The 72,089-nt window shown below is 39.0% G+C and overlaps 1 protein-coding gene across 1 annotated transcript; it reads right to left on the reverse strand.

Annotated features, from left to right (window-relative positions):
• Positions 1-2,698: 2,698 nt before the first annotated feature.
• LOC307154183 (uncharacterized protein) lies at positions 2,699-44,662 on the reverse strand. Its single transcript, XM_079898949.1, has 4 exons — positions 44,595-44,662; positions 43,932-44,066; positions 7,396-9,430; positions 2,699-2,877 (listed from the first exon to the last, which is right to left on the reverse strand). The coding sequence occupies exons 2-3, from the start codon at positions 44,014-44,016 to the stop codon at positions 7,839-7,841; spliced, it is 1,677 nt and encodes a 558-aa protein (XP_079755075.1). The 5' UTR covers positions 44,017-44,066; positions 44,595-44,662; the 3' UTR covers positions 2,699-2,877; positions 7,396-7,838.
• Between the last annotated feature and the right edge of the window lie 27,427 nt (positions 44,663-72,089).

The following is a 72,089-nucleotide window of genomic DNA, read 5'->3' on the forward strand; positions in this document are numbered from 1 at the left end:
TTTTTGTTTTGTCTTTGTTGGAAGAGTGGGTTCTTGAGATTGTGCTCCCATTTTGTTTCCAAACAAAATGGGAGCACAATCTCCAGACTCCAGAAACCCAATTTCCAACAGTTTATTAATTTGTTGTTCTATTATTATTTTATATTATTATCTTACAAGTTCATTTAAAGGAGCTGTATGTAGGATTGTGGCCAAAACTGGTACTGCAATCACTTTAAAAATACTGTAGAGAGGTGTATCCCCTCCCCCTCCCCCCTGACTCGAGGTTGCCAGATAAGCTGCAGGATTCAGCAGAAACGTAGGCTGCTTCAATGGTCATACAGGTCAACTTGCAGCATGTGTAACTTATAGGGTTGCCAACTTCAGAAAAGGAAAATACAGGACAATCGTGGTTATTTATAGGAAAATGAGGGACACTCAAAACTGTACATCATTTCAGTGTCTGCAGTTAAATATGTGTTTAAAAGGTTATCAGACATGAACACATTTGTATTGCTTTACCTATTTATGTATTTAATTCATACATAAAATACAAAAAGTCATACATAAAAAAAAAAATCACATTACAAACAAACCATCATTCAAAATAGCAGCATTTATCTAAAATAGAAAGCTTTTTAACATTATATAGGCTTACAGTTCAAAAGTTTGGGAGATGATTTTTTTTGGAAAAAAAAATTAAAGAAAGTATTTGCCTACTTTTATTCAGCAAGGATGCATTACATTAATCAAAAGTGACAGTAAAGACATTTATAATGTTACAAAAGCTTTCTATTTACTTTCTAAGGCTTTTTTTTTACATTAATAATAATCAGAAATGTTTTTTGAGCATATTATTCCTTCAGGTAGATTACATGTTTTCTTGCGTGGCTGGATGTTAGACTCATGGCATGAACAATAATCACGTTGTTTGCATTCGCCAAAATTGTTTTGCCGAAATCAAAACGTGGACAGTAAAAGGTTATTACCGTTAGCGCGAGACGAGTCCGGCTTGAAGCGGAAGCGACCAGACAGCAGAGGATTATGTTCGCAAATCAAACAATGATTTGTCTAAAAACAGTGATTAAAAAAAAACTGTGATTGGATGATGACAGGTGTCGGTGATCATTCTCAAGTGTCGTGGTCAGCACTGCTGCTGTTGTATCAGTCAGTGGTTAGATCAGCTTGTCAAAAAACGGGACATGGGAGGTCACGCACGGGACAAATATATTAGGCCCAAAATACGGGACGTCCCACCTAATTCGGGACAGTTGGCAACCCTAGTAACTTAGTCCACGATATACTGTACGTGAAGAACGAATGACGAATCATTTTTTTTCTGAGGTAAAGTTAGGCTTCTGTCTCTGTTGTTTTCCTCAGCGTCTCCGCATAATGACAGAGAAACGGGCTCCATAATGCATTGCTGACGGGGCAGTCATGGCCTAGTGGTTAGGGAGTTGGACTGGTAACCCAAAGGTTGCTGGTTCGATTCCAGAACTGGTGGGAAATGACTGAGGTGCCCTTGAGCAAGGCACCTAACCCCTAATCGCTCCCCGGGCGCCACACAAAGGCTGCCCGCTGCTCTGGGTGTGTATCCACGTTTGCAGTGTGTGTGTGTATTAACTACTCACTACTCTGCTCCTAATGTGTGTCCATTAACTTGGATGGGTTAAATGCAGAGGTCAAATTCCAAGTATGGGTTACCATACTTGGCCGTCACGTGTCACTTTCACTTTCACTTTCACTAATAAGTTACGTCCATGTGAGCTAATGTTACGTTACTTTGCACGAACATGCATAACTTTGTTCGACTGTCATGAATATATGAAATGTCCATTGACATCAAGTACAAGTTAGCCAAGCATAGATGAATCTTACCTGTCCAGGAGAAAATTAGCAACGTCGCGTCTGTGTTCAAATTCTTCTCCATTTTCAGCCGTCTCCATCTTTCAAAAGCATCTCCAATACAAATTCTGGTTTTATTTCGGACTTTGTCACGACGAATTTCTGAATTATAACGAGGTCTTTTTGATTTAGTAACGTTAGACATTTTTATCCGACTAGAGTTAGGGTAGGTTAGAGCAGAGCTGGCAACCCGGATCCCGAAACACTACTGACTTCGTGATTGGTAGATAGGTGGAGGGAGGCGCATCAGGCCAAAACACAAAAAGACAACATCAACATCAGTTGAGGGCTGCAAGTCCACTTTTTAAATGACAATATCCTAGCCATACTACTGTTGTCAGTGATATAAGTATTTGAAATGAACATGATTTCTTAATGTCTGATGACACATCAGGGCCATTTTATGATTAATTGAAATAGATTTCTTACATACAGCTCCTTTAAAGTTAAAAATAATGTCTAGGGTCAAAACATTTTCTTTTTTGAAACCCATCTTGTGAAGTGTCCTCTTTATATTGTGACTTTGAGCCGGGTCGTAACAATAGGAAACACAGGAGCCTGGAAACATCAGGCCCTTTTTCACATTTTTATTATGTGCCATATAAATCTGGGGAACATAGGACTCGGGGAAGAGAGGACCATGACCCAGTTTGGGATGTCATTTGACCATGACATCTGACATAATTGCATGTTTAATTTCCTGTGGAAAAGAAATGGAAAGACGTTTTAAGATGATAAATGTTAGACCCAGTCTCAAACCGCAGGAACCCAGTCGTGTAGACAGACCAAGGCAAGAGTAAAGCAGGAGACAAAATAATGGTAATAATGAGCAAATTTTATTGAATAAACTTAGTTGTTTCATTCTCAATGCTCAGTCAGACTTAGTCCGTCTGTGGTATTATACCAAACTGCTTCACAACATCATCCTGTGACAGCAAAAATCCTGAAATGACCTCACTCCCTCTTATCTCTAAATTATGAAGACCAAACAAACTTAAAGCTATGGTCTACGATTTCAAAGATTGTTCATTATTAATAACCTCGTTCAGATGCTGGTTATGGTTCTACAGTACAATCCTAACAATATGAAGAGAAAAAAGAATGAAAAAAATCCATTCACTCTATTGGGTGCACTGTTAAAAATTGCTGTAAAAATACAGTGAATTTCCAACAGTAAAATACTGTTATTTCAATAAACAGTTTAATCCTGTAAATGTACAGTCTATGTTCCATAAATTAATTACTTGTCGTAAATTTACAGCATTTATGTGTAAACCCATTTGTTTCTGGAAAAAACAGTCTTGGACTGTAAAAAATAGCACGTGGGGGCGGGGCATCTTCAACGCAGTCTATTTTCGAACAGAAAGCAGTCAAATAACAGAATTGTTTCGCAACACTCATCTAGACGGTCTTAAAGAAGGACATTGTTCAAGGTAAGTTTATTTCTTTACTGTTATTCTGTTATGTTGCTCCCAACCTGTACAATCGCCATTTTCACGAGGTATTTTTGATTGTGCTGTTACTGAGCGCGAATCGCGTTTTGTAGACAGAGCTCTCAACGGTTGAGGCATTTCGCCTGCTAATGAATGTTCTCTGAGCTCCGATTATCACGGCGAACTATTTGCTTGATTAAAGTTAAGTTACCATTTAGAAATTAGTTTGGCTTTCATTTGTAGTAGCCTAACCCTTAACTCGATTTACATGAATTTCTGATTCAGTAATGTTACACGATGCGAATTTGACCAGATGCATGATATTCGCATAATATCATGCACATAAGATGGAGAATAATTACAAAACTACACGAAATATCCAGATCCATTATAATAATTAAAAGTTAGTGGTCAATGTGTTTAGTTTCCATGCAAATAATGTAAAGCTGTTCAAATTCCCAAAGCAAAAAAAAAAAAAAAAAATATATATATATATATATATATATATATATATATTTCGATTTAGTGGTGCGAGTAACTGTTACCAGTGTTTTTGTGAGATTCACATGTAACTTACATACTATTAAAAAGTCAAAGAGGTTATTTTTGAAAGACGAGGCGGATATTCTCGACTTTTCGGCGCGAAACACGTTTTGAAGACAGCTAAAAGAGGCATTTCACTATTCAATGTTCTCCGTGCTCGACGTCGAATTTCTTTGCTTGGTTTAAGATGACGAAATAATAATAATTTCTTCTTTTTTTCTAGGAATCATTTCTTTGCTTGGTTTAAGATGACGAAATAATAATTATTTCTTCTTTTTTTCTAGGAATCATTCACTTTATGTAAATGTTTTACTGAGACAGTACACAACCCTAATCCTTGGTGAGTTTCACGCCATGTATACTTGCAAACTTTGTGCACAAGCATGCAGCACCATGTGCATTTATAAGGCACATGCGAATTCAGACATGTTTCCAATATAACTTTTAGTTGTGCTCTGCCTGGTTGCAATTTTTTTTTTGTCTCTTTTCAAGTTAAGAGACAAATTAGTTGCATTACAGCTTATTTATATTTAATCCAATATTTAAATTAGTAAGTTTTCTTTTTTAATGTGTGTGTGGGGGTGTGTTTTTTTTATTACCCTTAGACGATTCATTGGGATAAACCCTGAAAGAGGTTCGAAGACCTGCAGAGGCAAGGTGGTTTCAAAGAAGACTGGAAAACTTGTCAGCAAGAAGTCTGCCACTGTCAATCCCAAAGTTGCTTCTCTCCCGAAGAACCTCTTCGATTTCAAATGGAACTTCGTCTAGGTAACTAAACTTAAATGCCCACTGACACTCACATTTGTGCAGCTTCCTAAAAGAATCAACACCTCTTAACTGCATTCATATTCAGTGGTAAGAAAATATCTGAATCCTTTGGAATTGGATGATTTTCTGCATTAATTTGTCATAAAATTTGTTCATCAGTCACATGTATAGACAAACAAAGTGTTTAAGTTAGCTACACAAACAATTATAATCTTTCATGACTTTACTAAACATCCCATTAGCCACTCTCAGTGCAGTGTAATAAAAATGTACATTTTGTAAGTAACTACATTGTTACCTCTATGAACCACAAATGTTGTTTTTGTTTCGTGATGGTTGTTCATGAGTACCTTGTTTGATCTGAGCAGTTAAACTGCCCAATGTTCTTCAGAAAAATCCACCATGTCTTGCACAGTCTTTGGTTTTCCAGCACATTCTGAACAATTAAACCCTTTACAATAGTGACTGCATGGTTTTAACACCTATCTTTTCACAATGAGAACTACTCATTAGTTAGAGGACTCCACTATTATATAGGGTGCCAGGGGGATGATTTTATTCCGAACATCAGTGGACAGTTTAACTTGTCAGAACAAACAAGCGAATCATGAACAACTATTACAAAAAAAAAAAAAAAAAAAAAAAAACCATTTGTGGGTCATTAAGTAACAAGAAGTTCACTTACTGCAGCACTGTGAATGTTTAATGAGATGTGTTTAGTAAAGTATAGATAATCTCTAAGATTAGTTATGTACAATAACATGATCATTTTATGTCTCTTTTAAAAGTGTTCGTAGAATATGTCATCACTAGTTTTTGTCATGTGATTTATTTTACCACTAAGATTTTCTTGATTTTCTTTCCTCTCAGATCTGGATTTCCTCTCAGACCAGATGTGTCAAAAGCTGATGTGGGACGTTTTGGCAGTTTTTTTTTTGCCTCTTCTTACGTTTTTTCACCAATTGGTTCTCTTGTCCTCTCAGATCGGGATTTCCTCTCAGACCAGATGTGTCAAAAGCTGATGTGGGACGTGTTGGCTGTTTTTTGCCTCTTCCTACGTTTTTTCACCCATTGGATCTCTTGTCCTCTCAGATCCGGACTTCCTCTCAGACCAGATCTTTCAAAAGCAGGTTTGAGATGTTTTGGCAGTTTTTTGCCTCTATCAAGGATTTTTCATCCATTGGTTCTCAATATTTTCCTCTCAGACTCAGAATTCCTCTCTTGCCTGGATGCTGATGTGACATGTTGAATGTAAGGTTTCTTTGTTTGCCTACTGGTTCCTCACATTGAATTTTACAATGTATTTTCTGTGACTTTTTAATGTATTGTTAAAACTTGTTAGCTGTTTTAAATAAATGGCAAACAATACTGTACCATAATCTATATTTTCTTCATTTTTTCCATTGAGTAAATATAGGGATGTTAATAGATATCGGACAATAGAGTAAATAGAAAACAGTAATTATATTCTAACTTTTTATACTATAGAATTATAGCTGGAACCATTACTGCCAGTACTTTGTGAAGCACAGCCATAAAATTAAAAACTGTAGAATTACGGTAAATGGCTGGAACCACAGCTGCCAGTACTTTACTGTGAAATTACAGCATTGTTGAAACCGTAAAATTACGGTAAAGGGCTGGAACCACAGCTGCCAGTATTTTACTGTAAAATTACAGCATTGTTGAAACCGTAAAATTACGGTAAAGAGCTGGAACCAGCTGCCAGTATTTTACTGTAAAATAACAGCATTGTTGAAACCGTAAAATTACGGTAAAGGGCTGGAACCACAGCTGCCAGTATTTTACTGTAAATTTACGGGTGAATTTTTTACAGTGTGTACAGCTGCAGAGAAGTTGACCAATGTAAGCTGTCCGGCCGGACAGCTTACATTGGTCAACTGCTCTCATCCAATCCCCTGCTCCACTTGAAACTCCACGTGGCGCTCGCGTCTCCACCCCGCCCCGCCCCGCCCCCCTCCGCCCCCCTCCTGCGATATGAAATTTCGCGCTGACAGTCTATGGTAGCTAGCAAAGTAGCATCAGCTCAGCAATGGAGAAAAAACAAACCGACAGCAGCAAGCGGCCCTGCTTGCCCCTACACTCATGGCTGACTTTTTGTTGAGCAGGTAAGCATTTATTTATACTTTTATGGTGTGAGGTGTTACATAAATAGTTTTTTATCAGTCTGACAACATGCTCATGCTGCCGGTCGGCATTGGACTGTTAGCCGTTCAGCATCGCCTATCACGGGTCAAAGTAATTATATTTCTTGAAGTGCTTGAATATATTTCAGTAGGCCTAGCGGGTTTCTGTTAGAACATTGCATGTGTTGCTAATCTTGCGTGGGCGTGAACTCAAACGTGTGCCTCTGAGCTATTTTGTTAGGACAATGGTGACATTGAATTGTTGATGAAGCAACTAAGTTCAAGTGTCGAAAGTCAACTTTACATATGATGTGTCATTAGCGAGGTCATTAGATTGAAGCGACTAAGCAATGTTGTGAAAGTAAATGACGTCAATCAGTCAAAATTGTAAGTGTTCATTCCTTCAAGGCTTTATGTGTTCACTGCTTTCAGCTGTGAGAGAGGATGTTTACTACCGGTGATCACAGCTTGACTGAGTGACGTTGTTCAGGTCGTTTCCCGGTGGGAGGGATCAGGTAGCACAGAGGGGAGGGGTGTGTGTGTGGAGGGGCGGGATGAGTTTTTTAAAACTTCCCAACCGTCTCAGGCATTCTCGACCGATTTTCAACATCGTAGACTACAGCTTTAAGACTAAATAACAACAGCAAAACATTGCAAGAGTAAGGAATATGAGTAATATAATAAAATTGAACAGAAGGGAATAAATTAATATAATTTTAAAAAAAGAGACCATGCAAATGTATGTTTGGTCTCTTCAACCTACACACAAAGAGGACAACAAAAAGGGCCAGTGGTGTGATTCTGAGGTAATGAATATATAGAGAAAGATTGGAAAACTGTCAGTTGTAGTCACAAGCATTCATATGTACATGCCAAAGGAAAAGCCTCAAGGCAAATTATAGGTGAAAGAAGCAAAAAAAAAAAAAAAAAAAAAAATTGGCCATCTCCAAATCACTGACCATGCCAAGGTCGACGTTGTAGGAGCATCAGTTGATCATTTTAAAAAATATCCAAAAATAAAATAAAATAAAACTTTTAGCAGAAAATTAGATTTGGGTCACATTCAGCTGAGGTGTGAACGTAGCCTTGATTTCACACAGACACGTATATTATGGTGACATTTTAAATTGCTGAGCCATTTAAAACTCTTTCCACACATAGAACACAAATAGGGTCTCATATCTGCATGACTTTTCAGATGTATCTGTAAGTGAGACAACAAAATAAATCTTTTATTACACTGATCACAATTAAATCGCCTTCCTCTAGAGTGAATGGGCAGGTGACTTTTGAAATGATCCCTTTTTGTTAACCTCCTATCACACTGCAATTTATTTCCAGAATGAGTTTGCAAATGACGTTTCAGGTCTCGTTGATACGTGAAACTCTTTTCACATTCAAGACAAACGAAAGGCTTCTCTCCAGTGTGAAGTCTCGCATGAGTTTGCAGGCTTACATTATGCCTGAATCTCTTTTTACATTGATGGCATGTGAAAGGCTTCTCTCCTGTGTGAAGTCTCATGTGAGTCTTGAGGTTTCCTTTAAATGTGAAACTCTTTCCACAGTAATGACACATGAAAGGCTTTTCTCCAATATGAGTTATTACATGATCCATAAGTTGTTTACGGTCTGTGAACGTCGTTCCACACTGCTGACATATACAACGGTTCTCTCTTGAATGAATCTTCATGTGGTAATTAAGGGTTACTTTGCATCTGAAACCATTTCCACACTGACCACATATGAACGGCTTCTCTCCAGTGTGAATTCTCATGTGAGTCTTAAGATTGCCTTTCTGTGAGAAGCTCTTCCCACACAGTTTGCATGTGTGAGGGGTCTCTCCAGTGTGACTTCTCATGTGGGCATTAAGGGTTGATTTATATGTGAAACTCTTTTTGCATTGAGGGCATGTGTAAGGCTTCTCTCCAGTGTGAAGTCTTGTGTGAGTCTTAAGGCTTACTTTATGACTGAATCTCTTTCCACAGTGATGGCATATGAAAGGCTTCTCTCCAGTGTGAATTATCATGTGTGTCTTAAGGTTTTTCTTATATTTGAACCCCCTTCCGCACTGCTGGCATTTGAAAGGCTTCTCTCCAGAGTGAATTATCACATGCCTGTTAAATCGATTCATGTCTGGGAAACTCATTCCACACTGATGACATTTAAAACAATTTTTTGAGTGAACTCTCATATGGTTACTAAGGCCTACTTTACGTGTGAAACACTTTTCACATTGATCACATGAGAATGGCTTCACTCCATTGTGAATGTTCATGTGATATCTAAGGTTTAGTTCTCGCATGAAGCTCTTTCCACAAAGTTCGCAGGTGAAAGGCATCTCTCCGGTGTGAATTCTCATGTGGCTTTTAAGAGTTCCTTTTTGAGTAAAACATTTTCCACACTGTTGGCAGGTATAAGGGCTCTCTCCAGTATGAATTCTCATATGGACTTTAAGGTTTCCTTTTTCAGTGAAACTCTTTCCACATTGAAAGCAGGTGAAATAACTACTAGTTCCTGTCTCATCTTTTTTCCGTAAGAAAGTATTTTCAGTCTGTGTGTATTTTTCTCCATTGGCAGAATCACAATTTTTCTCATAGTGATATTTCTCATCCATTTCATTCAGTTCTTGAGACTCCTCTTTCAGCGGCATCAGATCTAGGTCAAAAACGGCAAATACAAGTTAACTTAAGTTTAATGGCACAAAGCAATAGACATCAAAACATTCAAATAATTCAAACCAATAACATGTATGCCAGATCCGAAACTGACTAAGCTCTTGAAAGATGGGTTTCCTTTAATCTCATCTCGGAAACCTCCTCTTAATATTAAATCTTCACTTTCTTTAGGACACATCCCAAAATCTTACAAAAAAGAAAATAAAACAGCTTGACCCTAGCCTGGCAAGCCAGACCTACATCAAGATGTTAGGTCTGGCAACTCTCCATAGACACGGCTCAATCCGAGGGGCGGGATAAACGGATGTCTTTCAAATTCACTCTGCACGCAATAGGACAGCGCTTCAACCAACCAGAGCGTTTGCCCAACAGCGGAGCTAACGTTAGTTGATAGATTCAGCTTTTGAATCTGGCCGGCAAAACTACGAACACATCTTCCTTTTTTAAGAATGACTTAAGTGCCGTTCTTTGCTCTTTTCTCAAAGAAAAACTTAACTCCAAGTCCTCCAGAGTCGCGGCCAAAGCCAATTCAGACTGTTCTCCAGCAGCAGCCGCCATTCTTTGTTTTCAAGTTGCAGGGAACCGTCGCAAATCTGTCGTCATTATGTTAAGCCCGCCCCGCCTACTCTATACACGATGTGATTAGCCTGACCCAATTTAGGTTTTTACAGCTCCGAAAGTCAATGGAGAGTTGCTAGACTACCCTAGCTGCAAAATACATTTTGCTGCCGCTAGGGTGCATCTAGATTTCTAGGCTAGCTTGACCCAGAAGAAACTGGTAAATTATAGACCGATTTCAAATCTGCCATTTATATCCAAAATAAAGGAAAAACGGTTTCCTCTCAACTATGTTCAGTTTTGCAGAGAAACAGTATTTGTAGAATTTGATATTTCAGTCAGGATTTATGCCCCATCTTAGCACATACACTTTATTTATTAAAGTTACAACCTACCTGGCTTTTGGCCTCTAATTTTGGCATCTTCTAGTGCTTTTAGATCTTTCAGCAACAAGGGCCACAATGTTCAAAGCATTGTGTAGGTCTTGTATCTGACAAATTTGTGTAATTGAAGAGACTTTTCATTAAACAGGTATAGAGTGCCACAGGGCCCACTATTAGGTCCTCTGCTTTTCTCACTGTATTTCAGTTTCATTATTAGAGGTGAGCAATATACCAGTAGACACAATGAACCGGTAGAAATGTGAAAACCAGCATACATTTTTGATTATTGTTCCAACCCAGTTCCTCTCATGTTCAGTTGCACTGTCATGAAAGCTGATCCTTTTCATGATTTTTTAAATCCTTGCCAGTCTAAATGTAAGCATTTTTGAACTAATCAAGTAAAATCGTTTAATTGTGATTAATTGCATCTTACATACTGTGTATACACACACACACATAAGTGTGACATTGTATTTATACATCAGTTCGATGGGACAAGTGAGTAAATAAATAAGAAACAACAAGGGAGTGTCTTTAAAAACCCTCTTTTTTGCAGAACTACTTCCTTCTGCTACGGATTCAAATCTCAAGTTGACAGTTTGAAAGTTGAGCCTCCGTTACTAATTCTAAAACATCACTTTAAAACTAGTAACTAGTAATCTGATCCTGTTCCTTGATCTGACCAGAGACTCACTCAAAATCTTTGCCGCCATTTGGCGTAATAATGTAACTTTCACTAAATATCACGATCACTAACCGCTTCTCAATACCAAATACGGCATATTATTTATATAAAATATTTATTGAACAACAACATTTAAATTAACAGCAATAGCCATTATAAAAGACAATAGGAAATAAACACAAGCAAAGAATTCAGTCAAACGTACAAAAGCATATAGTACAGGATTCAAGTTAAATATAGCCTAAATATAAAGTTTTGAAACCATTAGCCAAATCGTTTTTTTCTCTGGAACAAGTAATAGATTAATAAGACCAAAGATTGCTATTGTGATATAGACAGTATAAGAAGTGGACAGAGCCATCTCATTGGATCTCATTTGAGACAAGTGAAGCCCATTTTTAGCGATTTCTTAGCACTTCCTTTCCTGACGCGCAGACTCAAACCGAGCAAAGCGTTACACGGACCACGTGAGCAACCCGTCTGTCTTCTAGTAGCTGTGCCAATAGAAATCTGAATCATTCCCTTCCGAATCTTGCAGAGACGGAGAGTGTGAGTAGGAGCTGTTCATGAGCTTGGAGCAGGAGCAACTTTTGCTAGGTATTCTGATTAATTATTTTGTCATTTTGCCTCCACGTCCCCCCGATTGCCCACGAGCTTCTCCTCCCGTCCATACGGTAATCTCTCTACTGTGCGACAGAGTCGCGTGGTTATGACGCAATTGTTAGCCTACTTTTACAAAAACTGCTTCTACGGGGCCATAACATAAGCTACAAGGTAATGGAGCATTTTATACATTGTCATGTTTCTTTAGAAATAAATAATGGACAAATGGAGTCTTCAAACGCCTCAGATGTAAAGTTATTCGCTGTCAAAGTGGCGCCAAAATGAATGGGAGTCAATGGGATGCTAACAGCAGGTGAAGTTCTGCTACAAGATGGTGGCACGCGGCCGGCTTCAACTTCCGGTCGACTTCCTTCCCGCTTGGATATACCCCAAATGAATTATATGCTTAAGAGGTGGTTACAACTACACAGCCCAGAAACGTAAAACTTTTTAAGCATTTTGACCGTACATTTACATGACAACGGCGTTTTGGGTGCCTGAAAACACAAACTTTTGAAAACGGGTTTCAAAGTTCAAGTTTTTGAAAACGGTCTCTGTGTAAACAACAAAAAATGTGAATCTCTTAGGATGATGACGTCATGCACATGCGTACTACTTGTTCAGTCTATAGTGTTTCATCGCCATCTAGTGGCCTGGCAGCAGAATACAGTGTTTTTAGTTGTTTTTGCAGATCCATGTGAATGGGGATCGTTTTGACAATAGTGTAATGTGTACGTGGAAAACTGAAAGAAAAAACTTCTCAGTTTTAAGCATATCGTTGTTGTGTAAACGTACCCTAAGATAGGTTTGATATTGGGAGACAGGCTATTGTATGTAGTCTAATTTGCGCGCATCAGGGAGCTTGCGTTTCGCTTTAAATTCGCAATCACACATTCTCTGTGTATAGGGAGCAGCAGTGCTGAGCGTGCATTCTACAAGATAAGACATTTATCAGATACTTAGGCTCTGTTGCGCAACGAATCCTCCGCATGGTCTTGTCAGTCATCTCACTTTACTCTCTTCACGTGATCAGTGAACTGTGATTCCTGCTGCACTGTGTGCGATTCTCCAGGTCGTGCTGAATGAGAGCAGACATTTACAATAGTTTACAATTGAAGCAACCGTTATCCAACTGAATTAAATGTTTTTCATTTCTATAAAAAATAGAGGCGGTAATGTAATCAAGTCTATGCTAATCTCACCCTCACGCTCTGTAATGGCGATATCACAGGACAGCTTTTCACCTCAATGAGAAATCTCGTCACATTTTAAAGGGCACCTATTATGCAAAATTCACTTTTACATGGTGTTTGAACATAAATGTGTGTTGGCAGTGTGTGAGCAAAACCACCCTAGAATGATAAAAATCCACCCAGTGTTTTTTTTACAATCTCAATAAATCATAAGCACTGTCTCAGAATGAGCTGTTCTCAGATTCAGTGCAATGTGACGTAGAATTGCACAGGCCCCTCCCACGATGGTTGATTGACACTTCAGTTTGAGCATTGTTCTGCCCTTTATCTCAAACGCCTTGCTTGAGTATGCAGTCAGATAACGCCTCCCAAAGACAACAGACTCAGGGATTGTTTCCAAGATTTACTGCTGCCACTACTCTGCTACTTATGTACAGAGTCAATTACATGTTCGCATAAGCACAACAAAGGCTTTTACATTGCATATAGTTAGCATCAACTATAACAGAAACAGACTGTGCATTCGCGAAACAAAGAAAACTAAATTTACATCTGGGATATAAGATATAACAATTAAATATGCATAGGAATTATAATGTAGCAACATCTACATACCGAAAGTGCCTTCAAAACAACTTAAATAAAGGAGCAATAGTAGCCATGACCGCATGCTCTTCTTTGCTGCTGGACTCACATTTGTGATGTCATCATACAAGGACATTAACAATATTATATGCAATACCCAACTTTGAACAGAAGGTGTCACAAATAAATGCAGAATGTTCATATAGAACAGCACAGATCCGCCCTGAGTGAGCTGGACACAGAGTCCGCCATTGTTCGACGCTTGAGCAGCTGTAGACAAGAATGTCTCCTAAGCGATTGAGGTGTGTTGTTGTTGGATGTAAGAATGAACATAGCAGTCTTCATTTACTCCCGTTGTTACTCGAGGATGGATCAGTACTGTTCGTGATCCAGCTTAGGGTCTCCGGAGCAACAGGACTAACGTTACTGATCACGGCAGAAATGAAAGTGAGAGCGTGCACTTTATGCAAGCTCATCGAGTCGTTTTACGGATATAAGGTTTACCAGTTTATTTAGCACCCACTGAAAAGGTGTGTATATATTTGTTTACTGTTAGTTGTAATGAGTGTTTTGTGTACTTCGCTGTGTATGTTGATGATAATGAAAGGGAGAGAGAGAGTTTATGGATAAGACTTTAATGCTCACTTCTTATACTGTGTTTATTCAGCTCTTACTGTGATTTTCTGGAGTAAAACTAACGCTCATCTTTTGTGTGATGTACAATAAACTTCAGTGAACTCATCAGTATATTTTGGTCATCATTCGGACGGGGTTTGCTACAGCAGGCTTGTATTAATAGTGGATAAAAGCAGATGACAAATAAATTATAACCATAATTAAACTAAACTATACCTGTTCTATCTTTATACAGCATATATTATCTGGCTCTGTGGGCATTATTGTCCGACTCCGAGTCGAAATGAACACAGCAACTGAGAGTTTCTGTTGAGATTGTCCTTCTGGTTCTTCTGAGCGCGAGCTCGTGAGGCTCCGCCCCCTGGCCCGGCAGCAGCAGTTAATTTGCATTTAAAGGGATACACACTAAAACCGCTTTTTTCTGAGCCCCAAAAAATGACAATTTAAACATGCTGTAAAAAATGATCTGTTGGGTTTTTTGAGCTAAAACTTCACATACATACTCTGGGGACATCAGAGACTTATTTTACATCTTGTGAAAAGAGTCATAATAGGCGCTCTTTAATATCATGGAATCTTGTGGCACGAGATCTTGTCACACCCCTACAAGGGATGCGCCGAAATTTCGTCCGCCTAAAATGATCAGCTGAAAATGGCATTTTCGATTTTTGTCCGAAAGAGAAAAAAGGCTTAAAAAAATTGCCACAAATATATGCCACCCCGCCCCTCTGTGTTCAGCACTCAGGTTTCACTCTTGCGCAGCATTTTACTGTAACTTTGCAAGTGGCTCCGCATCCGAAGATGCAAAACTTTGAAGCGACTCTGGCCGAGCAGGTAAGTCTGTATCGCAGTGGGGATTTCTTTAAGACTGCAAGGGAAGCTCGGCTTCCCCTATAATGTCAACAAAATTAATGGTCAAATATGTACTATTGTGTTAACATTTTATTGACTAAAAATGCGTTAGAAAACGTTAATCTCAAAGAAGAGTTAGTTCAGAATCAGCTACATACAGCAGGTCAGCTGACTCGATCTCCTTTTCATACATTCCCGTAGCGACACAGACAGTGCATTTCCCTGTTGAAGCCCAGCGTCCATTGACTTCTATGGGGCTGCTCTGAAAAGTTTTTTTCAGCGCTTCGAAACTAGACGGTCATTGGATAAATGCTGCGATTATGTCCCGCCCACGGACGCTCAGCGTCTCTGGGGGTGAATGAGGAGTGGGCTGGCCCGGACTCCGGGCTTCCGCGTGATGATTGGAGGGGCTGCATCTCCTTTTGATTGACAGCGATTTCATACAATAAAAAGTCGCTGCCGCTGAAGCTATTGGAGCTCAGTCCCATCGCGGATTTTTCAAGTGATAGTCAAAAGACAAACTGCTGCTACCTCTTTCTTGGTATTTGCTTGTCGAAATTGCTAGCCATTTTTCATAATACATTTCACACAATTATACATTTATACCTTTATTATATTATTACTTATCCTATTAAATTTTTTATAATATTAATAGTAATAATTAAAACAATAATTATTAAAATAATTAAAAATAGCCTATATATTATTAGTATTATTATTATTATTATACTTTATTATATTATTATTTATACCTTTATTATATTATTACATTTATACAATTATACCTAACTCTGCTGGCCATTGAGAGGACACACTGGTCAAGTCACTGGAAAAGACGCCTAGTTGGAACGATATAGGGTCACAGAGCATTTTCTTGAAAAGGAACGTTGGGCAGAATTTACGTATAAATAAATGGACAATTTTTATGATGTAGGCCGAAAATGAGCTTCCTCTCTTTGAAAGACCAGCAACCGCCACTGCTGTATCGGCACCCATCTGCTCAATGTTCTGCTCCGTACAGTCGCTTACGGCCCAACCGTACCACTCATGTACCGCTTACGCTCATAGTAGAGGTCGTGGGTAAGATTTGTATGCACTTCATTGTAACGACTATGGCTCGATGGGTAAAAATGGACTTTTAATTTATATACTAATTAAAAGTGAAAACACTTTAAGTCCCACAGACTTAGCAAGAGGTAACTGAATCCCTTTTACGACCCACTTCCCCCTTTCCACAGTGTGAGCTTCAAAGACATTACTAACATTCCGATCTCAAGAGAAAACCCACTCTGAATCACACACACACCAAACCACTCTGAAACTCCTAAAATACAAGTTACACACACGCATGAATCATTATCAAAATGTTTTTATGTAGTTTTCTTGTCTATGGGTTGTGATGGGATAAATTGAGATATTTATGCACCTCTGCAGATGTAATGGACACGTGTGTTGATACATTTGAGATGTATCTGTTTCATTAACTGATATTAATGTCGGGTGTGATATCTTACGGATCGTACTGAGCTTCTTTATACAGAGATAGAAACTATATTCCGCACAAAATGTTTATTCCTAGACATAAGGTGGTATTAAAGTTTTAATGCATTTTTCTGTGTACGATCAGAAGAGGCGTTCCTTCACAAACAATGAAACGCTCCCGCCTCAGAACCAAAAGATTTCATTGGGTCCCGTCATCAAACGGGGCGTTACCCCGCGCTGCTTTAAAAACCACAACACAAGCAGACGCTCTCTCTCTGCTCTCACACGCTCTCACCCTCGTGACTCCGAACTCTGAACTCTGCACTCTCACCCCTCCCTGCTCCATGAGCAGCGGAGCGAGAGAGGGGACAGGGCCTTCATCCAAACGAACCGCGGATGTAAAAATCCTTTCTTGTCTTGTAACCAAGTGTTCTCGCCCTTCCCGCACCGGGAAGAGACTTCCGTACCTCGGTAATGTTACATTCAGTGAGTTTTTAAGAACTTCACGCGAAACGCAAGCCTACAAATCGATGAGACACGGTCCAGCCAAGATACGCACGTGGTCCCGAAGCCCAGCTTCACACAGACAAAGGAACAGAATCGCAAGTAACGTATAAAATGATCTCTCTCGAAGCTGCTTTCACAGTTGTCTCTTAAAAGGTTCTGTTTGTGAATTACCATACTTTCTCCCTCACTTTCTTCCTATTTTCATTCTGATCAAGTCATGTTTATGTTTGTTTGTTTAAACGTTCGTGTGTCTTGTGTAAGTTTACGTACGTAGATTAGCCTATATTACTTCCTATATGCATATAATCCTTTGTGTGTCATTTTTGATTAAATAAATCTTTTATACTTTGACTGACTCTGTGTTACAATCCCACCAATGTAATTGTCAATGAAATTGCGATAAGATCTGGCTGCTAGCTCTTTATTTTAATTCATAAACCCAGCAATTTGCATCCACGGCCAGGAGAGAATTTGTCTGAGGTTTGATAATATAAATATTCCTTCTTAACTGGTATAATCAAAGTATTCGCTGGTCGAATGACTGATGAGAGACCAGTTATAGAACGAAATATTTTTGATAATTAGCAGGTAATGTAATAGCATATGTGAAATTTATGAATTATGACTATGAGTTATGATTTTAATATTTCCCCAAATTTGAATATTGCTCGAGCTAATACTTCATATATGACCTAATTACGATTGTTACCAATAAACGCTACATTATGGTGGAGAACGCAACGCATTTCAAACTTTACTTGGTGGAAAAATTCAGTTTCAGTCATAAGTTTATTGATTTGTTGATTAAAAATTGTGCATGCATGTTGTTGAACTGTGAGAAAAGTCGTAAAGCGAACTCACCCAGCTGACCGAGGCACAAAGCCAGCTCAGCTTACAAATTAACAGTGTCCACAAATGGCAAACATTTAGTCACTGTTAAATTGTATAAACTGCAGTATTAAAATTAAACGACTGTTAAGACAAAGAAAACTCTTAATTAGTACGTATAAATCTGATCAGTATTTAAGTACCGCCGAATTAGGACGATGCTCCCCTCTTTCCGTGCGAGGCATAAATCTGATCTGGGCGAGTTTCCCCATTTCAGTCGCTAGGGGCCCCCTTCTTAAATCGTTAGCAACGATTCTCTCCTGGTGAAACACTGAATTAGCTACTCAGTGTGAAGCCACGCATGTAAATTCATATTAGTGAAATTTTGTGTGACGTGAGACTGTAATTACTAGCAGATGAAAAATATCTGCATAAAAAGTAGACGATAATTCCTACTTGTAAACACTTCAGATGATAATTCCTGTGTGTATTTTAACCGTTTCCTGTAAAATGTGTAATCGAAGACCGACGTTAAATTCCTGTAATTCACATTTGTGAAACGCGCGCAAAACGAGCCAGAATTTATTTGTGATTCTTAAAAGACATAGGAAGTCTGCAAGCCTCAGTTGCTGAATCACTACACTGACCAACACTAGAGGGCAGCCTTTAGGTGGGGCAGTTCTCAAAGTACACGCCCCCACGCTGACGTCATCTGAACAAGCACTTCCTCTTACTGTCAGCCTGCACGAGCGCAACAACGCCACCTTGTGGTCCTCCTGGGTCGGATTATCATTTCTCCCCTCAAGTCTGCATTGAAGTGTCTCAACATTGTGGTTAACCATAACCACTTCTAATAACTTAAAGGTTATTGTAAGGATTGGAAAAAAAAAATCATTCCGATTTTCAATTCAATTATTTTGATAATTAGTATGGATACTTCACTGCTATCATTCTAATTTTCTTCCCTCTGTTATCTTTGGATCTCTTGCATGTTTATTTGAATTTTAATTTAAACTAGTTTGAATTTTAATTTAAATTGTGTCTGCTCAACCAGGTGGAAAGGAGTTACGCCCCCCTGTGGTCCAAACCCACATCAGAGGCCTAGTCCTTTCCTGCATCACAAGCCTGTGTTGTTATTCAAAATTTTATCTCACAGATAATCTTTTCTTCTTTCTCCAATCTCCAAAAGGGGGAGGGTTTATTCTGATAATTACCACCAGTTATCATAATTCCCTCTCGTTTTTATCATAAGTTTAGTAAAACCTTTCGCCTTTGACTCCTGCATGCATATTTACTCAATGTGTTGAACCCAAAAAGCCTTAATTCACATTAAGCCTAACGTTCATCCCTGATTGTGTATATATTGGCAGCACCCTCTCAGTGCACTGCGGTGATTCGACAGTCATTTCAGGTAAACTAAAGTTGATAAAACCCATCCACTTATTATAAACCACAGAATACTAGATATTCCCCTGGTCATATTTTAGGTGTTTGGCCTACTCTTCTCTCTTAGACACCCCCTCTTCCGAGATCCTGTCCCGATAACTCACGCCTGCTGGACTTATCAGGAACTCTAGCAGTGTTTAAGAGGCTTAGGCCTCTATTTTAAATAACGCTCCCCGTGTTATTGTTTACAACATTTCATTTGCAGATCAATTCACTTCCTTGTGTTGTGTTTACCTTTTTCCCTGCTCTCACCTTTATCTCTCTCTTTTCTGTGTGATTTGTTCCCTCATTTCACTTAGAGACAGAACCTTATAGAGAGACCCCCAGGAAAGCTGAATAATAGAGTGACGATCAAAGTTGGCATCACCAGGCTACCGCCTGCCAAAAATTATATTGTGGGTCTAAAACGTACCCACGCAATTGGCTCCGCTAACTGTCAGCATCAGTTAGCCCAAATTCTCATAACGGCAGCGGCCCGTATGAGTCTAGCGCATTAACCTAAAAACAAACTTGCATTTTGTTTTCCTTTTTGTGTGTGCTGTGCTCTCTCGCCAACAGTAAGCCGAGATGTCGAGCTCACCCTGTCCTGCAGTCCGCTAAGACGACCTTGAGCCAAGAGCAACGGGACACAGACCTGGACCAGTTCGAGTCCCATGATCCAGCCCAGACATACAGCCACGAGCAGCTGTCCAAAATCTTCGGAAACCTCGCACTCAAACTCGTCACCAGGGCCCGGGACAGCGAAAGGAGCAACGCCGACCTGCAGCAAAAGACAGCCACACTACGGCTTCAAGCCACAGCGGCCCGGAAGGACCTCGACGAAAGACTCCAACTGGCTGAAGCTCTCATAGAGAGAGCACATATTGAACTCAGAGACAAAGACTCTGAAATCAAGGCCTGTAAAACCCATTTACGAATGGCCCGAGCTGAACTCCATCAGCTTACTCAGCTAAGTCATGATCTCAGGTATGAACTTGACATTGCTCACAAAGAACTTGCACATTCTGACAGACTTAAAGGTGACCGGGAAGAGGAAACACACCTCACACTGTTATCCCCTTCCAGCGAGTCTGCGCCTTTCAGCCACACACACAAAGCTGAAAAGGCGGGCGCAAGCCCACTGCACCACACCATGCCTGTCAACACATCACAAGCTGAAGAGAGTAGAGCTGTAATGGGTCAGAATCCCCCCAGATGGATTGGGCCCCCAGCAAACAGCTCTCTCACCCCACAAGCTTTGACAAAATGGCCAGAAACATCCCTATGTTTGCTGAAGACCACAATGTACACACGTACCTTTCAGACATTGACAGGGTTCTGAACAACCCCTCTGTCACAGTCTTAACTACAGAGAGTCAGAACCGTTCCAGGCCAGCGGAGGGCAGTACTACGGTGACAGTGCTAGTCCAGAGCACCAAAGCGAGCACTCTGAAAGATTCTGGGACCAGAATCACTAGCCGTCCAGAACTCCAAGCCCTGACAACCAGCCATGGAACCACTCTCTCCTGAACACTGGTGAGCCTGACTCTTCTTACTCCACAGATGAAGACAGCGCAGCCACTTCTGATACAACTGACATCCTGAGTTTGCTGAAAGAGCTCCTTCACAGGACGGACCAATAGAACAGGCCTGACATTTTATGCCCATGCATAAAGCCTGAAACAACACCAAGAACATTGTTTCCACACACAGGCTACAAGGCTAACTAGCACTTCACAAAGTGACAGCACCGACATCAGCCCGAGCCACCCTTCGATCACATCACCAGCTCAGACGCCAACTTTCCTAAGGAAACTGATCGAAAAGGGGGTGGTTCGAACACTTTACATGGTCACACAACGACCATCCTAACACCTTCAAGATTGCAGTGATTACACAGCACAAACGAACTTTGACAACACACTGCACGCCTCAGAGCCACTAACGCGGCCTCCGCTGTGTACTAACAAGGTCATGCGGGCCTCTGAAGAACAAACTTGTCCTATGCCACCGCTTACCCCACCTGCCACACTCGCACGACATCTGAACACTGACAGCCAGCAACTCCGATTGCTCTCTGAGTCCACGCACATGCTGCGTTCACCGGACTTTCAAATCGCATTGTGCACATGTTGCCATCACAGCGCCACAGCTTGTAAAATCACAGCGCACAAAAGGGGGGTCAAGCGTGCCCAGTAACACACCATGTGCTGGAACACCGGACATTAAAAAAGCATGCGGCATACCAACCTCAGCGAAAACAAAAGACTGTCCTAAGCCAACCAAGGACGTCCCTCGCTGGAATTTTTTTTTTGTTTGTTTTGTTTTCTCCTTCTCTCTCTCTCTCTCTCCCTATTGCCTCTAACAGGATGCTGTGGTGGTTCGCGAGAAAGCAGCCACAATCAGACATCACCAGGTCCGGCATCCGGCATCGCACGGAGAGAGCAACCCTGAGTCCTGAACACCAAGGCAGGACTCGCACTCAACACAGTCCCTCAGAGCATGGGCAACCGCCCAGCCTGAACACCTCACCTGTGTCCATACCTGGACCGCAGCTGACGCTGCGCCATGCACCTCTACAGCAACCGACCACGCCCTGACTCCCGTCTTGGCTTTCACCCTGTACCAGACCCTACCAAATGTGAGCAGCCACCGCAAAGCTCACAAAGCCGTATCTGGTGGTTTCCTATGGGACCGCAAAAAGGGGGGTCCCGATCCGGGGCTCACCTAAACCTCATTTGACCTGAGTCCTCAGTCATCAGCCACTTGCCATCGACCATTGCGCTAATTTGTTGTTCGATAAAGTCCTTCCGAGGTCTTTATCTAACAAAAAGGGGGAATGTAACGACTATGGCTCGATGGGTAAAAATGGACTTTTAATTTATATACTAATTAAAAGTGAAAACACTTTCTAAGTCCCACAGACTTAGCAAGAGGTAACTGAATCCCTTTTACGACCCACTTCCCCCTTTCCACAGTGTGAGCTTCAAAGACATTACTAACATTCCGATCTCAAGAGAAAACCCACTCTGAATCACACACACACCAAACCACTCTGAAACTCCTAAAATACAAGTTACACACACGCATGAATCATTATCAAAATGTTTTTATGTAGTTTTCTTGTCTATGGGTTGTGATGGGATAAATTGAGATATTTATGCACCTCTGCAGATGTAATGGACACGTGTGTTGATACATTTGAGATGTATCGGTTTCATTAACTGATATTAATGTCGGGTGTGATATCTTACGGATCGTACTGAGCTTCTTTATACAGAGATAGAAACTATATTCCGCACAAAATGTTTATTCCTAGACATAAGGTGGTATTAAAGTTTTAATGCATTTTTCTGTGTACGATCAGAAGAGGCGTTCCTTCACAAACAATGAAACGCTCCCGCCTCAGAACCAAAAGATTTCATTGGGTCCCGTCATCAAACGGGGCGTTACCCCGCGCTGCTTTAAAAACCACAACACAAGCAGACGCTCTCTCTCTGCTCTCACACGCTCTCACCCTCGTGACTCCGAACTCTGAACTCTGCACTCTCACCCCTCCCTGCTCCATGAGCAGCGGAGCGAGAGAGGGGACAGGGCCTTCATCCAAACGAACCGCGGATGTAAAAATCCTTTCTTGTCTTGTAACCAAGTGTTCTCGCCCTTCCCGCACCGGGAAGAGACTTCCGTACCTCGGTAATGTTACATTCAGTGAGTTTTTAAGAACTTCACGCGAAACGCAAGCCTACAAATCGATGAGACACGGTCCAGCCAAGATACGCACGTGGTCCCGAAGCCCAGCTTCACACAGACAAAGGAACAGAATCGCAAGTAACGTATAAAATGATCTCTCTTGAAGCTGCTTTCACAGTTGTCTCTTAAAAGGTTCTGTTTGTGAATTACCATACTTTCTCCCTCACTTTCTTCCTATTTTCATTCTGATCAAGTCATGTTTATGTTTGTTTGTTTAAACGTTCGTGTGTCTTGTGTAAGTTTACGTACGTAGATTAGCCTATATTACTTCCTATATGCATATAATCCTTTGTGTGTCATTTTTGATTAAATAAATCTTTTATACTTTGACTGACTCTGTGTTACAATCCCACCAATGTAATTGTCAATGAAATTGCGATAAGATCTGGCTGCTAACTCTTTATTTTAATTCATAAACCCAGCAATTTGCATCCACGGCCAGGAGAGAATTTGTCTGAGGTTTGATAATATAAATATTCCTTCTTAACTGGTATAATCAAAGTATTCGCTGGTCGAATGACTGATGAGAGACCAGTTATAGAACGAAATATTTTTGATAATTAGCAGGTAATGTAATAGCATATGTGAAATTTATGAATTATGACTATGAGTTATGATTTTAATATTTCCCCAAATTTGAATATTGCTCGAGCTAATACTTCATATATGACCTAATTACGATTGTTACCAATAAACGCTACATCATTTAGCGGAGAATATCTCAACTGTTATAGACTAAAATGACCCCATTGAACAACGTGGGATGTGTGCGAAAATCTCTACCCGGGATGAAAGTCCTGAAAATGACCACAACCTGTGACACTATTATCACACTACAGGTGAATGGGACTTTTTCTTCCCTTTATAGATATCCTCATACATTTATACCAGTTTAATCTTCATATCAAAAAAATATTTTTTGTATTACACTTTATCTTAAAAAATAAAATAAAATATGCAAATTAGGCAATATCTAATTAAATATACGTACATATAAACCCTTGAAGCTACAGATTTTCTGAGGTGATCACAAGGTTCACAATGACCATGATTATAAGGTCATAGAAGAGTGTAAGCATTCTGATTTGATTGAAAATGGCTAAAAAACAGACAACCTATTAAGAAACATACAGGAATAGCCAGTTACAATTCACAGTTGAGGAGCTACTCCAGCATGAGATCACCAACTCTGCATTCTTCTTGGTTGACAAAGACTGTTACTTGAGGAAGAGTGCCAAATCACAACTTGGGACTGAGCTGCTGAAGTTGTGTCCACAAATAGATAAAAAAAAGGTCCATTCTTGGTCAAATGTCTCAAACCATCAACGGACATGGAGACATTTGACGACCTGCGCATTGCTGCGTTCGATAGTAATGCCCTTAAGATGGACTTTGAGGGGACTGCTTGCACCTCAACTAATGCAAGAAAACATATACAAAGAGCCTATTATCAACAGCAGCTTTGGGTCCAAGCACCATTTACAGACGCCACCTTGATCTTAAATGCAGATGCTTATGGTTTTGTAAGAAAGGGCAGTTTATTAGTCCCTGAGATTGTAATCTCAAAACCTGAAGGTTTGCCAGATCCCTGCTAGTGTGGCAAGTGTGCACACAAGAATGGGTGTCCCTGTCGTGTAGCTAGTATCCATTGTTGCAAGTACTGCAAATGCAAGGGAGGCAATAGTTGTAAAAATCCTATCACTGAATGAGCTCTCATCATCATGCCCATACCTGGACTCTGTTGTGAAAGTTTTAACTTGCAACACAGGGAATACACCTGTTGTTTTGTATTTCTCACTTCAAGTTAACGTTCCAATGATAATAGGAATAACTAATAACTTGAACAAATAATCAACATAACTTGTTTTCTTTCTTTTAACCCTCGTGTTATGTTGGAATTCTGTGCACTCCCCTTATGGTCCGGGTCAAATTGACCCGCATTGGATTCAATACAATTCCTCAAAAATCACACTATGAAAAACAACAAAGATTCAGGTTCAAACTGTAAACTTTTAATATCAGCATTTGTCAAATATTCCAAAAAATATATATCTGAAGATATGATTTAATGAAAATGTTTTTTTAACCATTTTTTAAAACTATTTAAAATTTGAATATACGTTATATTTATATATATTTGCATGTACATTTTTTCAACTTTTTTTTTTTTTTGCTTAGAACATCATAACTGAACAATTAATCAATTAATCTGAGCTCATTTTTCCTGCTGTCTATGTCGAAGTCTCAAGATATTTCAGATATCTTGAATATATAAATGAGAGCTTATTTTACTATTTGTGTCTGTCAAAGATTTTCATTTGTAATTTGCAATTAATTCTGAACACCATGATTTAGCTTTTTCAAGTGTGTTTGGTTTGGGTTAGAGCACTTTTAGATACACTTACACTTTAGAACTGGAGTTAATGCCCTGACATACATAAAATAAATGTTTTTATTTTGTGTCTGTACAGTTGCTTTTGAATAGCTGCCTATGATGGACATCACAGACGTAATAGTAATTTTGTTTGTATTTGTCAAAAAAAAAAAAAACCAGTATGTTGAAACTTTGCATGCATGTTCATGATGATAAATGAGAAAAAGTCACAAAATATCAAGAAAAAAAAATGTTTAATATTATTTCAGGTAGCTTGAAAAAATAAATGATAGGTAATTTTTACCATCTGTGGCTGACAAAATATTTTTCTGCATTGAATTAAGTGTGGAAAACCTATTTTTTTAGCTTCATAATGTAGTAAAAAAATAAAATAAAATATAACCAAGAAATGTTATTATTTTGGGTCCGTACAGTTGCCTTAGAGCGTTAAAATATGCGGGTCAAATTGACCCGCGAACATCACGAAAGGAACATTTATTTTGTTTGTATATGTCAAAAAACACCAGCATGTTGAAACTTTGCATGCATGTTCATGATGATAAATGAGAAAAAGTCACAAAATATCAAGAAAAAAAACATAGGTTAACCAGTATTTCCAACAACTAGAAAATCTAAACGGGTCAAATTGACCCGCAACATAACACAAGGGTTAAAAAAGTCCCTTGTTTGTATACAATTGTGTAGCGACTGGGCTATTTGAATCATTCGTTCGTTTGAATTAACAAATTCGGATTCTCTGTGTTTCTAAGCACATTCCTGCCCAAAACGTTCTTTGCTAAGCTTACCAGAGCTTGTAACCTCCTGACTTCGAAATTACAAATCATACGCCAGGCTCCAGAGAGACTGGAGCAAATGGACTTTTACGACATTTTATTGCACCTTGGAGGATAAACAGGCAACACCTTCAATTAACTTTGCAAAGTTCTGCATTCCAAACCCCCTTTCCCCTCTCTGGACCACAAAGAGATAACAAAACTTTCTAGACATTCCAAACACACAACAACTTACCTTGCATTTAATTCAGAATGATTCAGAACCTAAGATGATGTATTAAGGCCTGCATGGGTAGCCCTTTCATGCCATAGTCACGATTTTCTGCATTTGTAACTTGGAAGTGTTTCTCATAAGTAATGTTCTCAAATAGAAACATGGTCTAGGTAACCTGACCCCTCCTGCTATAGGATAACACTTTACAACACCCCCTGGGAGACTGAGGAGTCATCCCACACACATACATGCATACACACACACACACACACACACACACACACACACACACACACACACACACACACACACCTTTGTATTAGAACTTAGAAATATCATTTTCATATAAGTACAATGCCATTATGCATGTGTGATTAGTTTTGCTTTATAATAGAGGTGTAGTTTTCTAATGTGTAATCTGGAATCAGCATTCAAGATTGTCTGGCAATTGCCTTCCCCCCACTTGGTTTTTATTGCCCTAACGGAATGTCAAGCAAACTGAGATTCCAGGAGAGGAGTAGGAATAAAGTGTTAATCCTACATTTATGTATAACCACTTAAGAAATGTATAAACAAGGATTTGATTTTCCCATATCAAATTTGTGTATCTGCAATGTTATCGTGTATTAATCAAAACTTTAAAAGGTTTGTAAGATGCATACAAGTATGTAACTTTGTGTATTCCCATAATCTTTCATATGACATGTTTTATATCATTTTAAATCTTGAGACTTAACGGAGTTGAATCTCGATAATAGATTGCAATGATATGATTATTACTATATGAATCATCTTACTAGAGTATTAAGACAACACCATAACTCCCTCGAGTGGGTGTCGTCCCCCAGAGACAAAGAATCTTCTTCCCGCTCTGAAATCTCTGAAGGTGATTGGTTGTTCGTGCGAACAGAGGCGTCAACCCATATTTTCCATAAAAGACCGACTCAGGAAATCTCCGAGAACACTTTTACGAACCCGCTTCATCAGCGAGAAGACCCATATGGCTCCCGTTTAGGGAGCATTCATTCACCGTTTTCGTGAATGAATTTCTCTTTTATTTTCTTAAGTCTTTTCTTTATTTTCGTCTTTGTTTAGACTCTACCATTCGTTCAGTGAAGCTTCAACTTTAAAGAGACTTGAATCTTCCGCGGCGCGCGCTCCTCTTCTTTAAAGACGTGCACGAGCACTGAAAGAATTCCTGGCTCCAGGGCTCCTATAGGAGTCATCAACTCCGTTTTATTTTCTTTACTAAGTTTTATGGTCATATTCGTTTCTCCCTCCACAAAGGGAGATTAACTCTGAATCATGCTTCTGGCAACTTCACGTTCGGTGAACCTTTAAACTTCGCGCGAGTCTGGCTCGCCCCAAAGACATGAGGAAACACGCCCCGCTCTTAAGGAGCTCTTCTTCTTCAGCAAATACAAAGAGAACCATACGCAAGTATTTTGATTTGTGATTTGATGAATCTGATGTCTTGTTGTCTCTCAAGGTTACTGCCTGTGATTTTGCCTAACAGTGATCTTTCTTTGATCGCACATGTTTAGTTTCACTTTCTCTCATCTCTCTCATTGTCAGAACTCTCTTTCATCCTCTCCCTCATTTTCGTTATTCGTTTAGTCTTGTATTTTGTTTACGTGTCCTGTACATACATATTTACTCGTGTAAACTGTAGTATTTGTGTATTCCTTAGTTCAATGTATTAGTCCAATTATTAAAATTCTATATACTTGATTGATTCTGTCTGCCTGCTCATAACTAAAGTCAATGAGATGTTTTCGATCTTAAGCTACAAAGCTGATTTGTTACTTTTAAGTAACCTAATCTTATAAGAACAGGAGAGTTGTTTTTATGGCCAGAAAATAGCTTTCTTTGAATTATAAGAATGAGATAATTTTTGTTGAGAAATTGTTAAGTTAATCTTACGGCCGTTTTGCTGGACAAACAACCGTTTGATGATTACATTCATTTCCATTAAGGGTTATCTCATAATCGATCTGAAATAGGTTTATTGATATATGAATGATGAATTATAATTAGTTGTGATTGATTATTCATATATACAAATCGATCTATTTTCAACTTCGAATAAATGAATGTAACTGTAAAATGCAAAATATTAATCATATTCATGATTAATTATTAAAATTCCCTATAAATCATTTGAGCTAATGTTAAATGTACTACTAATGCCAGTGCGGTTACAATTGTATTTATAATTTTCCATTCAATACAGCACAAAACAGGACAGGATTTAATGAGATATTGCCTAATTTGCATATTTTATTTTATTTTTAAGACAAAGTGTAATACAAAAGGTATTTGTCTTAATATGAAGATTAAACTGGTATAAATGTATGAGGATATCTATAAAGGGAAGAAAAAGTCCCATTCACCTGTAGTGTGATAATACTTTCAGGACTTTCGTCCCGGGTAGAGATTTTGGCACACATCCCACGTTGTTCAATGGGGTCATTTTAGTCTATAACAGTTGAGATATTCTCCACTAAATGAAGTGCATACAAATCTTACCCAGGACCTAGACTATCACCGGAAAAGCAAAGTCTGCTCAAATAACTTATATATGGGATCGGTTATATATATATCTATATATATATATATCTATATCTATATATATCTATATCTATATCTATATATATATATATATATCTATATCTATATATATCTATATATATATATATATATATATCTCCCATATACACATGTATGTGTATGTACAGTCGTGCTTAGAATTAATCATACTCCTGGTAAATATGATCAAAAATGGCTATAAAAAATAAATCTGCATCGTTTATTCTTTTGATCTTTCATTAAAAAAATTGGCAAAAATCTAACCTTTCATTGAAGTAAAAGAATTGAAAGTGGGGGGGAAATCACATTATGAAATAAATGTTTTTCTCCAAAACACATTGGCCACAATTATTGATACCCCTAGAATTTTTTATGAATAAAATATCTCTGAAGTATATTCCCATTAATATTTACCTTTTTTTAGCACACCAGGGTGACTAGGAACATGAAATTGTCCAGCTATGACTTCTTGTTTCACAGGAGTTTATATATGAGGAAACACAAAGGCCAAATTCCCTTAGTCATCCATCACAATAAGTAAAACCAAAGAATATAGTTCTGATGTGCAGCAAAAGATTGTTGAGCATCACAAAATAGAAAGTGGCTGTAAGAAAATAGCTAAAGAATTGAAAATCCCCATTTTGACCATCAGGGCAATAATTAAGAAGTTATAATCAACTAAAGATGTTACGAATCTGCCAGGAAGAGGACGTGCATCTATATTGTCTTAATGGACGGTGAGGATGAAAGTTTGAGTGGCCAAAAACTCTCCAAGGATCACAGATGGAGAATTGCAGAGATTAGTTGAGTCTTGGGGTCAGAAAGCCTCTAAAATTTTTTTTTAAAAAATCAAACAACCCCTACATCCCCACATGTTGTTTGGGAGGTCCAAAAATAAACTCCAGCATATTCAGTTGTCAGACATGACTGGAACTTCAAACGGCACAGGGTTCTGTGGTCAGATGAAAATAAAAAAGAGCTTTTTGGCAGCAAACACGCTAGATGGGTTTGTTGCACACAAGGATAAAAAGTACCCCATGTGTACAATTTAATATACCATTGGATCTTTAATGTTGTGGGCATATTTTTTTGCTGGAGGTCCTGGAATTCTTGTTCAGATACAGGGCATCGTGGATTCTATCAAATATCAACAGATAAAAAATAAAAACCTGACGCCTTCAGCTAGAAATCTTACAATGGGCCGTGGTTGGATCTTCCATCAGGACAATGATCCAAAACAAACATCAAAATCAACACAAAAATTTGTTGCGGAGCACAAAATGAAGCTTCTGCCATGACCGTCCCAGTTCCCTGACCTGATGAGTGGAGTGGAGTGAACTGAAGAGAAGCACCGACATGGATCTGGGAATCTGAAGGATCTGGAGAGATTCTGTATGGAGGAATGGTCTCTGATCTCGTCAGGCGTTCTCCAAACTCATCAGGCATTATAGGAGAAGACTCAGAGCAGTTATCTTGGCAAAAGGAGATTGCAAGAAGGTATTTAATAAAAGGGTATCAATAATTGTGGCCAACGTGTTTTGGAGAAAAACACTTATTTCATAATGTGATTTCCCCCCCACTTTCAATTCTTTTACTTAAATGAAAGGTTAGGATTTTGCCAATTTTTTGAATGAAAGATCAAAAGGATAAACGATGCAGATTTATTTTTACAGCCATTTTTGATCATATTTACCAGGGGTATGATTCATTCTGAGCATGACTATATATGTATTTATACATATGTGTGTGTTTCTGTATCTGTGGGATCACTTTAAGTAGTTGTTTCCAAAAACTGAACATTAACTTGCTCCAGAATTTACTTCAGAAGTATTACCCCGGTTTCACAAACAAGGCTTAAGCCTAGTCCCAGACTAAAATGCATGCGTGAGCTGTTTTAACTGAAAAAATAATTATGGTGCACTTCTAAGCATCCATTTCCACTGAACTTACTCCTGGCCACATTCTTTGAACTGATTACCTCAAATAAGAAATTTTTGTGTTAATAAGCTTAAAGTTATGTGATAAGTTTACCCTGCTTTCTGGAATTCCTCCCAGGAAATAAAGTTGTGTTTAAAAGACCCTAGCTGTGTCCCAATTCAGGGGCTGCATCCTTCGAAGGCCGCGGCCAACAAATGTGTCCTTTGTTTCCCGTGAAATTAAAGGGATACTTCACCGATTAGCATTAAGCTTTGTATCAGTAGAAACCCGGTAGTATTTTCGAATGACCGTGATTCCTTCCCACATGTCCCCCTGAGACGAGAGATTTCTGTATTGTGTGTCTGGGAAAAAACCTCAGATGACACAAAAATCGTCATTTTGTGTCATCGGAGGCTTTTTTGGCCAGAGACTAGAGACTACATCCAGTAGTAGGAGCTAGTTCCACATGTTTTCAACCCGCCCATAGGGGGATCTCACGATAAAACGGCGTCTTTACAGTTTCGAGTCAACTAGTAGCCTAGCTGGATCACTTCTTCCGATACTGCCCTCTGTAACCGGTAGGTGTTGCTTGGGAGTGGCCTCATAGGGCAGCGAAGCAAGTGCATTGTAAGTAGGGATGTCCCGATCCGATCACATGATCGGAAATCGGGCCCGATCACGTGTTTTCAGACTCGATCGGAATCGGACGTTACCTCCCGATCAGGACTCGGATATATATATTCTCATTATTTTTTAACACATCATTATGCGGTTGCACAGAGTTACGCCGGTTTCACACTGCACGCGTTAGTAAGCAGCGCAGGAGCAGTGCGTATGGTGAGCAGGAGAAGGACACGTGCGTTTTGCTTTCAAACTGACAGCGTTTGTCACGCGCGGCTGAACCGCGGGTTGTGTAGGCTACAGACAGAGTACTCCATAATGGATAAGTTGGCATTGCTTTTTTTCGTTTTCAAATACATTTAAGAGAAAAGACTTGTCAAGAAGCTTATTTTATTAATAATTTCATTTATATAACTTTTGTTTCATCTTTGATTTTATTGTTATGGCAACAAGTTTGTTTTTGGACATTTGTTTTCTTTTTAACTTGCTGTTGGTCATTTGATTGACTGTTTAAAACACAATAGATATCATCAATGCACTTTTTGGATAAAACTGCGGTGTATTTTGGCCATGATCAATGTATTGTCACTTTAATTCAGCAAAAGCGGCGCAGCAAAAATAGACTCGGCGCCGAAACGATCGCGGCACTGCTGCTCTGCTCTACTACGCACTGCCGCGCCGCCTCTGCGTGCGGTGTGAATGCTCTAAAGCCTGGTTTAATCTGTTAACATGGGCGGCGAAAAAAAATACGCGCTGCACGCTCTGCTAACAGTGCAGTGTGAAACCGGTGTAAGAGTTAGGAGTGTAGTTCCTAAAAGCACATTACTGGCTTTGCAAACACTGTAGCACTTTTATTTTTTATTTGTTTACATGCCTGCCGGGTATTTTAAGTTGAGGTGCTATTTGTTTATATATTAGACTTTTTTTATATTTACTGTTGCACTAAAGTCCAAAAGTGAAGAATTTATGTATTACTTGATTGTTCAAGCTACCTCACAGAAGTGCTCTGTTTGTTAACAGAGTTGTTGAATGTTAAAATAAGGTGAATTAAATAAAAAATAAGGAACAGTTTTTTTTTTTTGGATCTGTTTTTTCGCTCTTCTTTATTCTTTTTTTATGTATTAAGTATCGGATCGGGACTCGGTATCGGCAGATACTCAAAATCAAATGACTCGGACTCGGACTCGAGGGCAAAAAAACCTGATCGGGACATCCCTAATTGTAAGTGCAATACATTTTATGGCTTTTCTCAGTCTAGAAGGCTCCAACTTCTAAAATAATGTCACATTTCTACTACATAAATGACCCAATTTAAATACACATTCATCTTTCCAGCGGTGAAATTTCCCTTTAAGGATACAACAGATGGATCCTTCACGGCCTTGCCTACCCCATGATTCATTGCACACCAGTGAGGATTTTTTTTAAAGTAATTGTCAAATTGCACTTTTAAATGTAGGTATTGGGTTTCAGTTTACTCGAATAATCTATTGTATGTAATGAATGATACAAATTAAAAAATACAATCAAGGATCAATTGTTGACTTATGTTACCAGCATGCGATTTTATATAGTTCTTCTCTTTATTATGTACATAAATGACCAAGGTGACATTTTTTAGATCGGTTTCCAACCCTGTTTTGTTTTAGGCAGTTGAATATAACTTTAAAAAGTCCAGTAAGGCAGCTGTCACAGTTGCCAGGCGACAAGAACAGACCTCCCATTGAACAACTCCCAGGAGGCAGTAAGCAACAATTTGTAAATATGTGACCGTAAATTTCGCAATTTTCCAAATAACCAGCGGTGGAATGTAACGAAATAGATTTACTCTCTATTTAAGTAGAGAGTAACTAAGTACAGCAAATGTTGTACTTTTAGGAAAAACTGACTTTTTACCGATGAGTATTAGATTTTGAAATTAGATATAATTAAAAAATATATATATAAAAGTATATAATAAAAACACTACACGTCTTCTAGATCAGGGATAGGCAATGTCGGTCCTGTTTTGCTTTTATGTTAATATTTTATGGTTTGCTTTTTGAAGATGTGAATTCATTCAATTTATTCTTTCCTCTTTCTGAAAACATCTTAGCGACATCTCAGACCTGCAAATCTGTTGGTAGACAACACAGTGGACAGTGGAAATATACAAATTTAATTTAGATTTTATGATCTTAAACGTAAATTATCTTTAATAATTAGACGTAATTAAACGTAAATAATTAGTTGTAAAATGTACTGCAAGTAAAAATGTATATATCAATTTATTTTGTTTCATTTACAAATTAATTGATGTCAAAAATGAATGTACAGAATAATATTTGATTTCATTTACAAATTTAACTTGCATTACAAATATAAACACACATACAAAAAAAAAATGCACATAAATTATTTTTGTTTCATTAAAAAAATTATTTAAAAAAATAATGTATAGAACATTTGTGAAGAAGTGACCTTCTTCACCGCTGCAAGCGGCAGCACTGGCACACATAATCACACACACACACTTTTCTCACCTGTTGATGCCGCTATTAGTGTATGGAAGGTGAACGGGTCCAAAATCCTTTAGTTTATTGTGGCCTTTTTTTACTGATATCTTCAGTGCTAGAGTAAATTAATAAATGTTACATTGTAAATTAAATGCGTTCCATATTATAAATTATAATTTATTTATATGGGTTATTATATGTTTGTTTAAAGTTATTGGCCTATCATTTTCAAAAGTATATAACTTACCAGGGGTGACCCCGAATAGTCGAAGATTCGAAGCTTCGATTGGAGGAGCCTGATTCGACTACCGATCTCACGGTCGAATCTTCACAGAGGTGTTATGAAACGAGGATCATGCCACTTTGGCTATATGAGGGGGCTCAATGTCTGATTTCACATAGAACTACCAGTTTTCTGTCAATATGTTAATATTCAGCCTATTATAATGCTGTATATAAAAATGTGCAAAGAAAGAAGCTTTTAATAAATATTTTTTAACGTGCGTGAATAAATCCAAAAACCCTGTGACAGATTTAAGTTTCACTTTCAATCCGTGACCGACAGAGGAGCATCTTGGCGGCAAGGATTTAAATCTTTAACAATGTCTGGGATAAGAAAATCTAAAGTGTGGATGTACACCATCAGAAAGGATATTCTCCAAGGCTGGATTTAGCATCAGGAAAACCATGATCGCACTTCTGCCGGCCAACGTTAACAAGTTGGTTTTCCACGGGACATTCTAAAATGCTTAAAGGGATAGTTCACCCAAAAATGAAAATTCTGTCATCATTTACTCACCCTCAAGTTGTTCCAAACCTGTATGAGTTTCTTTGTTCTGCTGAACACAAAGGAAGATATTTGGAAGAATGTTTGTAATCAAACAGATCTCGGTCCCCATTGACTTCCATAGTAGGAAAAAATATATACTATGGTAGTCAATGGGGACCGAGATCTGTTTGGTTACAAACATTCTTCCAAATATCTTCCTTTGTGTTCAGCAGAACAAAGAAACTCATACAGGTTTGGAACAACTTGAGGGTGAGTAAACAATGACAGAATTTTCATTTTTGGGTGAACCATCCCTTTAACGTGAAAAAAGCTTTTAAAACGCTTAAAAGGCACTTTAACGTGGCTTAATGCATCAGTACACACTTTATTAAGAAACCATACTATGTGCAGATAAGCAGATGAACCCAGAATATGAACGCAATACGTTCCTCCTATAGTAAAGCGTTTTCTTTACATAATTTTATATTTTAATTTAACTATTTTAGGAGATTAAGCCGTTAAACGTTTTTCACGTTAAGTGTTTTAGAATGTATTTTATCCGCGCGCACAAAAGACTCCAACGGACACAGACAGAGTGAAAGACTGGATTATTTCTCTCGATCAGGTAGGGTACAGGTGATTTCAAAACTTTTCAGCCGGTTCTAATTAGATTTTTGGATGCTGTGAACATTTTTAGCTAAAAAGACTGCCACTCCAGTTTAGCATTTATTGTTGTTTCTGCAGTTAAAAAGACAAAGTTGAAAATTCTGGCTACTATCGTTATTTTAATAATTTCTTTATTTTAATTTTATTTATTAATCTGTCAGGGTTATCTAATCTAACTATTTGCGGCTTGTGTTTTGAATATATGTTCCCTTGCACTTTAGGCATTTTGCACACATTTGCTCATCTTGTGACTTGATTCTGATTTATTTCGTTTTGTATTTTTATTTATTAGAAAGGTATATTCTGTTCTAATTTAATTTAGTAAATTAATTGTTTATTTTTTCGGTGCATCGATGTTGTGCTGTACTTAGAGCCTGCTCGCACAGGTAATTTAGCCGATTTAATTTGATTTGCATGTGAAATGCAAATCCTGTCTGCAGTGTGGCCTTTCTGGAGTTAGCCTATTTATGTTATTTCTTAGTTTTATTGATCCAAAATGTTTTTATACATTTTCTTCTATATCTTTGTGTGATTTTCTGTACATCGCGGCTTTGAAATGTTAAAGCCCCGCCCCCATACACATGATTCGACTATTAGTCGACTATAGGCAAGACTTGACGATTCTGATTCGACTATGAAAATCCATAGTCGGGAACACCCCTTTAACTTACACAGCATAGGCTATATTTATAACTGAACACACACACACACACAATGTTTTTGTAATTTGGTGTTCAACCCAAAACCTTTTATTATAATTTTTTTTTTTTTTTTTGTCAGAGCTGTTGTGTAAACAAATTAAAATAAAAGTCAAATAAGACAGCAGGTTAAACTATGTCCTCAGAACAAGAGTAAAGTGTCTGTTTTATCAGTAAAAGCCAATAGCCAACTGGATAGAAACACTTCTTAAAATTCATTTTCACTTTGTGAATCACAAGTGGTGATAAATGTTTTTAAAGTCTAAAAACTAACTATTTTAAACACAAATGGAGACATGAGTTCTGCTATGAGCCTATAGTTTGTTTGTGCTGTTCTGTCTCTGTGTTGTTTACAGTGAACATTGTATTGGATGCTGCAGGCTGATGAGTGCTATAATGAAATATAGTACATCATATTTAAAATATGTTTTGATATGTATTACAGGCTCGACATTTACGCTTGTCTGGGACAAGTGGATTGTTTGAAGGGGCAACTGAAAGAGAATTTTACTTGCCCGACCAGACAAATAGCCTGATTAAAACGTCAATAACAAAAAATTATTACTCTGCATTCATTTAGTTTAAGTGGCGACTGATAGTGAATACAATAGCCTAATATAATATATAATGTAGGCTACTGACGATAACACGGTTGTGCACACCTAATTTGGAAACAAATGAAACATTCAAAATGTGGAATTTTGAAATGTGTTCTTATAACATATGATAAAGTTAAGCAACATCACATGACCAAGAGCGCTGAATACCATCACGATTGAAAATGTGACACTGATTTCATATTACAGCTCAATAAACAAGTAATTAATATTAAGTCAGTTGAATTTTAGACACAATATTGGCATTTTTTGTTCTATTTCAGCAGCAAAAATAGTTCAACAGCGCATCTCAAAGGAAAACTCAACCTTGTTTCATTACTGAAAGATTCAATGTTTTGAACGAATCAGTTGAGTCAAAGATTCAATGAATTCCTATTCATTTACAACCGCATCATCCCTGAATGAATCAGCCGTTTGAATGAATCATTTGAATAAATGACTCAATGACTCACTCATTAAGATGGTCACCTGCCGCCTCCTACTGGTGGTTTATAAATATTATTTCTATATACAAAAAATATTTCTTATTTGTATATTCAAAACATTTAAAATAATCTCATTACATTATTTAATGCAGTTTAATTTGATTGGTAACAGCCCTTTAGCATCTTATTATTCTATTTTAATTTATTGATCAAATTTAAGAATTTTAAATGAAAGAAACAGCATATATTTAAAACGATTAGGGAATAATGCCCTTTATAAAGGTTAAAATATCATAAATATGCCACTTTATATATGTTAAAGCTGACTGAACAGTGATGAGAATGCTGATTCGGAGTAAACAATACACACACACAAAAAAAAAAAATTCCTGGACAAACAAATGTTTTTACTCGGACAAGCAAATGACTGACCGGAGGACAATCAAATGAAAAGGCTTAATGTTGAGCCCTAGTATATTTTTATTATTATTATTCATTTATTTACCCATAAACCTGTCTTTAGGATGCCATAAGTTACAGAGGCAAGAATAACTGTGTGAAACCTTTGGGGGTGGTGGACAGGGTTTACATTAAGACAGGAGTATGCCTTAAGCTAGTTAATCGTGCATTTCTTTTCTTTTATTCCACAGCTGATGTGTGTAGTTTTTTATTGCTTGCATTAAAGTAATTTTCTCCTGTTTTGTTTTTTAATTGCTTTTTGTTCTGCCATTCATGCTTATCAGCTCCATGCAATCTTAAAGTCTGCGTGAACCGGAAGTTGCAAACGACTTTTCTCCAGTGCTGTGACGTATTTCCCAGTGAAAAGGAATATTGAACAGAGGGCAGGCTTTTACTCTAGTGCTCCTCCTCTCCATCTCTCACTCATAGCAGACTAACGGTTTGAGGGGAGTGGTTAAGCGTTTCCCAACCCAAGCCGTCAAACCTACATCATCAGCCATTCCAGACCGGAAGTAACTTTTCAGACTTTGATTAAAGATTACGATGGCAAACAATTTTTTTCTGTGTATTAACTTGCACGGATTAATTTTTCACCACAAGACTAGTAATATGCGCTAACAAAGTAAATAAGGTCAATTTTGATTTCAGTTGGACTTCAAGCTTTTCTTGGTTCAGCTGCACACAGTCTGAAAAGGTTTTTTGGCAGTTTGCTAAAATAAAAGAGCCTTTCTAAGAGCCATTGTTTAAGCTGTTGACTTTTCTACCTTGAGAAAAAAACGTTAAACGAACAACTTAAAAAGGCATGACAAATCATGACATAAGACTGACATCACTCACAACGTACCAATGCATTATCCCTCATGAACAAATATAACGTCTGATGTTTGCATACGTGCATACCAGTATACCATTACGACATCCTTCATGAATAAACATGAGGTCTGATGTTTGTATACACCAACGTACCATCACGTGACACAAGCATATGTAGTCTCAAATACAACCATTTCATTGGCTGCTGTGCGTGTTGTCGCGTTAACACGGACAAACGGTGCGTGTTGACGCGGTCAAAAATCACGCGTTTCGTTTAAAGACTTTTGACCCCGATCGCCTGCCATATTAGTGAAGCGGGTGCACACAACGTATCCTGTTCACACAACGTATCCTATTCATCCTGATAGCACTTAGTCATTCATCCACATTCCATACTTCCCTTCTGTTATTCCTTCTGGACATAGCACGCATTCTCATTATTTGTTTGTTTTGTGTGTTATATGTTGGCGTAACCGGGTTGCTGGGAGCTGCACGTGTTGTGCCGAATTTTGACTCCCTGCCAGAATCTGACCCCCCTTCGCGTACACGCGCATGACGTCACTTCACTAGCCGCGGCAGTCTTTTTTTAATGTTCTTCGCTGGAAGTTTCCACACATGTAATTCCTGTCAGGAACTCTGGATTAAGTGTTTTTTTCTCTCTCTCTCCCTCTTTATTAATGATTGTTAAAAAAAAAAGTGTTCAAAAAGAAAAAAAAAACAAGCAAATACGGTATGTAAAACCTTTGTCCCGTTTACGTATTAACAATATATAACCATATGCATGTAAACTGACACAAAATCACTATAGTTTTTAATCCAACCTTTTAAACAAGTCTTACAATGGGGAAAATGATCAATGAACATTAGTGGAAAAAAATTCCACAAAAAAAAAATTTAGTGGAGTACTGAACTATTTAAATTGATAACAGGTCATTCATGAGAGAAAAATGCATTCATCAAGGTGGGCATGTGACACACTGCCACATCAAAAAGAAAAGGACAGCACCTCCTGGAGCTTTTATCCTAAAAGTAAGTATTAGGGAATTGGCAAAGAGTACTGATTAAAAGATTTTTGCACTTTTTTAGATTTACATATGACAGAGTATGTGGTTATTTCTATTAAGAATGATCTATCATGAACTGCACACAGTTTCTCAATGCCAGTGTATCAGTTGTAATCTCAAACTCGCATCAGCTGATCCACGTCTCTTCAGGGATACGACGCCTATCAAAGAATCCATAAGGCCCTTCAGTATTATCAGAAGTTATTGCGTTTCTCAGGAGCTAATGACCCTCCTCCATCCCCAGCTCCTCCTCTCGTCCAGTCAGCGTTTGGTCTTCTGATACCCATTTGAATCAGACTAATTTCTCAAACTGTGTGTTCATAAATTTATTGAATTGCATGGATGTGCAGGGAGGTCTAGCCTAGAACACAACCATACCGAACCAAAACAAACTGTATGCAAATTGTCAATCATCATTGATGATATGGTCCTGACAGGAAAAGAAAAAACAACACTTAACATTCAGGCTGATACATTATGACTCTTATTATATCTAATTTTAATGCCTGCAGCCTATTATGTAGCGCGAGCCCTGAATGAATCCTCCCCACTGCATGGAGAGACGTCATATGTCATTAAGTTCCTTGACAGAGGCCCAAGCAACACTTACAATCTCCCTTTACAGGAGATCGAAGATGTTGAGCGCAGGTTTATTCTTTGCAGGGCGAATCTGGAGGGTGCTGGCCCTTTTTACCTGACAAACCACAATGAAGTAGAGAACCTCTACAAACAGAAACTTAAATCAATGAAATCAGCTCAGTAACAAAACAGTAATTGCAAATGGTTGCATTCTTTGTTCATGAAGTGTTCTGCAGGGTTCTCAAGTCTCACGCATTGGCCGTGAGACACACGCAATTCAACCAGTTCACACACTCACACCACACGCCACACCATGTATTTCTCACGCTAAAAAGGCAATGCCAACCAAGTTGTCCTGCAAGCTTGAAGTTTCCTGCCGCCAGCACGTATCTCCGTCAGATTGCATTCGTTACTAGGCAACATAGATGCACGAACACACGGAAGTTGACGGAACATTCTCGGCCACCGTACGTTCGTTACTAGGTAACCAACAGCATCGCGCAAACACACGTCGTGATGGAGAAGGTAAGTTGGAAGAAAGCTCGTCTAACATTTTAAGGCTAGAACATATTTAATATATAGCCCATCGTATACATTATTATTGATGCAGTCAAAAACTCTACAACTACTTTGCAACCAGGCCAGAAGCTTTGGCTCAGTTTGGCTAGCTTACGTTATCTGAAACTAAGGGAAATGTTAGTGGGTATGGGAAGGAATGATGTATTTCTTCATTTTATTTAAATTATATATTATACTGTATTAATAGTCTTTCTAGTTACATTAAGGCTACATGTATTAAAGCAGAGCGCTCTGGGTAATATTTTATATCCTGTCAAAACATACAATCATTGCCATTGCATATGTATTTTTCAAAGATGTCAGGGAAAAAGCAAAAAGATATTTTATCATTCTGGGCACCAAAGGGTAAGCCCCCTAAAAAAGTTGCCACAGTGCTTCAAGTGGGAGCCCCCTACCCCTGTTATCAAGGCATCAAAATGTGCAACAAACACTTACAACACAAAACACATTTCATAAGCTGGAGTGTGTACTCTAGTGTACACACACACAAACCTTAATACTCTAATATGTCATTTGTTCACAATGTCCCACCACACAATAAATCATTACGACTAGACACATTCACAATGCAAAAAGATTTGTTTTTCCAAACTGTTTGGAGCAATTTGTTATATTTTTGTAATTTTTGTATATTTGTAATTTTGAAATATAACATTAAAGAGTATATTTGATGTGATGAATTGCTCTGTCATTTATCAGATTAACCAATTGTTATAATTTCAATTTGTGCTGGTTAATTATGAACAATGGGTAAAATTGGGGGGCGGGGACGGGGCTCCATAGGGCTCCATTAGGGCTCCTCCCCTAACCACATGTGATCTCACTCCAAGCTTTTGATAAAACTTGAGAACCCTGGTTCTGTTTTGCATACTGTAGCCTATGTTTTTCATGTTGGATGTTATTGGTACAGGTGATGAGCACTATAGCAACCATTAGTATATTTTAAATGGAATATTGGAATTGGAATATTTTGAAAAACGGTCACTGAATAAATACATTGATGTTTTACTTCTTTAAAATCAATAAATCTTTATATTTTGTGAATCATTCATGATGTGGGCTTATTTGGAACACATGGGGGCCAAAGTACCAATTAAGCCCATGACAGACTTCTGACTTTATTCCTAAAATATCTTAAATTTATATTCTAAAATGTACATCAACTAATTAATACATTTTCAAATGAAAGATAAATCTTGCATTTTAACACATTATTTTTCTTATAAACCATGTCAATATATATGAAAAAAAACTAAACTTAGATTTTGGTAGGCTTAATGGGTACACTTACCCTATTTAATCCACACACACAAACGAACTACTGTGTCTATAGATAACCTACATTTAAATGTGTGGAGGGAACAGAGAGACTGACATGGAAATTAGTGAACCCAAACGCAGGAGTTTAATGAAAGAAAATTACATTGGCTAGTTAAAAGAACGCAAAGTACAAATTAAAGCAGGGCAAAACAATCATTAATAAAGAGAACTAAAAAAAAAACACTTAATCCAGAGTTCCTGACAGGAATTACACGTGTGGAAATTACCGGCGAAGAACATTAAAAAAAGACCGCCACGGCTAGTGAAGTGACCTCATGTGTTTGCACGCGAAGGGGAGTGAGATTCTGGCAGGGAGTCGAAATTCGGCACAACACCATAGACAGTATAAGAAATGGTCAATGGACACAGCGAACCCATAGATTTCAACGGAGAAAAGTGAAGTCAATTAGAAGCACTCACTTCCTGATAGCTGAGCGTTCTGCGCAGCCTCAAACTGAGCTTGACGGCGTAGATGTGACGTGAGCAACCTGTCTGACAGTTGTAAGTCTTCTAGTAGCTGTGCCAAGAGAAATCTGAATCATTCCCTTCCGAATCTTGCATGAGTAGGAGCTGTCCATGAGCTAGGAGCAGGAGCAACTTTATGACTCTCTATGGGCTTCTCCCTTGACTTTATGCCTCCACGTCCCCCCGATTGCCTGCGAGTTTCTCCTCCTGTCTATACGGTAATTTCTCTACTGTGCGGCAGAGAGCCGCGTGGTTATGACGCCATCGTTAGCCTATTTTTACAAAAACTGCTGCTTCTTCTTTAGAAATAAACAATGCATAAATAGAGTCTTTAAATGCCTCAGATGTAAAGTTATTCGCTGTCTGTCAAAGTGACACCAAAATGAATGGGAGTTAATGGAACGCTAACAGCAGGTGATGGCTTGCTAACCAATGGCGGCCCCCAGGGAAGGTACGCTTTCCGGGTGCTGGATTACCCCCTTGCACAACACCAGCAAACTCGAGCTCAGGTAGGGTGAGCGTCGGCGCAGTGGACCAGAACCCGCAGAAACCATGTTGTGTCTATATGTGGAGTACCCAAGTTTTAGGTTAAAAGACAAACATTAATTTGAGCTAGGGTTGTCTTGTTTATTATGTTATTATGTTTATTGAAATTAGTTTGTATAAAGTTTGTTTTGTTACAAGGTGGAGGTATATGTCAATCTGAATATGGAAGATATCACCTTATGACACGTATCTATTAATGGTGGTGCCTGAGAAAACGGGTGGAATCTGGCCTTTAAAAGCAGCAGCCAGACTGCAGAACAGAACTTGTTTACCAAGTCGAGCCAACGTGCAATTGCGGAGTCGTGAGCTATATTGTATATTGTGGATACTTGTGAGTTTGTGTACATATTCGTCTAGTTAAATCTTTTTGATTTTTTTTTTTTTTTATGTATGTGTGTGTGTATATATATATATATATATATATATATATATATATATATTTTTTTTTTTTTTTATATGCATATTCACTGCTGGATTATTGGACTTTCGGGCACTTTTAAATAAATATCATCATACTCTGAATAAAAATGATGGCTCAACCCGTTACACTCTTCAGAGTATGGTGATATTTATTTACAAGTGCCCGAAAGTCCAGCAAATTTCATGTTTTTACGTGGCCCTTGTTTCGATAGCCATTTGAGTAAATGTAAACAATACTTACACTTTATACATGTATTCTTCGGCCGCCACAGAAGAACCCGCAATTTTCTTTGAAATTAAAAAATACTGTCATCACCGGCGTGGGATAGGCTAGGCTGCGAAGGATCCACTCATTCTATCCTTCGCAGCCGGCGGAAAGAAGGACGGTAGGCCGCATTCGAAGGACCCTTCGTCACGCTGTTGTGACACAATCAGCCTTCAAATACGACCTTTGAAGGATGCAGACCCTGAATTGGGACACAGCTACTGATTTGATGCAGAGAGCACTTTTGAGGTGAACATTTTAATAAGGATCAAGTGACAGAGTTCAGCTTTGAGAATAAAACCAACCTGTTTGTTCCTCAGTATCTTCCTCTTTCACTCTGAATGTTTCATCAATCTTCATGTCTTCACTCTCCTCTTTAATAAACGCCATCTTTATAATCGTATGTCACATGGATTTCAGTTGCATCACCAGGAATTTTTCTGTGTGTTTAGACACTTTGTTTAAGATGTGAATAATTAAAAGAAAGAAAAATAAATCCAAACTAAATTTCTGGGTACGTCTCAATTAGCTCCCTAGTTCAGTAGTTGGTGTAGCTGCTACTGGTAAGGGAGTAAGTCAGTCACTAAATGTCTCGATCAAACCTAATATATTACAAATTAATTTTGCTAGACTCTTCGAATCAGTTAGTTTGTAAAAGTTGTCAAACGTTACTTGTTTTGAAACAGTTCCAAAGCTTTGCATCTCCAATCACTACTTGTCAGAGACCGAATTTCAGTTTACGATATAAGTTACTTTATTTGATTTCACGATATAAGGAGATAGGGAGCGAAATGAGACGTACCCTTCTGCAACTCATGCGTGGATGCGGTTTTATACTCACCAAAAATAACATTCATACATATTGCGTTCATTATTTATTAATTGTAAATGCTATACATTGATTAAACAATCATTCCCATTTAAACACCAAATATTCCCCAAATCACAAACGTTTAAAAAACACAAACCTTTCATTAGCCGAATCACAACAGAGGCAGGAGTGAAGCGCATGTTTATGACGTCACACGACCACACCAAAATAAAAGTCCAGGAGGGGTTTTCAGAAAGCAGGTTATGCGACACCGGGGTAAGCAGTTTGCTTCAGGGTTCTTCTTCTTCTTTCTTTTTTATTGGCGGGTGGCAACCGGCATTTAAGGTGCATATCCGCCACCTACTGTGCTGTAGTGTGGGCCAGAAATGCAAGCATCTTATCACGATTAAAAAAAAAAAAAAAAAAAAAAACTTCACCGATCAATTAAATCCTTTTCATTAAACCAGTTTCTTTCAAAAAGTTAAACAAAGCTCCCATTATCTGCTCTCCAATTTTAAAAAGATTTTTAAGGTTCAACATATTTTCCCCAAATTTCATTAATTCCTCTTTTAATTTTATCCTATGATTTTCATATTTGACACATTCACTAATCACATGTTCAGCTGATTCCTCTCCCCTTCCACAATCACACAAACCTGAAGGGTGCTTTTTCAATAAATACATAGTTTTATTTAATCTAGTATGTCCTAATCTCAGCCTCGAAATAATGCTACTTTCTCTAGTACATCGATCTATAGATTTCCTTTTCCCTACTTCTTGCATATATTGTATAAATGTCGCCCTTTCTTCCCTTCATCTCATTGTCTCTGCCATGTCTTCATAATATTTTCCTTTATTTTTTCTTTAACTTCAGCTTTACTTAGTGCCACTTTTGTAATTCTGTCGAGTTTCAAAGCTTGCTTAGCCAACATTTCTGCTGTTTCATTTCCCTCAATCCCCCTATGAGCCGGAATCCACAAAAATCTGACCGCTGCATTAATATGTTGCAGTCTGTATACAGTCTCATATATTTCATACACAATATCAAGTCTGCTATTAGATGATAACGACTGAAGAGACATTAATGATGATAGGCTATCAGAGCAAATTAAAACCTTGGTAATTTTGTTTTCCTCTACCCACTGTAATACCCTTAAAATAGCTAACATTTCCACAGTAAATACTGTCAAATGATCAGAGGTTCTTTCCTTAACATTTATCTTTAATTCTGGAATAGTAAATGCAAAACCAGTAAAACCACTCTTAGGATCTTTTGAGCCATCCGTAAATGCAGCTATAAATGAATTATATATAGACCTTATTCTGTCCTCCACTTTTTCTAACCAGTTTCCTTTCCCATTAAGTCTTTTTATTTCTCCTTGAATATAGAAGTCTATAATTAGTGGCGAAAACAACCAAGGCGCGTACTTGAAAAAGGAACATTAGGACTGAACTTATTCTCCTGCAATTTCATTTCAATTGCTACTTTACTAGATGTCCAAGCAAAGCATTCTATCTTAGCCTTCCCACTTTCCCAACAAGGGTTAAGACACTTAACTGTAGGATGCCATCTTTCATTATGACCTTTTAGATTAGTCCAATAGTTCATCATCAGTTGCTCAAATCTTAAACTTAATGGAAGCTCGCCCACCTCAACTTGCAATGCACAAGCCGGAGAGGACCTTATGGCTCCACAACAAATTCTCAGTGCTTGATTTTGTATAATTTCCAGTCTCTTTAATGATGTTTTCGATGCAGATCTAAACACTATACTTCCATATTCCATCACTGGTCTTATTAAAGCCACATACACCCCTCTTAAGGCTCCTTTACTAGAACCCCACTCTATCCCAGTTAAGCACCTCATTATATTTAAAATCTTCTTACACTTTTCCTCTACTTTCCTTACCTGCTCTGACCAAGTTAGTTTAGAGTCAAATGTTACCCCTAAAAACCGAAAGTAATTTACCTGCTCAATTTGATTCCCATACAATAACACCTTAGCATCTTTATACCTCTTTTGAGTAAAAACCATCATCTTTGTCTTTTCCACTGAGAATTTAAAACCCCATGAATAAGACCATTCTTCAATTAAACCTACTGCTTCCTGTATCTTCTCTTGAACTAAAATTAAGCTCTTGCCATTTTTCCAAAGGGCAATGTCATCAGCAAATAATGACTTCCCAATATCATACTTTATTTTACTAAAAACATCATTGATCATAATAGAAAAAAGTAATGGGCTTATCACACTACCCTGCGGGGTCCCATTATCTACTTTTAATTTATCAGACACTGAAGTACCAATTTTAACCTGAATAATCCTTTCAGCTAAAAAAAACTTTTGACCCAATTAAAAGCTCTTCCCTTAATACCCATTTTATCTAATTTAATCAATAGCCCCTCTTTCCATACCATATCATAAGCTTTTTCCACATCCATGAAAACTGCCATAACCGATTCCTTATTTATCATAGCTTTTCTAATTTCTGTTTCCAAGCAAACCACAGGGTCCATTGTTCCCCGTCCTTTCCTAAAACTACTTTGGTAAGGGGATAAAAGATATTTACTTTCTATATAAAATGTCATTCTTTCTACAATCATCCGTTCCATAATTTTCCCAACATGCGACGTAAGGGCAATGGGCCTGTAGTTTGCTGGATTCGTTGGATCCTTACCTGGTTTTGCTATAGGTATAATAATAGCCTCTTTCCAACTTATTGGTAATCTCCCTTCTTCCCAGCTCTTATTATATAAACCTAAAAGTTTCATTTGCATTAAAATTCCAAACTGTTTCAACATACTATAACTAATCTGATCTTTTCCTGGAGCAGTTACCTTAGCTTTATCTATTGCCCGTTTCATTTCGCTTAATGTAAAAGGGGAATCCATAGCATCCTCTGTACTTTCCTTTCTTATTAGTGCCTCTGGGTATGAATCTCTAGTCACTTCTCTTCCTATTTTTCCAGCCTCTGACAGATTATTAGAACTATGAATTTCAACCAAAGCCTTAGCTATGATATCAGCTTTTTCCCTATTTGTTACTGCTATAGTTTCTCCTGATTTTAAAACTGGAAACTGCCAGTCTTTCCTAATTCCCCTCATTTTCATTATCATTCCCCACACATTTCCTAATGGAGTCGTTCTATTTTATTACAATATTCTCTCCAACGGTCTCTTTTTGCCTTCTTTACTACTTTCCTAACTTGAGCTTGGGCCTTTTTGTATTCTATTAATCTTTGGAAGTTAAGATTATTCTTCAGCATTTTAAATGCCTTATTCCTTACTTTAATGCTTTTCCCACACTCTTCCGTCCACCATGGAACTGGTTTCCTATTCATTTTTCCTTTGCTTTTTGGAATACATAAGTTAGCCACTCTAATCACTACTTCTTTAAATTTTTCATCAATTTCATCTATATCCTGGCTTAAATCAATTTCACTACTCACCTCCTCACATAAATATTCAAATTTACCCCACATAGCCTTATTTAATATCCATTTATCCTCTCTTCCCTCTTCCCTCTCATCCTTTCTCACACATAACTTACATAAAACAGGAAAATGATCACTACCCATAGTAGAGTCCTCCCATAACTCCCACTCACAAATACCTGCCACCTCTTTTGACACTAATGTTAAATCAAGTGCTGAACTTTTACCTGTGTGAACATCTATTCTTGTGCTTCTCCCATCATTAATGCATACCAGATCCCACTCATCCAACAACTGTTCTTTCTATTATTCGACCATTTAAATCTGTTTTCCCCCCTCCCCAAAATGAACAATGGGCATTAAAATCTCCACATACAACAATGCGGTCACTTGCTAGTTCAACAATCTGATTTAATTTATCACCATCTAATCTTCTACATGGATTATAATAATTTACCACAGAAACCTTCTCTTGCTTAGTCCATATTTTAACAATAATATACTCTTCCTCCCTTCCTTTTGATATAACTTGATATGAAATATTCTTCTTGATAAATGTAGCACACCCACCCCCTACACCATCTTCCCTATCATTCCTTACACTAACATAATTATATATACTAAAATCTAATTTCCGTGATAATCATGTTTCTTGTATACAGATTACATCAGGTGTAGTTGGTAACGAACTGATAAAATACTTAAATTCCAGCCCATTTGCCACCAAGCTTCTTGCATTCCATTGAAGAATAAAAACCATAATATCAGCTAACAAATGGAGCTTCCTGACTGGCCTGAGCACTTAGCACATTCCTCACCTCTTCCCAGGACAAATCATTCAGGCTAAGATGGTTCACTGCTGCCTTTACTATTATTTGTATCCTTTCCGTTTTTGACTTTGCCTCAGTTGTAGCATTGATGACCCCTGCTATAAAGATGACTAATTTCCTTAAATCAACCAGAATTTTATCCCCTTTTATCTGTTCATGTTGATCATTATTCAGATTCTCACTTGCCTCAATTACTACTCTTCCCTCCCTGTGATTCACCAGTCTAACGGCCTCTGCATATGATATTTTATTTTGCACTCTGACCTGCTGAATCTCAACCTGCCTTTTCATTACTTCACATCCCCCGTATGCCACACTGTGATTCCCTCCACAGTTACAGCATTTCGGTTGCACATCCCTTCTACATTCCTCATAATCATGGTCCTCACCACATCTAGCACACCTTCTTTTCCCTTTGCAATTCATGGCTGTGTGACCAAACCTCTGACATTTAAAACACCTCAAAGGTTTAGGAACGTATTCTCTCACATTATACATCATATACCCTAGGGATACTTTGCTAGGAAGCATTTCATCCTCAAATTCTAACAACACACTTTCACTTACTTGTCTCACCCCATTCTTAAAGCTGGTCAATCTTCGAACATCTTTCACTTTCCCTCCTTTTAAATTTGCTTTTATTTCATCCACATTTACATCAACAGGAATCCCCCAAATCACCCCCCTATTCCACGTTTCTCTTCTCCACGCGACTAACACTACTTACTTTATACCTTCCTATCTCCTTCATTCTACAGGTCCTTTCTCTTTGATCTTCATTTTTGCATATTATTAAAAGGTTTCCATCCCTCAAAACTTTGGCCATTTTGACATCTCCCACTTGGTTTTTTAAAATCATAGTCAACTTCACTGGATTCATACCAAGCACTCCATTTTCTTCCCCAAACCTAAGTATTGCTTTGCACTCATCATCTATCTTCAAATTATCATCCTTTTTATCAACTTTAGTCATCATCCCTTTGAATTTCTTTGACCCCGCTTTTCCACTCTCACCACCCCGTTTCTCTCTTATTCTATCTGTCTCCTGGCTAAACTCCATATGATCTTCATTCTCAGTGTCATCCGAGTTAGCCCATTCTGGCCCATTTCCAGCACAGCTTTGCCTACCCGACATCGTTGTCACCCCTTTGTCACGTTTCCCCATTTCTTCCAATAAAGTTTCTTGTCTTCTCTTCATTAGGTGACAGCAACTCGAAGAACTTTAATCATCGCTTCTTCAACTTTCCTCTCGCGTATAACAAGCGGACCTCTCTGAACAAACAACCTCAGCATGCAGCTCAACTTTCCCCAAGTTTGAATCTCGTGCTCACTCTGCAGCTACCTTGTTTCGAACCAAGGCAATCCCCTGCTTCAGGGTTAATTTACTTCAGAGGTATTCAGCGCATGTGTGCCCTATCGATTATATTATAGGCTACTACACTAAAAAAAAATTGTTTTTTCTTAATATCAAGAATCAGTGATTCTTGGGAATTTGGATAAAACAGGTTTTAATTTTGAAAATAAAAAGTTAGTTAAATTACAAAATCTGAAGGTTTATCATTGTAGACCAAGGTCTTGGCTGTTCATCAATGTACCGGTGAAACCTCCTCTGGCTCCTCATTTTGTATTTTTTTCATAAAATAGGCATTTTTCCAGTTATTACTTTGTTTTTGTCAACACCGTCAGACACAATACAAATTATTTTGTATTTATTTGGTCTAATATGTATTTAGAGTTTTTAAATCATTATCTGGCATTCTTAGTACACATATATGTTGTTAAATGTTGAATATTCACATTTGTTCATTTTTTATTCTGTTTCACGTGTACTCCTTTAAAAGATACAACATCATACAATGTTTACTTTAAGCCTAAATAGAAAAAGTAATATTTTTTTATTTAACAAACATATTTTTTGTATTAAAAGAGACTATTACTTTAATAACTCAACAGCACTGAAGAAACATTGTAAGCATATTCATTTAAAACAAATAAAACTCCCTCTGACGGTGGTGACACTAATCTGACGGTGGTGACAGTGGCCTCATTGCAACATACAATCCCAATATGTATACCACTCAAGTCAATGGCTTCTTGTTTAACAACTTTAACTATTTGGTCCAAAAAATAACAATCCTGAGCACTGTGATAAACATTTTTCAAGGAATATAAGGTACAATAAGCAATATCATTATTAAAAGTACCCCATCCCCATATCATCAAATATCAAATCATCATAGTAAAAAATAAAGTCATTACCAGTAGGAATAATGTACAATGCATCACTGACATCACCTTAAACTGTCATCTAGTGCCTCCTACTCATAAAATAATACATTATATTCTTGTGAAAACTGTACTCATAAAATAATACATTATATTCTTGTGAAAACTGGACTGTAAACTGTATATTGGACGTGAAGAACAGATAACAACAATTGTGAGCACTGTGGCAAACATTCAATAAGAATAAGAAACATATAGGTTCAATTATCAATAGGCTATCATTAATAAAAGTACACCTTAATAATCATCATAAGTAAAAAAAGAAATCACTACCAATAGCAATAAGACAGAATTCATCACTGACCTTATATTTAACTGTCATGTAGTGCCCCCACCCATAAAATAATATAGATCATATTCTTCTGTAAACTAGACTATAAACTCAAATAATAAATGAATAACTAGGTCTTACAGTCTCTTTTCCATAAACTGAAACGTTTCAAAATACAGAAAGAATTCTGTGTAAATACCACAAAACACATCCTGGCACAAAAATAATAATAATAATAATAATCCATATGTGAACTCCTGTGAGTTTTCCCTGACTGATTTACGTCACTCCACCACTCATTTAGCTTCATCAGGAAGTATATGGTGTATATGTTTCTCCTCTATGAAGTCCATGACTTCAGCAGACAGGTTGTATATCTCCCTCGTCCTGCTTGCACGACCTGGTGATGACGGTTCCACAAGTTTGACCAGAATATGCAGCCCTTTCCACCTCCTTTTGGATAGAATCGTGTGTTGGGCCCATGAGGGTAGAAAAACTCCACTTCCACATCTTGATGATGAGCATCCACAGTGACAGCCTTTACTAACCACCAGTTCTAGTCATAAATGACCGCAAGCCAATCTCTGCAATGAACTATATCAGCAGATAGATCTGTCACAGTCCTGTCAGGACCACTCTTGGTCAGACGAAAATCTAAATGAACTTTAGAAAACACAATTTAATCGCTTCAAACGTGTTCAGATGCAAGTGGAACTGCTGTATAAAAGCAATATAGCGCTTGTGTTTGTGAGGATATCCACGAACATCCTCAAAAACATATTGCTTAATAGTAGCATGCAGCAGTGTAGGCCTGTATGGAAGAAATATAGGGGGAATTACATAAATAAAAATATAAAAGAGGTTAATGAAATATTATAGGTCATATTGGTTTTTATTGTGATCAACAATTATATTCTGGCCTCCGTTGAGGACCATTTGGAGGTTTTTGTCACCACCACTGTACATCTGACGGTGGTGACAAAAACCTACTCTTTCACATGATATGCATGAGTTGTTCACATTAGCCATCTTGTTTCCCCTCTGTTGCTAGCTACTTCAGACCTCTTCTTAAAAAGTATAAATTTATGTCTTAATCTAATCTAATATTTTTTATACAAAAGAGACAGTGTTGACATGTTACGGTTGTGACAGTAGCAGTGTCAGGTCCGGCTCCACGGGGGGGCCAGGGTGGGCCTGGCCCACCAAATCAGAATCTTGGCCCACCCTGGCCCCACACCACATAACAGCCAATCACAAAATTGGTGTGATATTCAATCGCCACTCTTACGCCACACATCATGTTCTTATGCAGTGAAACATACATCGTGGAGCACAGAGGACACTGACAACGCACTGATAGACAGGACAGATCAGGTTACTTTTAATATGAAAGTCATTTTTTTAACGAAATTTAAAAAATAAATACCGTTTTGCAGGGGCGGACTGGCCATCTGTGTGATCTGGAGAATCACAGAACGGCCGGTACTCCAGGACGTCCGGTGGGCCGGCCGCACTGGCTGTGGCCGCCAAGTAAGGAGAAGAAGAAGTGGAAGAGGAGAAAGAAACCAACAGCAAAGACGTTAGATAGAAGCACAGAAATAAGTATTTATTATACTCATAAGTATGAGAAACATCAAATGGCAAACGCTCAAAAAGCGGAACAAAACTTGTTTAATCTGAGCAGCGCAGAGCATTATCAGCTCGGCCCAAATAACAGCGATCGCGGCCAAAGCAGCTGTGCGGGATGATTGTTTCTGTATGTAATAAGCAGTAGAGCCCGACCGATATGGATTTTTGGGCGCCGATACCGATAAAAAAAAGCCAGATACCGATATATCGGCCGATATTATTTATGTGTATATTATAATACAGTAGCAATATTATTTATGTGTATTATAGTACAGTAAGTTTGGACACACTTTACAATTGGTGTGTACAAACTTTTGATGGGTACTAGAGCCCGACCGATAAAGGATTTTGAAGGCCGATACCGGTACAAATATTTGTTGGTTTTAAAATCCGATAAATCGGACGATATATATTTTTTTTTTTCAGAAACGCGCAACAAAACATTAACAAATTTCCCTAACATTAGTTATTTGTAGTTATTTATGAGTTTTAACTAAAATAATATGATAATGCATTTTAAAAAGAAACTTGTTTCTTTTATTGTCACAACAGAACAGAGGAACATCAAAATATATTAAAGTTCTGATAAATAAAATGTATAAAAATACAAACTTAAGATTTTTTTTTAAGACTAAACGTTTAGTCCTTTGAACAAAAACAACAATTTCACATTCAAATTGACAACAAATTCAAATTGTCATAATTTACTCTCTCAAGTTGTTTTTTTCTTCTGTTGAAAATAAGTTATTTGGATGAATGTGGGTAACCAAACAGTTGATGTACCCCAGTGACTTCCATAGTATATTTTTCTCCTTTGGAAGTCAATGGGGACCAGCTACTGTTTGGTTACCCACATTCTTCAAACTATTAATATTAGAAAAATATTAGAAGGAAATTAATACAGTTGGAACAACATTAGAGTGCCTGTAAATAATGAGATCATTTTTATTATTGGGTGAACTATCCCTTTAAGGACAAGCGGCAATGTGTTTACAATTGCTACTGTCTCTTTAAGAGCTGAGCACGACACGTCTAATGTACACGCATTTGACAAGCAGATTTTCTCTCAATTTTGCCTTCACTTTAGACAACCGACTTTGTTTATGTAAATCTTGTGTGTATTTAACAGTATTAGCACAATAATACTCGAAAGATAACTTAGTCCAGTATCCAGGCGCTGGTAGAAAGGCTTTTAGTGCATGTGAGCTTCACATGTACGCGCTGAGAAACGCACACGTTAGAACAGCGCATCAGCATTTAAAATTAAATGTTTAACCGACAAAGCATTAAAGCACATGCACATTATGAACTTTTGTGAACTGCAGTGTTAACATTTTATGTGAATATAGCCTACGTCGCATTGTTCCGCTTCACTCTATGCTTATTTAACCGCAGCAAAACTGGACATGAGTCACGAATTTTGTCATCCTTATTTGAGTTAAGAGAACTGATAGGGATGTTCTTTTAATTGTTATTCAAGCAATGTATGTCTCGTGAGTCGTTACCAACTCACCATGAACACACTTCACCGATGATCTCACTCGCGGTTCTCTCTGCCCGACTCTGGCTGGATCAGCAGGTTGCAGAATGTGTGGCGCGTTATACACGAGTGTTGCCAACAGGGACGGTGTAGAGTGCCCTCTGGTGGACAAACTATACAACGCCAACACTCATAACATGGTTGAAGGGTGTTTCGTCCGTTTTTATTTTTTTTTTGAAATATTCATTTATCGGCCGTTATAAATGCCGATACCGATAGTTTTGAAAATGCCTAATATCGGCCGATAATATCGGCCTGCCGATATATCGGTCGGGCTCTAATAAGCAGACAAGAGCTGAGTCCATATGCGTCTTTATTTAGCGTACGCCATAACACAACTGCCCGCAAACCGGGACCAACAACGTCACAACAGGATACAAACCCATATATGGTATTTCCCTGTAACATCTCCCTTTCTTTACAGTGTTGCCACACTTCCCTTAGAACCCCTCCATTTATTAACAAACCCAACCCCGAATATGAACTCAAAGTTTACTAGAACAACTTATGCTGTGTATTTCAAAACTGAACTGCATTAGTGATGCGTTAGGAAAATTCACAAATCCAGTCTCTGTGGTGGACGTGACTGACGGCCGCTGCGCGTAATGATCTGGGTTTCACGCTGGGTAGGTCTGTTAGGCACTGACAGCCTCCGTTCTTGAACTTGCTCTGGCACACATTCTGTGCTGTCCGATGTGTCGCCCTCTCTGATTGCTGCTTCATCGTCGCTGGCCACCGAGCCCTGACTGCTCTCCTTCATCCCTGGCTCTTGGTGGTTAAACTGGGCGGAGCGCTCAGCCCTACGCAAATCCACACGGTTGCGCCTGTATAATGTGCCATCCACATCCACTACGTAAGACCGCGGATTCACTTTCCCCAGACACTGGCCTCTCCGCCACCGTCCCGTGCGATCTCCCGGCAGTGGTTTCATTCTGATGTGTTCGCCGACATTAAGCTCTGGGAGGTCTCTCGCTCTCGCATCGTAATGGAATTTTGCCATCCGCCGTTTCCACCTGAGTTTCTCCGGAACTCCTTCAACCACCTTGGGGTAAAGCAAGCTGTTTGTCATGGGAAGTCCCGTCCTAAGTCTGCGGGACATGAGTCGCTGTGCCGGACTGCTGTCCAATCCCTCCGTGGGCGTATTTCGCCAGTGTAGCACTGCTAACCATGGATCTGTTCCGTCGAGTTTGGCCCTCTTACAGAGTGATTTAACAATCTTCACTGCAGATTCGGCCTTTCCGTTAAATTTTGGGTGCTGGGGTGAAGATGTAACATGTATGAACCCCCACTGGGAAGCAAATTTTCTGAACTGTTCACAAGCAAATTGCGGCCCGTTGTCGGTAATCACTTGATCTGGCTGGCCGTAACGCGCAAACTGCACTTTGCAGCGTGTAATGACTGTGTCCGCCGTCAGATCTGGCAACTGATCAATTTCCAAGTAATCTGAGTAGTGGTCCACTATGATCAGAAATTCTCTGCCACCGTACGCATACAAGTCCATACTAACCATTTGCCAGGGACGCACAGGGATTTCGTGGGACATCATCATTTCCTTTTGCTGATTGTGCCCATTCTCGTTACACGCAGGACAGTTAGCCACGTAATCATTTATCTCTCCTCTCATGTTGGGCCAGAACAGCGTTTCCCTCGCCTGTCTGTAACAGGCTTCTCCTCCAATATGCGTGGCGTGAATGCGATTGAGCATTGCTGCTCTCAATGCCTTTGGTATAATGGCACACTGACTTCTATAAAGCACACCATTCTGAATGTTCAGTTCATCTTTGAATGGCCAATACTCGCGCACCGAGAGTGATACGTTTTCTTTACGCTCAGGCCAGCCCGCTAACACGATCTTTGCCAGATCCTGCAATGCGTTGGTCTCAGTTACGGTCTCAGGTCTCAGTTACGATTTGGCGGAGACTGACGTCTGTCACGTTGAGGTGTAGGGCTTGGTCTATGAATGAGAGCATGCCCTCGACGCTGTCCATGGTACTCACAGTATGTTGTTGTGGTCCGGGGTCGTTGGACGCATGTTTGTCGAGCGCTGCCCTGCTCAGCGTATCACTTATAAACATCTCTGGACCAGGTTTGTACACGACATAGAGGTTGTAGTTTTGAAGCTGTAACAACATACTTTGGAGGCGTTTGGGAGCACTCAAAAGTGGCTTCTTGAAGATTGTCACGAGGGGTTTATGGTCGGTTTCAGCAGTTATTGTCTCTCTGCCGTACAGGTAGTGATGGAACCTCTGACATGCGAACACGATACTCAAGCATTCCTTCTCAATTTGGGCATAATTTTGTTCAGTTCTCGTAAGCGCCCGAGAGGCGAAAGCCACAGGTTGTCCTTGCTGCAACAGACAGCAGCCCAAACCGTTCTTGCTGGCGTCGCTTTGTATTGTCACCGGCTTGTTTATGTCGTAATATTTCAAAACGGGCGTGTTCGTAACCATACGTTTTATTTCTTGAACCGCCTCGTCGTGTTTAGGGAGCCAATGCCACGCTACCTCTTTGTCCAGAAGCCTGCGAAGCGGCTCGCATACCTCCGAGAGCCGTGGGAGAAACCTGGCCAGATACGTTACGAATCCAATGAAACGCTGAACTGCTTTTACATCCTGTGGTGTCTTCATTGCCAGGACTGCTTTCGTCTTTTCTGGGTCAATTCGTAATCCTTCCGCTGATAGTATGTGCCCATGAAAATGTACCGCTTTGAGTTTGAATTGCACCTTTTTTTCGCTCATCCGGAGTTTCACAGCTCTGCATCGCTCCACAGATTTCTGTCGTGATCTAACTCGGCCTCTGCGTCCGAGTCACCGCAGCCGACAACCAGTATGTCATCCGCTATGGGCTCTATGCCTCGGAGTCCCATCAACAGCTTGTGTTGTTTACGCTGATAGATTTCTGGTGCTATGGAGACGCCGAAGGGCAGTTTACACCATCTCATCCGCCCCCACGGTGTCCAGAAAGTTGTCATTAAGCTGCTTTCATTATCCAGTTTGCAGTGTAGAAATGCATCTCGAACGTCCACCAGCGTGAACAGACGTGCTTTGGGTAGCTTATACAGAACGTCCTCCAGTGTTGGCATATGGTAGTGCGATCTTTGCAGTGCTTGATTAAGGTGTTTTGGGTCTATGCATATTCTTACTTTGTCTGGCTTGGCTATGACTACCATGTTGCTGATCCATGGTGTGGGTTCCGTGACATTTGTGATGTGTCCGTCTCTCATGTATTTATCCAGCTGTTCTTTAAAGCAACAACATGGAACTTTTCCTCTGCGGTCGCCCTACAGGTTGGAAGCGGAATTGTCCATTACCGCTGTCGTAAAATGATTTACGGTTACTGTATATGAAGCATGTAGGTTTTTTTTCATATGGGCAATGATAATATTATTAATCTTCCTCCTTTTATAATTTATACATATTTAGTAGACTAAACATTTTAACTCAAACATTTGCGATTTGCATGTCGATTACAATGCTCAAATCTGAACGAGAATGATAGCATCCTAACCATCTAAAACTAACGCATGTTAGTGTTTACTAGCTACCAGATTGATAATTCGCTCATCTACTAGCTGATTCATGAAGATAAATAAATGGAGGACCAGATAGTTTCCGTAACGTAGCCAGGCAGACAACAGATTAGAAAAACTAAAGATAGTATGCAAGCAATTTACAGTTACTTACTAGTTCAACAGCATGACGGCCAAGTCAGCATCGGTCTGGTAACACTCCTCCTCCATTAGCTCCCTATGATTAGCTCACGCCAGCGAGCAAACGCTCGACCCATATTGATCCTCGTCCTGCCTTTCAGTTTATCACTCTCCCTTTTCCTCTTCCGACTCTACTCCGACAAAACCTTGGACTTCTTACGTTTCGCTGCTGCTTCAGCCATGACGAAAACAGACGCACGAAAACAAACGCGCTGGTTGGCCACATTTGAGGAAGTGGTGGGCGAAGTGACGTATGCCGTAAAGCAGTCGAATTTTGTAGTTCTTTTTGAGCGCTGGTTACTACCCGCACCGCGAAGTTACATAGTGCCAGTAAAAGCGATACAGACCCCGTCAGGCTCTGGCAGACGTCTCATTCAACCTATTGTAAGTCGATGTACTATCACAAGGGTCTTGGAAATATATTATGAAGGTTGAAAAGCTACATGTTGTTACTTTAACTCTGGCTTTCAAGGCCACTGGCACGTTCCGTGGCGCGCATTGCACAGGCGACACGCTGCTGTTGAGCACAAAGCGGACCTCTCCTGGGACTGACTCGACTGGGTCGTTAAACACGTCTTTGAAATTGTTAGTTAACTGTTGCTTTGTGAGAGGCATGTCGGAGTATGCAATCAGTCTATGAAGCTCTTCTGGGATGGTAAATTTCATGAGTCCCAGCCGCTCACATGTGTCACCCGAGAGTAACGGCTCTTGATCGGCTTCAACCACTTCAAAAACTAGCTTGTGTTTGGTGCTCTTTATAGTGCATTCTGTGTGAAATCACCCCAGGGAAAGCATTGTGGCACCAGAATACAATTTGAGTCTTGTTGTGCTCGGATGCAGGGCAATTTCTGGATCCAGTTTCTCTTTGGTTATCCGGCTCATAACGTTACAAGTTGCTCCCGTATCTAGCTGACAGGCCTGCTTTCTTTTATTAAGTGTCAGGTTAACGAACCATCTTGGACCTGGGGACTTTACTGTGTCAATGCATTCCTCAGCCGCAAACAGTCGACCCTCGCTGTAGGGCCCTTGCTCATCCTGACCATCATCCATCAATACATTCACTCTGTCTGACCTGTCGGCTCTCTGACGGGCTCTACAAACCTTAGCGAAATGATTCAATACACCACATGATCGACAAGTCTTTCCATATGCGGGACACTGATCTCTGCCTTTCTTGTGACCACCCCCACAATACTTGCAGTTCACGGTTCTGAGCATTTGCTCCTTACTCACTTCGCCGTCCCTACGTTTCAGCCTTTGTGCTTGTGCAATATTCACAGTGTCATTGACTGTGTTGCCCATAGCTTTTACGCGTTGTTCCGTCGCTTCTGCCAGTCGGCATATTTCGACAGATTGTGACAAAGTCAGCTGACGTTCACGCAAACAAGCGCCGCCTGGTGTTTTCATTGTCAATGCCCAGGACAAGTCTATCACGAATCATTTCGTCTTTGAGCTCCCTGTATTCACAGGTTGATGCTCGTTCCCGCAGCCTCGTGAGAAAACTGTCTATAGGCTCGTCCACCTCCTGCTTGCAACAACCGAACATGTACCTTTCGTAGATCACATTTTTCGCAGGCTTGAAGTAGTCCCCCAACGCATCCAGTATGGCTTTCGGGTCCTTCGTTTGTTCCTCGCTCAACACAATGTTATGACTGTAGATATGCCGACATTCATTACCCATTAATCGCCGCAGTGCGGCCGCTCTCACCTCTTTGGGCTTCTCGATAAGCCCAGTAGCTAGTTCATAGTCCTCGAATTCCGCCCTGAAATTGTCCCAATTTTTGGATATGTCCCCTGACATCCGCATACCCTCAGGGGCAGGAATACTGTTTAAAGCCATGTTCAGGATTGAGTGTGCACTTCTGACACCATGTTTCTGTATGTAATAAGCAGACAAGAGCTGAGTCCATATGCGTCTTTATTTAGCGTACGCCATAACACAACTGCCCGCAAACTGGGACCAACAACGTCACAACAGGATACAAACCCATATATGGTATTTCCCTGTAACAATGATCTCGATCACGCAAACATTACACAGAGCTGCGCGACCACTGAGAAGCAGTTCAATTCAGCGCAGAATTCTCTATCTCTCTTATAAACCCACTGATGACATTGTGATTTAAGCTTGTTAAAAGCCAGATGAAACAGCGCTGATATTCTCAACATCCCAGCCAACATGTATATGTGGGCCCCACATGGTTTATGCTTGGGCTACGTGGGTACCAAGTGGGGATGGTCCCAAAATGGGCATCTTATCTGGGGCCCACATGGGTCAGCTAAGTAGGTCCCACATGGGCAAAAACAGATGGGCTCCCTATATGGGTCCTAGTTGGGTCACTTATGGGAAATGAAAACATGGGCTCAAAATGGGCAACACAAATGGGGCCCATTTGGGTTTATCAAATGGTTTAGACATTGGCAAACCCATTCAATCCCATAGAGGCTGCCTACACAGGCCCAAGGTAGTACCCACATAGGTAATCTATGTATGGGTTATGAATGGGAAAAACATATGGGGCCCACTTTGATAAACCATATGGGTCAGACATAGGCAAACACAATCAGTCCCATATAGGGTGCCTACATGGGCCCAAGGTAGTACCCACATAGGTAATCTATGTATGGGTTATGAATGCGAAAAACATATGGGGCCCACTTTGATAAACCATATGGGTCAGACATAGGCAAACACAATCAGTCCCATATAGGCTGCCTACATGAGCCCAAGGTAGTACCCACATAGGTAATCTCTCTATGGGCTATGAATGGGAAAAACATATGGGGCCCACTTGACCAAACCACATGGGTCAGACATGGGCAAACACAATCAGTCCCATATAGGCTGCCAACATGGGCCCAAGGTAGTACCCACATAGATCATCTCTGTATGGGTTTTGAATGGGAAAAACATATGGGGCCCACTTTGATAAACCTTATGGGTCAGACATGGGCAAACACAATCTGTCCCATATAGGCTGCCTACATGAGCCCAAGGTAGTACCCACATAGGTAATCTCTCTATGGGCTATGAATGGGAAAAACATATGGGGCCCACTTGACCAAACCACATGGGTCAGACATGGGCAAACACAATCAGTCCCATATAGGCTGCCAACATGAGCCCAAGGTAGTACCCACATAGGTAATCTCTATATGGGTTATGAATTGGAAAAACATATGGGGCCCACTTGACCAAACCACATGGGTCAGACATGGGCAAACACAATCAGTCCCATATAGGCTGCCTACATGGGCCCAAGGTAGTACCCACATAGGTAATCTCTCTATGAGCTATGAATGGGGAAAACATATGGGGCCCAGTTTGATAAACCATATGGGTCATACATGGGCAAACACAATCAGTCCCATATAGGCTGCCTACATGGGCCCAAGGTAGTACCCACATGGGTAATCTCTCTATGGACTATGAATGGGAAAAACATATGGGGCCCACTTTGATAAACCATATGGGTAATACATGGGCAAACACAATCAGTCCCATATAGGCTGCCTACATGAGCCCAAGGTAGTACCCACATGGGTAATCTCTCTATGGGCTATGAATGGGAAAAACATATGGGGCCCACTTTGATAAACCATATGGGTCATACATGGGCAAACACAATCAGTCCCATATAGGCTGCCTACATGGGCCCAAGGTAGTACCCACATAGGTAATCTCTCTATGGGCTATGAATGCGAAATACATATGGGGCCCACTTTGAAAAACCATATGGGCCATACATGGGCAAACGCAATCAGTCCCATATAGGCTGCCTACATGGGCCCAAGGTAGTACCCACATAGGTAATCTCTCTATGGGCTATGAATGGGAAATATGTATGGGGCCCACTTTGATAAACCATATGGGTCATACATGGGCAAACGCAATCAGTCCCATATAGGCTGCCTACATGGGCCCAAGGTAGTACCCACATAGGTAATCTCTCTATGAGCTATGAATGGGAAAAACATATAGGGCCCACTTTGATAAACCTTATGGGTCAGACATGGGCAAACACAATCTGTCCCATATAGGCTGCCTACATGAGCCCAAGGTAGTACCCACATAGGTAATCTCTCTATGGGCTATGAATGGGAGAAAACATATGGGGCCCAATTTGATAAACCATATGGGTCATACATGGGCAAACACAATCAGTCCCATATAGGCTGCCTACATGGGCCCAAGGTAGTACCCACATAGGTAATCTCTCTATGGGCTATGAATGGGAAAAACATATGGGACCCACTTTGAGAAACCATATGGGTCTTACATGGGCAAACACAATCTGTCCCATATAGGCTGCCTACATGGGCCCAAGGTAGTACCCACATAGGTAATTTCTCTATGGACTATGAATGGGAAAAACATATGGGACCCACTTTGAGAAACCATTACATGGGCAAACACAATCTGTCCCATATAGGCTGCCTACATGAGCCCAAGGTAGTTCCCACATAGGTAATCTCTATATGGGCTAAGAATGGGAAAAACATATGGGGCCCACTTTGATAAACCTTATGGGTCAGACATGGGCAAACACAATCAGTCCCATATAGGCTTCCTAAATGAGCCCAAGGTAGTACCCACATAGGTAATCTCTATATGGACTATGATTGGGAAAACATATGGGGATCTCTTTGATAAACCATATGGGTCATACATGGGCAAACACAATCAGTCTCATATAGGCTGCCTAAATGATCCCAAGGTAGTACCCACATAGGTAATCTGTAATTGGGTAATGAATGGGAAAACACATGGGGCCCACTTTGCCAAACCATATGAGCAAATGCAATCAGTCCCATATAGGCTGCCTACATGGGCCCAAGGTAGTACCCAAATAAGTAATCTCTATATGGGCTATGAATGGGAAAAAACATATAGGGCCCACTTTGATAAACCATATGGGTCATACATGGTCAAACACAATCTGTCCCATATAGGCTGCCTACATAGGCCCAAGGTAGTACCCACATAGGTAATCTCTCTATGAGCTATGAATGGGAAAAACATATGGGGCCCAATTTGATAAACCTTATGGGTCAGACATGGGCAAACACAATCTGTCCCATATAGGCTGCCTACATGAGCCCAAGGAAGTACCCGCAAAGGTAATCTCTAAATGGGTTATGAATGGGAAAAACACATGAGGCCCGCTGGACCAAACCATATGGGTCAGACATGGGCAAACACAATCAGTCCCATAGAGGCTACCTACATGGGCTCAGGGTAGTACCCGCAAATGCAAGGCAAGTTTATTTATGTAGCACATTTCATATTTTCTCTTGAAAATCCGTACCAGACTAGTATTCTGCACTGTCTGTCACCAAAGTTTTTCCTCAAGAGAGTCAATCCCTCTCAAGCTCCACCACAGAAAGGTGAGCACAGGACCATCGGGGTTTCCCCCACTGCTAAAATAACCTTCATAAAACACCGGTTATCAATCAGTGCCATTTGAGTTCAGTTTAGAATCAAAAGGTAGAATACAGTAGTTTAGAATCAAAATGAGAACGCTGAGATAAAATACAGTGTAATCAGTCTGATGAACAGTGGCACAGTGCTCATTCAGTAAATGCACAGCTAAACAGATGTGTTTTGAGTCTGGCTTTGAATGTGACTACTTTAAGAGCACATTTGATCTCTTCTGCGGCTGGCATAGTAGCTAAAAGCGGACTCACCCTCCTTAAAGTAAACCCTTGGTATTTCTAGTTGATGTGATCCTATGATCTGAGCGATCTTTTGGGTTAATATTCAGTGAGCATATCTTCATGGTCTTTTTGGGAAGGCCAGTGAGGAGTCCATTACAATAATCCACCCTGCTGGTGATGAAAGCATGCACAAGTTTCTCTAAGTCTTGTCTGGAAACAAAGCATCTAATTCTTGCAATATTTTTCAGATGATAGTATGCTGATTTAGTTATTGTTTTGACATGACTACTGAAGCTAAGGTCTGACTTCAGAATCACACCAAGATTCCTGACTTGATTTTTAGTTGTTAGACCCCTAGCTTCAAGGTATGCGTTCACCTTGAGAACTTCATCTTTGTTTCCAAACGCAATGACTTCAGTTTTGTCTTTGTTTAGCTAAAGAAAGTTTTCGCACATCCAACTGTTGACTTTATCAATACATTGACACAGTGAGTCAATGGGGCTGAAATCCTTAGGCGATAGGTCTAAGTAGATCTGTGTGTCATCTGCATAGCTGTGGTAAGCAATTTGTTTCTTTCTCATTATTTGGCTCATTGGGAGCATATACAGGTTGAACAGGAGTGGCACAAGGATTGAGCCTTGAGGGACTCTGCATGTCATGGATGTTCACTCAGACTGGTCTCCTATACTCACATAATAACCTCTCCCATCTAGTATGACCTGAACCATTTTAGGACTACGAAAGCCCAATCCAGTTTTCCAGCCTGTCAAGAAGTATGTTGTGATCACTAAATGGGTTACAATTTAGAGATCACAAAGGTGTCCAAAGGTAATCTCTAAACGGGTTACGAATGGGAAAACATATGGGTTTGGAAACACTTTGATAAACCTTATGGGTCAGACATGGGCAAACATAATTAGTCCGATATAGGTTGCCTACATGGGCCCAAAGTAGTACCCGCAAAGGTAATCTCTAAATGAGTTACGAATGGGAAAACATATGGGGCCCACTTTGATAAAACTGACATGGGCAAACACACTTAGTCTCATATAGGCTGCCTACATGGGCCCAATGTAGTACTCACATAGGTAATCTCTATATTGGTTATGAATGGGAAAAACATATAGGGCCCACTTTGATAAACCATATGGGTCAGACATTGACAAACACAATCAGTCCCATATGGCTGCCTACATGGGCCCAAGGTAGTACCCACATAGGTAATCTCTCTATGGACAATGAATGGGGAAATAAATACTGGAGCCTACTTTGATAAACCATATGGGTCAGACATGGGCAAACACAATCAGTCCCATATAGGTTACCTACATGGGCCCAATGTAGTACCCACATCAAAATGGGTTACGAACGGGAAAACATATGGGGCCCACTTTGATAAACCTTATGGGTCAGACATGGGCAAACACAATTAGTCCAATATAGGCTGCCTAAATGGGCCCAAGGTAGTTCCCACATATGTAATCTCTATATGGGTTATGAATTGGGAAATACATGCAAGTATTGTTGTGCATATAATGATTGTGCATAACAAATGGACTTATTACACTGGTGGAAGGTACCACACTTCAATTCACTAAGCTCCTGAGAGCGACACATTCTTTTACAAATATGTGTAGAAGCAGTCTGCATTTCTAGGTGCTTGATTCATACAACTGTGGCCATGGAAGTGATTGAAACACCCAAATTCAATAATTTGGAGGGGTGTCCCAACACTGTAAAAAATTTCTAACCTCTCCAATTCAAAATTTTCTAGTGACTGGTCACATCTATATTTTTTAATTGGCAACAGTCTGTTAACATTGGCTCAATGAGAAATAATACGTCAGACTAATTGAAAAATTTAGATGTTATCAGTCACTAGAAATTTTTGACTTGGGGATGTATTTTTTTTTTTACAGTGAATAGTTTTGGCAATATAGTTTATGTGGGTACAGTATAGGCCATGGCTCTTCAAATCCAGTCCTGGAGTGTTGGTGTTCAGCAGACATTAGTTAGTTCTAATCATTGACATTACATATTCAAAGTGTCAACTTTTAGTGGTCAGACTTTGTGAGTTACTGCAAAATGCTTATCTCCATATATATTCAAATCAATACAAATGGGTCAAAATATATATAGAAAATGGTCACTGTACAATATGAAGAATGGGTAATTATCTATCAAAATAATGGAATTATAATGACTTAGAGATGGATAAAATAAATCAAACTCCTAACAACAGCCATATGCCCTTCTGTTTTCTTTTGAGGGCAACAGGCTATAGACCCCTTTTGCGCGGACGTCACAGTTACGTCACGGCGCTAGCTGGAGGCAAAACAAACGGAAAACTGGAGGCGGCCAATACAAACCAGGACAGATTCGGCTACATAATAAGGAGCTTAAATTATTTTTTTTATTATTAAATGTCATCTTGTTGTGTTGTTGGGTACAAGAATCGATGAAAAATGAGTATGCTGTATCTGGATTTTTTATTTCTAGAAAATATTCATATCATTAAAATTGCACCGTAGTGTCACTCTTTACATTGTCGTCTTCTTGGCGCTGGTTAGGCAGAACTGCGGATCATACACACAAATCTTTACATGACCATTCAGCACATAGTTATAGGCATCTAAATATATGCCCTCAGTTTCTCTTTACCCTCGGTTTCTCTATCGGGTAGGTGTAGAAGTCAGGCCACTCAACCGGAGGTAGCGTTAATGTTAATCCTGTCAGATCGTCCATTGACTGAGCGTGTACGGTCATCTGGTTCCGTCCGTTAAAATTAACTTTTGCAAATAACAATCGCGGTCCTGGACAGTGAGTGACCTCGCACATTAAGACAAAATCGGATTTTCTCCAGTCATTGTTAAAAAAACCAGCTAACAAAACTTGCAAACTAGCGTTAGTGAAGCGGCCAGAGGGTTCTTTCTGCCTCCAGCTAAGCCCCGCCCACACAAATACGTCACCATGTTTACCAACTGTAAAAGGGTCTATACTTTTCTTTACAGTTGGCACATAACTGACCCTCAGAATTTTTTTAAAATAATGTCAGTTGTTGTTTTAACATTGACACAATGTAACGTTTGATAGGCCTATAACAAAACAGTTAAACATTTTTTTTTTTTTTTGGCAAAATATGTATGTTGAATCAATGTCATGTCTTCAATATATACATATTTGAATCATTATTATTTCTAATGATTATTATTTATTTTATTTTAGCATTGTATGATATTTTAATTAAAACACCACTTCAAAATATAATCATATTATTACCAATATTATTAATAATAATGGATAGAATTTCAATCTCTGTAGTATGGAGAAGAGTAGCAGAAACCTTTTTGCTTTGTGTGATTTTGTTTGGAGTGTCTAAAATAGCTAGAAACCCTCACAGTTTCGTTAAATATTTTTTAGCAATTTTATGCAAAAGTTATCGAATATAAAGTGTTATAAATGTATGTAGTTATTAAAAAAAATGAAATTTAAAAAACTGCAGGATTTACGATGACGGTTAAAACGCGTCATCACAGTCTTTGAAAAGGGTCTGTGTTCTGTGGCATAAAAATTAAATCATAAATTAGAACATTTAAAAAGTCTATAATTCTGCTTTTTGATAAAGGCAGATTATTGTACATTTTGTCAAATGTGTCCCGCATGGTGTGTAAAAAAAAAAAAAAAAAAAAAAAAAGAGCGTAATTGCGTATTGCCAAACGCATTATTGCGCCATTTTGCGATCTGTTGGCGGTCTAGGAGTGAGCTGCAGGAACTGCTACAACTGCGGTGAGTACATCTTTGGCCCTGTTTACACGAGAACGCTCGCGGGTGAAAACGTAAAAATATTTTATCAGATGTGCCTTTCGTTTAGACGGCGACGGCGTTTTGGGGGCTTAAAAACGCAAAAAAGTGAAACCACCCTCCAGAGTGGAAATCTTAAAAATGCTCCACCGTCGCGTTCCCGTCTAAACGGTAAAAACGCAAAAGTCTGCTAGACAGTGAAGGCACCGATCAGTGCTTCACATTGCCACCTAGCCGCCTGGAGAGCACACTACATTGAATTTCACACACTTTTGCGTCACCATATGCACGCAGATTTCCCCCACATAACGCTCGTCTAAACGCAGAATAAAAAGTGATCACTTTTGCGTTTTCTCTTCAGATCGTTTCCGTGTAAACGTAGCCTTTTATTATATGATGATGTTGTAAATGTGTTTTAATTAACTAATTCCATAACAGAATATAAAACTTAAGTTTCTTGTAAGAGGGGGAAGTAGCCTATAGTGTGTAGAATATTTTTATATCATTCTTTTAAACTTTTTGAGATTAAATTCCATGCATCTAGCTGTGTGGAGAATAGCAAATTAAAATAAATAATTTCAGAATAAGTATTAGTGAAGCCCATTTACACATTTCAGTGTCTTTGTCACTTTGTTTCCAAAGCGACAGAGTCTGGAGCTCGATGCGCCGTAAACCCACGCATTTTTTAAACACTTTTGAGGCGAGCTCGCATGTCCGTTAAACAGAAGAGGAAACAATCCAAATATAAAGCTATTAGTCTAGATGGAAATAGGGGTCCACGCGCACCCCCCGGCTTTTTTTATGCCACCTGATTTTTTTAAATCCTTAAAGTGTCTATTTTCAGAATCTGCCAGGTACCAAGCTGAAATAACGTCCCAAAGGGTTCTTTTTTAACCCTTTGATGCACCCGACTGGAACCCGAAAAATCCAAAAATTATATAGAAAGTGGCATAACATTAGAAGTAAACAACATACAGCGACAAATGAACACATTTTCCCATACAATTCTGACCCCAGGAATTTAATGGAATGGTTATTTTTGACATTTGACAACATATTGACCTTATTTCTGGACAAAAATAGCAAAAAATGGCCAAAGATGTGTAGAGGATCAACTATTTTTTCGTTTTCTCAAGCGCATAGGGTGATTTTTTTTCCACAACCTGTTATTTCTTAATCATTAGAGTGTCTATTTTAAGATTAAATTGGGTACCAAGCTGAAATAATGTCCCAAAGGGTTCTTTTTTAACCCTTTGCTGCACCCGACCGGAACCCGAAAAATCCAAATATTATATAGAAAGTGGCATAACATTAGAAGTAAACAACATACAGAGACAAATGAACACATTGTCCCATACAATTCTGACCCCAGGAATTTAATGGAATGGTTATTTTTGACATTTGACAACATATTGACCTTATTTCTGGACAAAAATAGCAAAAAATGGCCAAAATATGTGTAGAGGATCAACTATTTTTTTCATTTTCTCAAGCGCATAGGGTGATTTTTTCCCACAACCTGTTATTTCTTTATCATTCAAGTGTCTATTTTAAGATTAAATTAGGTACCAAGCTGAAATAATGTCCAAAATGCTTTATTTTTAACCCTTTGCACCAAACCCGAAAAATCTAAATATGATATAAAGTGGATATAAACTATGATATAAACTTACAGAGACAAATGGACACATTTTTCAGTGCAATTCTGATCCCAGAAATTGTTATTTGTCATGTTTTACAACATCTTGACCATCTGTGGTCAAAAAGAGCAAAAAAAGTTCATCTGACAGCGTTTTTACTATACTTAGCAGCCTGAAATGGGGTTTATTTGAACCTTTTACTGCACCTATCCTGAACCTAAAGAAATTTAAAATAGCTTTACTTTTGAAGTAAACAAAACAAAGCAAATTAACTTAACATCAACTGCCAGTTTTTGAATTTTGGGACTTGCAGTTGGCAGTTGGTGGCCGTCGGTTGGTACCTGCAAATCGCCATCTCCCACTGCTCTCTCTTTTGGAAAAATTTCAGTAAGTATTTGAAACTAGAATTAAGATATATATTTGTAGTCATGACTTAAAGTGATTTTTCAACAGTTTGTACTATATAATCACAGGCTTTCGGAAATCGAATCTGTATTCTTGACTAGCAGTGTTGGTAGCTTAGTTGGTAGCTACTAGCTAAAGTTTTTTTTATTTTCAGCCTCAATACTTCATACATACTTACCATGGGGAAAATTAAACATTGTAACACAGCTGAAGTGCCTCCAAAGAGGATTCGTTCCCTAACATGTATTGTACATGTCTCAACTCTTTCTGAGTATGGTAATTTTACCACACTCAACACATGCAAGGGGGGGCCAAGCGAGAAGCTATCATATCTACACAGTATACGAGATATGAGACTCTGTGAAGAAGTCAGTTCACCATACCACATGAGGGATATTTGTGAACAGATTCCATTGACATTAGAGGACTTGCCTTTGGATACAATTGGATACACCAAAACTGCTATAAAAGCTTTACAGGGAAAATAGATCGTTTACAAGTGTCAAAGGCTTCTACATCTGGTGAATCATTATCATTGAAAAGGGACTCTCTGCGCCATGTCAAATCTCTGTCAGTTCAATCTGAAGGAGCTCCAAGAAGGTGTTCCTTCTTGTTTCCCAATCAGTGCATTTTCTGTGACAAAGCAAAATCCAAATTCAAGGACAAGACTGAAAAGCTTACAAAGTTTCAGAGTTGGAAACACAAGGAACCAGCCTGGAAAGTTATAGAACCTAGGGCACAGGAATTAAAGAAAGAGGCTCTTTATCGCAAGGTGCAGGGCAAGGACCTTTTTGCAATGGAAGCTAAGTATCATCCATCATGCAGAAATAACTTCAACACAGAGTACCAAACCCATGAGCGTGGAAGGGAGAGAGCAGAAAAGGCAGGAGACAACATTGACAGCCTGCAGGCCCAGAAAATAGCAGCACATAAAAAGTCGTATTGTGTGGTAAAGGATTACATTCTTAGGAATGTGATTGAATGCAAAGAGGTTGTCCAGCTAAGATCCATGTGCAACTTGTACATGAAGACATTGGAAAATCAAGGTTTTCCTAATCCTGAATACCGCAGTGAGAAATTGGCAAGACGGTTACAAGGAGACAAAGACATCTCTCATGAACTCACATTCTCCACGGTGCAACATCATGGGTGTATTAAGTCGAATGTAACCCAGGTCATTAACTCGGGTCACTAATATTAATAATTAGTATTCTTTTATTTATATCACTATAAACAAATAGTAAGAAAAGAACAACACAAAGTAAAATTTATTTATTTCATTATAAATAATCCAAAACCAAGAAGTTGAACTAAATCCTTATTGGTGAGGTGAAAGGTTAGCTCCGCCCCTGTTGGAAAGTTTCCAAAAAAAGATTGCGTACAAGCAGAGATGAGAGAGAGTGAGAGGGATTGCGAACGACACGAGAGACATGAGAGATACCGAACGACACGACAGTGATAGCAGAGTAAATGATTTGAGAATAGCTGTTTAATAATCCAGCAATAGATCGTTAAAAGTGAGAAGTGGATTTATGTTTGAGTTTTGAGAAGTTCGTTGTGAACCTGATTGCGACAAGAAGATAAAACTAACGTGATAGGATCAATCTGGCGATCTTTTTCTTTGAAACTTTTTCTTCCTTTTGTTCTCTGATTTATATTTCTTCTTGGTGAGTACCGATTTCTTTATAAGAAATGTATTTTGGGAATGTGGAAACTGTTTTTGTAATCTTAATGTGTAAAATACATTGAAAAAATGATGAGTGATGTAAAAAATTAGTTTGAAAATGCTTTAAGTGTTTCTGATATAATATGTTAGTGCATATAGTTATGTTTAAATGTTTGAAAGACATACTTTTTGTTGAGATTATATTTTTCTCTATTGTAAAGTGTGTGTCATGCGGTGCTAGCTTTGCTAGCTCTGCATATAGACTCTAGTGTGTTAATTAAGCACATGGTGACTAGCATGTATTTGTTTCCTGTATCCAAATAATTGAAACAGACATTTTAGTAATTTGAAACTGTTTATTTGAATGTGTTTAACTGATGATTGTTTTGGCTTTGTTTTTGCAAGGCCGGGTTTTTTGTGTTTCTTGTTTTATTTCTCTCTTTTGTGAGTTCTGAATTGCTGCTGTGATCTTGAATTCTGTCCTGGCGGTGGATCCTTATCCCTGGTTTGGACTGGCGAGCCATCCCATATTCTCGTACCTGGAAACAGAGCAAAAGAGTTGTGAGAGTTGCAAGAAAGAGTTTTCTGATTGGTAGGACAGACTGCACACATTACGGTTTTTTTCTTTTTCCAAATTTTTCCTGGATTTCCCTGAGGACAAAGTTTTTTTCTTCTTCTATCTTCATGGACTGAACTCATTCATTCATTTTTTATGAACATTCCTATTTTTTGGGGGGGAATTTGAAATTGAGACATTGAACTTGAAATTGAGACACTGAGGTC

This window comes from Squalius cephalus (genome assembly GCF_949319135.1).
Source record: "Squalius cephalus genome assembly, contig: scaffold_57, whole genome shotgun sequence".
Classification (NCBI taxonomy): domain Eukaryota; kingdom Metazoa; phylum Chordata; class Actinopteri; order Cypriniformes; family Leuciscidae; genus Squalius; species Squalius cephalus.

Coding starts and splice junctions, on each gene's coding strand:
- LOC307154183 (XM_079898949.1), bottom strand. CDS start 44,016: ATGGCGTTTATTAAAGAGGAGAGTGAAGACATGAAGATTGATGAAACA. Junction 9,431..43,931: donor AGATACTGAGGAACAAACAG/GTTGGTTTTATT, acceptor TTTTTGACCTAG/ATCTGATGCCGCTGAAAGAG.